The following is a 72089-nucleotide window of genomic DNA, read 5'->3' as shown; positions in this document are numbered from 1 at the left end:
GCGAGGGGACTGCTAACTGCAGTAACTGACAGGAAGTTAGCTAAAAGAACCATTCCACTTACAGCACCTTTAAGGCAATACACCTCAGGTAAACAGTGTTTGGTGTTTTGTGCCCCCAACGGAGCCTTCAAGGCAGCACTGGTTAAGGTTAGGGTTAGGGCTAAGGTTAGGGGATAGATATGGCCTTCCAGGCAGGGCTGCCTTGAAGGCTCCGTTGGGGGAACAAAACACCATCGAGCCAGGTAAACAGGGTAGAATGATTACTTAAATTAAAAAACTATTGTTTGTAATTATTATTTTTTTAATAATGTTTGATTTGAAATGCAAATGTTGTAATGTCTAACTAATTATGCATACCATTTGCATAACTACATTTACAAACAAAAGGCTTCATAAATCAGACAATTACAACATATGAAAAAATCCTTCAGAATCGTGCTAGGAATGATTACGGAAAGTTTAATTGATCTAAGTGCTTTAGAAGTTGAGATTTTTGGTTCAGACTTTTAAAAAAGACAAATTTTTAGATAATGGCTGTTAAAAGATGGTTGTATAGGAGAAATATGCAGATGCAACAGACATGGTTTAGTCAAAAAAACACCTCAATGTTAATTTTGGAGAACACATCACGGTAAAAACATATATTCAAATATTTCAAAAAAATATGCGCCACGGATGTGGACACTGTATTCCTCCCGTTCGTTGCGCCCCACCTGTCATGTCTCTATTCCCCACCGGCAATAAATAAACTTGATTTATTTTGCCAACAAATCACAGCTCATCAAGCCAAGCACCAAAATGGAACTTCAAAACCAGCTAATGGTCATTTTAACTGAATCTTCTATTAAACACAAGCACAGTGTATAACATCCAGGTTGGAAAGCATTTGGCTTCCTGGCCACTTAGTAGCAGTTAAAGGACATTACACCCCACCCCCCCCATCCATATTTCAATGCTAATCCAATCACAATGGAGAGAAAAGGAACCCAGCCAACTCCCCGTGACGGGCTTTCAAATCAAGTGGAATTTAGTTTAGTGTGTTTAATAATCTTTAAATCACATATTTAAGTGTATTAAATCGTATTTTACTTTTTTACCTTAAATACTGTACATACTGTATATTCATAGTGGGGTGACACAGCAAACCATAGATATATTTAATTGACACTGAATTGCGGTGTGTTAATAATCTAAATAAAGTGTATTTTCTCAAACATACAAGTTAAAATAAGATACATGAACTTTATTTCACTCTATAAATACAAAATGTTTTACAATAAAGGTAGAAAGTGTTTTATACATGGTTCAACCACGTATAAAAAATAATAATTAAAAGGAATACAAACAAGTATTTAAATAGAATACCCAGCAATGTCCCTGCTTAGATGGTGCGTCAATAACAAAACAACAAAATGCATTTAATGAAGGTTTTATAGTTTGATCTTTGCCTTTTTTGTGGCTTTTTTTTCTCTCCAGCAGAGGGTGATGATGTGCTCTTGCAGAGGGATCCTGAGGCCTTCTCAGACCAGATGGATATATTTACACCCACCAGCATTTTCTCTAGCATTCTTGCTTTTGTTTTTCTCTCATTTGGACAAAATATCGGCCACAGGAAGACATCCTGGGCAGCCGTCTGCATCATTGCTTTCATTTATTAGAACTAAAAAATAAGTTGTCATGTTTTGGGGTGTCAATAAGGTTAAGTAGTACTTTGATAACTAACTATGCATAGGTACCTCATACAACCCCACTTCAAAAATACTGAACTATCCCTTAAATATTGTAGGACGTTAAAGCTTGGAGGAAAGTGATTCATATTACGGAAATGAAACACAAGCTGTGTCCTAGTTCAATGCTTACGCTGATTTCTGAGCAGGTTTTAAGTGTACAGTTGATTGGAAAAGTGACAAAATGAGTTAATGAATTTAGAAAGAAAAATGTTTAGGTTGAAGGTGAAGCTGCTCACAGCTGCAAACAATTCAAACAGATGACAGGCGGTGGTTAGACAGCCAGGGGAAGATAACAAGAAATAGAAATATTAGGGCGAGACACTGCAGGCAAAAAAACAGTGTTTTTCAAGATTGTGTGTATTTTGCTTCCACAACATGTCTTCTTTTGTACTAGTATAAATAAAAGGTCCAAAATGTACATTTATGTGTTTATTTGACTACCCCTTGTTTGGTTCGGTCTGTATATTTCTCCTATACAACCATCTTTAACAGCCATTATCTCAACATGAGTTTTTTCCCCCCAATACTCATAACCAATACTAAACTGTTTTATACTACAAGGAAGTAACATAACTGTAAATTTGGAAACCAGCTACAAATTATGTTAAACAAAGAGACAGCGATACATTTTTTCAAGTAATAACAATAAGTTATAACAGTATAGATATAAACATTACACTTACAAACTAAGGTTTGGGCTTTACCATGAAAGGTTAGATTTAGTCTCTAGTCTGAAATTGGTACAGTTTTTGAAATATATTGCATTTATTAAATATATGGTTTTTGAAGGACTTTATTAACCACAAACTACTGTATGACACTTCACTGACACAAGGAATTTTACTTTGAAAATACTTCCATTCTTTTAGTTCTATAAGGTATTGAATGCAGGACTTTTACAGCTGACATTAATGTCCACATGTAGGCTGTATGTACAAACATCTGCTGTGCTTCATTAGATCATAGTTTCACATGTGTACTTCTTCAATTTAAACACTTGCTTCAGTTGCCCTGCCATCAAAACGTATGACTGTGCAGTGAAATAACCGTTGCGTTGCTTAAAATACATCATAGGTCATAACTTGAAAAAAAAGCGACACATGAAGATTAATGGCGTGTGAAATCTTTGACCAACAGTTTTTTTTTCTAACAAGGACTTTATAAAACGGGTCTTTTATTTTGACGCCAGATCTGGGCAAAATGCCAGTTTTCACACCATGGAATAGGATTTTGCAGAAAGTCAGAGTGGTGTCCTTTCCTTTTAGAGAGTCGATTTTACAAGAAAGGTCAATATGCTCGGTCCTATATCCTGATATATAATGAGCAGAACTGTCATTTGCATCATATGAAAATATATAAGCCCACTTTGTAATGTTTGTAACTTGTTTTATTGCTACTTTTTCTCTAATAACAGGTTTACTTTATTAATACTTTAGTGTATTTAGAGGGACTACTGGTATATTATTGGATGGTGCCCAACCTGGGGATTGAGGCCCATCCAAGAGACCACAAGATAAATATGTATGTGGGGGCAGAAAGGTGATTTTTTTTTTTACTTTTTTTTTTCTCTTACTTTTTATGTCACTTTAGGCTTCTGCACAACATTTCAATACATCATATTTCTTACTCTACTACTACTATACTAGCACCGTGTCTAGACATAAAAGCACATGAGCCTTTAAGGGCCATCCACAGCTTAGCTCCTCTGTACTTACCTGAACTCTTGCACATGAACACACCTGCCTGCTCTTAGTTTTCCTCTGAATTGTATTAACTGTTTTTTTTTAACTCTACCTTGTAGGTGACCTTGAGTGTTTTGAGAGGTAACTCAAACAGATCCAAGGGGCATTACATGTACTTTTACTTTGATTCTTTATGTACATCCAGCTGATTATACATTACTGAAATATGATTTTGAATGCAATGTGTACTTATAATGGAGTATTCTTGCAGTATTGGCACTTGAGTAAATTATCTTCTTCAACCAGCATTATTGTAATCCAGCTCTACATAATGCACGTGTAACTGACAGTGGTGACATGCGCATCCCCTTCCTCTGTCCTCTTATTCCTCCATCCATCCTCAGTGTAGTGGTTGACACGTCAGTCTCGTGCATGCCTCCTGTGTTTCTGCGTCTTTGGATATTAAATGTGTGTGTGTGTGCGCACGCCTGTGTGTATGCGCGTGTGTTCGGCTGGATAAGATCCTGCAGACAGACATTTTCTGACGCCCTGGGCTTCCAATACACGGCAACTTTGCGCTCCAAGACATCGGGTGACTAAATATCACCCTTTTAATGGCCATTTTCTTTAGCATTGTAGCGCTGATTTCCTCTGAAATGACAGTCGGTCTTGCTTGAGCGGCGCTGTCCGCGGTGCTGAAAACCCCACCGCGACCTGCCACCTGGCTTGGCAGCGCAGAAAAGCCGATATTTGTTTTCATATTTTTTTAATATATATTTTTTATATTTAGGAATGCGTCTCCATCTGACATGTTGATGCAACATTGAGCGCGCGAGGCACAGGCATCGCTGAGCACAGGAGTGGGAGGGAGAGCCTCGAACTACCTGTTAGCGTCTTCGTGGGCTGCGGGATTATGCGGGCTCCAATGCGCGTTTTTTTGAAGGCTCTGGACAAGTCTCGTTTGGTATTCATTCAGCATACATAATATATTTTTTCTGCAGCTGCATTCATACCTATACTGACCTACTTTGTCCAAGTTGGGGAATAAAAAAAACTGACGGCAGACGAGGAAGGAGAGAAAGGAAGTAAGCGGTGTGTGTTCTGGGTTTAAGAGAAAAAAGGAGGCGACCGTTGGAGATGGTGTGGAAACAGTGGTGGTGACCCTGCGCCTCTGAGGGGCAACTTCCAGTTAAACAAGGAGAGTTACGAAGGAAGGAGGAAGAGGAGGCAGGACGAGCAATGAAGAGGCAAAGGTGTGTGCGCGGTGCGCGTGCGGACACCGAGAAGGTTATGACCGCGTCTCTACACCTGGACCTCGGGCTGCTGCTGCTGCTGCTCGCCTGCTGGCAAACACCGGCAATGGTCGGAGCAAGTGAGTCGATCCCTCTTGTTTACCTCAGTCCCTATATATTACTGTCATTAGGTACCTATGTATTAAAGCCCCAGATGCCTTTCCAGGTTCTAACAGCTGGAATATATCATAATGATGATTAGAACGTTGCGAATGAATGAATGACACGTTTATTTTCGTGTCATTGTCAATTTGTCACACAAAAGTGGCATTACAAGGCACCAATATATATTACAACACTATGTACAACATACACATTTACAGTACAATAGTTGAAATCTAATATAGCCTACATTCAGCACCCGATAAGTATATAGTGACATATTTCTCTTAGCCCACGCCTTTTTCCACAAATCCAGCAATTACATATAATATGCTCTATTTTCAAAATAAGCTATGTTCTGCATATAATGAACTTCTGCACACTGAATTGTTTGAATAACCTTAGTATCCCCTTAGTTGGAACTGGTATAATTGTGTATAACATGGCAAATTCAACAATCCAAAATATGTTAACATATCAAACATGAGCAAAAATGCAAAGCTATGTTGAAAAACAATTTTCAACCAAGAACATTGCTGAAATGCATCAAGAATCTAGATCTAGAATCAAGAACAAACATAAGCCGAATGAATAGGCAATTTGTTTTGTTTGTATGAAGTTTATTAAGACTCAAAGAGATCCATTTTTTCTCAACTTAACAGACCTGACATCATTTGCAGCCAATTTAGAAAGAAATATGTTGGAGCTTCTTCTTGTATAGATGAAAGATTGATAGACATGAAGAAAGGGACAATAATCCTTCAGACAAACAGACAAAATGATAGGTTTCCCATGTGCAAACATCTCCCATCTGTGTCTTTTTCTCTGTATCGATTCATCTAACCTCAGCCAGTACACACTCCCACTGTGCAGCCAGACGTCACTATAAACCCAGATAACTTCATTGTAAATGTTAGTGAAGAGCTCAACGTTTCAAAAGAATACCAAATGTGTCGGGATACATTCATGGATGACATGAAATGGGTATAAATCCATCAAAACACGGGAGCCTTGGGAACATTTCATATAATTTGCTTCATTGAAGTAGGATAATAAGTTTATGCAGAGACAGTGTGACATAAGCTGCTTTTCGCAACCTAAGCTACTAATGTGGGTAGAAGACTTGATGTTACAGTTATAGTGTGTAACTTTTTCATATAAGTTAATGTCAGTTACATTCAAGCTATTGCCAAACAAGTTGACAAAAGTTGATTAAGCCTATCAGCTCCACAAAACTCTCTGTATTTCTCAGTATGGCAGCGTTTATAAAAAGGTGTCACTCCCGACACTTGTAGAGGGGCTCAAAAAAATCTAAAGAGGCACCCAATAAATGTTTCAGTTGTTGATTCTACTGCTAAGAAAGAACCTGGACGTACATCAGAAGGTAGAAATCTATGCACGATCACCGTAGGGTAGATGTGCAGCCAGAAAGTGTTGCTGTAATTACTCAGAATTACTCATGGGGGCGACAGAAGTTACGCACTATAGCTTTAAGAGGCTGAAAGCCTTAAAATATTCATAAATTCATACTGGAATAAGAAGGTGCATCATCCAGAATGTTAAGCAGATGACAGCTTTACAATCGGCGTCGCCTGGTGTGATTGATTTAAGGTGCGTTTGTGTGTGTGTGTGTGTGTGTGTGTGTGTGTGGGTGCGCGAATGGGGGTGTTGCTGTATTGTGTTTAGGCCCTATGTTTTCAACGAGACAAACGGCTGTTGTAAAACTGTCAAATGCCTTAATTGAATGTCCATTTGGAGATTGAAAATGTTTTGTTAAAGAAATCTCTCTCTCTCTCTCTCTCTCTCTCTCTCTCTCTCTCTGTGGACTGCTTTTAATTAGCGGGCTGCAGCTGATGCACATGCGCTTAAATCATCCAAAGCGGCAGTCAGTCAGTTCCCTGCCGCTCCCTATACGTCTTTTAGACAGAATCAAAACAAACCCAACCCCAATCAACGTGCTTCCTCTTGGCCCATTACCAAGAAGCCTCTAATCTACTTTCACAAGGCTCCTGTATCGATCCGTCCGGCAAAGTAGTGGGCCCTTTAATATTGCCGCCACACACATGGCCCTTCACTTACTGCGCTAATGACATAAACATCTCCTCTTTTATCAGCCACGCTGGCCTGTCATGAGGATTTTCATTCATATAGTTACCACAGGCAGAAAGTCCCAAGAACCAATGCTCCATTTATTTGATCGTAACTCATTCCGAAAGATTTTCTGTAACCTTATCTTTAATTGAACAACTTGAAAGCTTTGCTCTTCCAATAAAGAACTTGAGGTCACCTCAGGTCTCGAGCTTTATTCGCCACTGAAATCCCTGACGGACAAAACTGAAACTAAGAATTGTTGATTCTGTGCCTGGATTTGCAAAGTTTCTTTATTGAACGTCAGTACAAGGGGGTTCCTCCAGTGTTGTTGAAGGGATTGGATTTGAGATTATTAGTAAAGTTGACATATTCTGCTCATTTCCAGGTTCAAAATTGTAATTTGAGTTTCTACTAGAAACTGTTTTCACCCTAGTGTAAAAAAAAACCTTTATATTTCTCACAGTGCCATTGCTGAATCTTCTCTTTTTAGACTGAAACGCTCCATTTTAGATCCTGTCTCTTTAAGCCCGGCCTTCCAAAAAGCCCAGTCTGCCCTGTATCTAACTGCTCGTTTGAATCTGCCAATTAGATTCAGGGGTATCTGGGGGAGTGGCCTATCACAGGTGCAGGTAGTGCTAAGTTAGGTTGGTAATGAGGGGGCGTGACATCTCTCCTTATGATGTAATAAGGGGAGATAAATCTGGGGGTTTTAACACAGGTTTTCAGAAAGGTGGACGAAAAGAGAGAAGGTTCTTTATTCTCATAGTCTCCAGTCACACCAGGGACCCATATTAATGTTGAATAAACTTGAAAAGGGACATTTTGAATAATAGTTGACCTTTTAAGGTTGAGCTCATTTTAAAGGTCCAGTGTGATAAGGGAATTTGCATTTCTTCAGAACCGACTCGGTAGAAATGGAATATAATATTTATAAGTATGTGTTATAATTGCTTAGCCTGGCACCGCCCGCCTACGTATTTTCGCTCAATTGTCATTTCCCTTCAGTATCAGTCTGGGTCTGCGGTATATTCGTGGGTTTTCTCCGCCACATTTTTTGGCGGCCCAATCAGTGAACAGAGGGAGTAGCTGTGAACAATGACGTTGAGTTTCAGGTGCAGTCAGAAGCCGGCGCATGACATACGTCACGACCAAATTTTATGCGATTGGTTGGCATATCCAGAGTGGCACTGGGCAGATCCAATAGTTTTAAACTTCAACACCCGCCTTCAAGTGAGTTAACGTTTGTCAATTGAGCGATTCTAAACCCTCTGTACAAATTAAATTAAGCACAATGGTCTGGTAGGACCAGGCTAAGAATTGCTTGAACATAAAAGTTGTTTTCTTATTTTCTTGGAATGAGTCTTAAATATGTTCTTGTGGACAAACTTAACTCAGGTTTTCAGAAAGGTTGAGGTGGCGAAAAAGATAGAGGGTGTTTTTTTTCTCATACATTTGGAGTCTGCAGTCAGACCCAGGGACCCATAATAGGGAGGTAAAAATATAAAAAAGTGCATTTTGCCATGTTTTTCCGCTTTTTAGATCATGAAGATTCAGGAATTGCGTGTTCATGGTGTGGATGAGCTGAGCGTTTGCAGCATGTAGAAGGTGATGAAAATGCACCAACTGTGACCCCCAGGGAGACTGTATTCAGCAGGAGCATAAGGCAAAAAGCAATATATGCAGGCTAGGCTCTCATCCTTCTCCGCTCTGCTTCACATTGCTGCTCATTCTTAATTGTCATTATTTATTCTCTCAGCTTCCTCCCAATTTCCCCTGGAAACCTTGAAGATTTAAATCAGTCCTGTTTTCTCCTGGGCTGCTCAGTTTTTGCAGCGTCACTGTTGCGTAGCTGTTTGAAAAACTCAGCAGAAGTTACTGCCATTGCTTCAGGTGGGACGTGACTTAACTTCGACCGAGGGTAAAATTTTAATTCTTGGCTAATTGCTGACATTTGGATACTAGTTTGAAAATGCATAATGTTGTCATTAAGCAGAGTTCGATGAAGCAACTTTCAGGTGATTCACAAAAGGTTGCACAAGTATTAAATATCTTATCCGTCTATCATGCCACGTGTCTTTAGACTTTTACATGAAATAAAGTATGTATCTGACATTTCATGCTGGTGAATCAATCAGACAACCACATAGAGCTAAGACATTACAAGGCGATGCAAAATTAAAACAAAGAGACAAAAAAGCCACCGCAAAGAGAGGCCTCACAACTAATGTTATGCATTATGGGATGAAGAAGACAATCTACTTTTTCCCCGCATGGAAATTCTGACCAATTGTGGAGCAATTCAGGAACTACTTTATTGCTCCCGCCCCATAAAAACATCTGACTAATGAGTGACATGTACGTTCTCGGGTAGCTTTTGCTTCTGCATTTTGATTCTACCAACTCCTCAGACCAGAGGAAGTGATAGTTGTGAAATAGTGCAGGACTTGGTTAAAAACAAACGATGCATATCGACAAAACGATTGCAGACCAAACAATCACTTTGATCACTTTGGCCCAAAACAAGCTTTTTACCTGTATGTGCCATTGTCTCATAATCCGTCCATTGTTTTACTGTATCTCAATCAGCATGCACAGATTGCTGCCGTATCTCCAGTTTACACACACACACACACACACACACACACACACACACACACACACACACACACACACACACACACACACACACACACACACACACACACACACACACACACACACACACACACGCACACACACACACACACACACCACACACACAAACAAACACACACAGAGGGGTGGGGTTAGCCATTAGCCAGATTAGGCTGTCTGAGTCTACCAGCAAACTGTTACTCTGCAGTGATTTACAGCAGGGGCGTACGTCACACATTGCTCTGATGGAGAGACGAGGGCTGTCACTGGCCTCAATGTTTGTTTTCTCTTTTTGGCTGCTGCAGTGCAAGTCATTGTTGGGTTGTGAGGGACTGCAGAGGGTTTGGAAGAGCTTTTTGGTGGACGCTTTTGAATTATTTAATCACAGGGATGTGCACAGACATTTTGGGGGGCAAGGAGCTCAATAAAAAAAGGGCACAAACCAAAAACATGCACTTTTCCCAATTTGATGTTGTCACACCACTGACACCCATACTCACAAACGCTGTTTATAACATGGGACCTGTTGATTTTTTAATTAAACACATTCAGATAGAGATTATTTTAATGTGTAGTCAGTGATTCTGGAGAATGTTTGTTGTCTAAATCACCTTTTTGTCAAAATCATTGATATTGCCCATCACGTTCTGCTACCTGACAGTACTGCGCTTCCATGGAAAATGTGTGTTTATACACAGCCTAGGCTATACGTGGGCATGGTGCTAGCTATGGTGGGTTAGCTTTGTTTACATACCCTTTTTTACATACCAATTTACAGAGCCTAGGCTGTGAATTAAAAAGTCAGTGTTGTCTTGGCTGACTTCATAATTAAAACAGGGCCTACCCGAGTGTTGTGTAGAAAGACACCAAGGGTTGTGAGTGGTTGACTTACCTTCTGAGGACCTAGCAAAGAGAGAAAGATGAGGAAAGTGTTCCTTTTGTGCTCAAACCAGTATGATGAGTATAGTGCTTTTTTAAATGATGCTCCTACCTTCACCTGAACTGCTATATTTCATCATTTAATCAATATCCACATTCTCCTCCGCCTCCTGTACTGCCTGTTATTCCTCCACCCCCTCTCCATCTCTCCAACATTGATCTCTCTCTCTCTCTCTCTCTCCGTCCATCCATCCGTTCAACTTTGCCCTTCGTCTGTCTTTTCCCTCAAAACCAAAAGATTGAAAATTCTCACTCCCCTCCTCTTGATGCTAGCCCGAGATAATTGCTCTCTCTCTCTTTTAGTCTTCTCCCTCTCCCACGGCCTCATTCATCCCTTTTTATGTCAAATTCCTGTCGTCTTTCATCCTCCTCTCTCCATCCCTGCTGTATATCTCTTTCTCATCATCCACTCCTGCTGTCTATATTGCAAAATGCTGAAGTCTATTCACCATGTGTGCCCCACATCCCTGGTAGATTAAAGCTGGTTGGGATTTAGCATTGCTTGTCATTGGCAGAGACAAGGGAGCATTGGTGTGAATGTGTTCTTCTATGTAAGTGTAGATAGTGGTGGGGGATTCATTTCTTTATTTCTGTAAATTTTTTTATTTTTTATAAGGCAAAATATTGCAGGTGAATAGGGTAAACATTTTTACTTACAGCTATTATCATGAAACTTTTCCAGTTGCCAATTGTCTTAATGTAAATAAATACACTTGTTATTTGTTACTCATTACAATTTTTTCCAGAAATGTTTGATTAAATATGCAAATATCGCAATATATAGTTAACTAGTATGCATTTAAATTTGCATCTCTTTAAAACTAAAATCAAGATGTTGGATGAAGCCAGAGAGATATATTCACTGCCCTTCGTCCTGAATACATTCTGATAATGTCCATTGCTAGGAAACATCCTGAATTAATGGGAAATGTGTAAATTCGACGGATAAATCATTTTAGCTCGCTTAGAGGGGAGCAAATGTAAAAAGTATATCAGTTTACCTCATTCTCCCCTACACCCTTTTTCCATTTTATAAACAATGTGCATGACTTAAAAATGCCTTATCTTCGTTTTTAAGAAGAAAATGTATCATATGCTGTATGAACAAATCCTTCTGTGTGTGTGTGTGTGTGTGTGTGTGTGTGTGTGTGTGTGTGTGTGTGTGTGTGTGTGTGTGTGTGTGTGTGTGTGTGTGCGTGTGTGTGTGTGTGTGTGTGTGTGTGTGTGTGTGTGTGTGTGTGTGTGTGTGTGTGTGTGTGTGTGTGTGTGTGTGTTTGACCGATCACTGAACTCACCAGAAATAGATATTTTTCTCTAGAAGTTGATTCATAAGGGTGCATACATGTTTGAATGCACTCTTACCTCACTATCTGTAGCTTAAGTGAGCATGTGTCTCTTTATGTCCAATTGCATTTCACTATCAACACGTCATTGCTATATAGCTGAATGGGCACAAACCTCTGCAAAACCAGCGTCTACACAATGGAGGCATGGAGTCTTTCATTGTTGTATACTAATGCCCTGTGTGTGTGAATGTATGGGTGTCTATGTACTTTTGGCCACATATTGCAGAGTTTAATATTAGGAAAGGATTCAGAAATGTAAAAGAAATTCTGCTGTAAACACCAGGTTTCCAGAGCAACATTGTGCAAGCACCATTTAACAGAGCCATGCGATAATTATATAGAGTGGAATTTGACAGAGAACAGGCACTGGGCCCAAAATGTTCATAGTATACGCCTCCACACTATCAGTAAAAATTGACCAGAACGAATTGCAGAATAGACACAAATGTTGATTTGCTTTCCTAAACTGGAAAGGCTCCCACTTTTCTCACTGAGTGCAAGAGGTTCACAAGCTTTTTCCTGGGCAACCTCGAAAAAAAATTGGAAGACTGGATGCTTGTACACAATTAGATATGGCCAAATTTGCATGTTTATTTCGACATGACTAAAGAAATTTAAAACACAGAAAAGTATATCTATAATGTTTACATGTAACTAATCAAAGTTTCACTATATTTCTGTAAGTTCAAAATGTTACTCTTTTCACCTGCAGTGTTTTGCCTTAATTGTCTGATTTATGATTAATTGTCTTCTTAGAGACCTATACATAATATTTTTTGATTTATGAATCTACATAATTACCATTTTATCCCCAGGCTAAGTGGTTAAATGGCTAAAATATAGCATGTCATGGGTAAACACCACTCTAAGTGGTAGTAACAACCAAAAAACATTTCCCTCAGGCTCAAAGCTTTTACTTTGAAATAATTGAGAAAAGCTGCAGTGTCATTATTATTCCTGTATTTAACATGGAACGTGAAGAGAATTTGATTATAATTAGTTTATTTTTGAGTCCTAATTGGCGCTTGCTCAGGCTCCAGTTCCCTCCTGAGGCTGGTTTATTATGTTAAAAACATAAAAAACTTTGTATTAATTGGTCTCTGCAGCCACAGACACTGTTAAATGTGAAGCTCTATTCTTGTGCTGCTTTAAGAGAGAGAAGAAGTTTGGCTGAACTGAGGTTATCAATGTTTTCTGAGCCGCAGGCAGTCTTTTCATTATTCTGTGTTTTTGTTTAATTTAAGTAGTTTTTTTATGTCTTCTCGTCTTAGGTTGTGTTCATGCTTAATAGTCTGCTTCTTTGGTGCGCACCAGATGTGAGCTGAATGCATTGTTTGATTTTTCAGATGGTTCCGTTCGCTTTCACAAAGGCAAAACTGAAACGGACGTGATGTCTCGGACTGTGTTTAAACCAACTCAAGTGTTGGTTTGAAGCGTCCTAAACAAGGCTCCCCTGGTTCTCTCAAATAATTCAGCTACAGTAACTTTCCTTTCCTTCCCTACCTTTGGAGGACATAGCTTCTACTGATGATTAAGTATAAGGTAATGATTCTCGCTCTCTAAGCGAACACTTGAGATTCCCCATCAATTTGAACCTTCAACCTCCAGAGAACCATTAGCCTGAGGGTGTTAAGTTCAGTGTGTGTGAGTGTGTGTGTGTGTGTGTGTGTGTGTGTGTGTGTGTGTGTGTGTGTGTGTGTGTGTGTGTGTGTGTGTGTGTGTGTGTGTGTGTGTGTGTGTGTGTGTGTGTGTGTGTGTGTGTGTGTGTGTGTTGGTGTTGGTGTTGGTGTGTGTGCGTGTGTGAACAGGATCATAACATTTACATTTTAACCATGTGGCCGGGTGTCCTGTTCAAGGACACTCGGATAGGCGTCTAATGGAAACTGACATGTGGGCATGATGGAGTGGCAGTTTGTTTCTATGTTCAGGATGTCCAGGAAGAGAAGTACAGGGCGGGTGGAGTTTGTTTGGGAACCACTGAATCACTTTGTGCAACTCCATCCAAACATCAGACTGTACAATGATGGATTATGGCATGAGCCAGATGTTAAATAAGCCGTTCTCCAATTGGTATGAACTAATAAAATCCATCACTAATGGAGGTATGATATTTATATATTTGATCAATCTTAAAACCCAATATCGGTTTTTATAAGGCTTATACAAAAATATCAAAGTAAGGCAGTTTTATTTATGTAACACATTTCATTTCACTCAAACGTTGTGTCTATTGCATTTATATTCATGCAGCATCGATAAACAAGTATAGAGGAATATAATAAATTTCAGAGAAGGCAAGGATAACAAAGAAGAGAAAGAAACTGTCCCAAGGGGTTTTATTCATATGTGATGTATTCATTATCCCAGAGAGGTAAACATCCTTTAAATAAGGAGATGTGGCTAAAATATGTAGACAATCCTGTATTGAGGGTAGTAAGAAATAAATGGTTTTCCCAGTATAACCTGGGCTTTTTCGAGTCGGGGACTAAAGACACAGGCTCTAAAAACGGAGTGTTTCAGACAGAGGCTGAAAAGAAAAGATCTCACAATGGCATTGTGAGAAATGTAAAAGTTTTTTTTTGGACACTGCAGCATTCAAAAAGTTTCTAGTAGAAACCTAAATTACAATTTTGAACCTGAAAATTAGAATAATATGTGACCTTTAAAACCGGTATCACAGATGAGTGTAATCTTGCCTTGTCCACATAATGCTTTGTGTTTTGTCTCTAATAAGAAAGATAAAATGTGTGTATGTGTGTGTGTGTTACCAGCGGTGCCAGCTGCCCCTGTGAACGTATCGGTGACCCAGCTGCGGGCGCACTCAGCCATGGTGACCTGGAACGTCCCTCAGGGAGACACCGTGATTGGATACGCCATCTCGCAACAGGTAAACCTCAAGTAGCCTTTAACATCTTCACTGTATAGTGTGCGTGTGAGGGAATATTTATGGACAAGGACCTAGATCGATTTATTTATTAATGGCTTTAATCCTCAAAAAGGCTTGACTAATTATTTATCGAGACTGCTCATTAAGCCCAGTCAATCTGTCTTGTGTCAAATGCACCCTGGACTAATCCTTTCTCCCCTCTACGGCTCTTTATTTGGTCGAAGGCCAATTAATATTGCACTGATACAAATTGAAGGGATATAAATTATAAAGCGGACGCCGAGAAAAACCTGGTTCGCTGCCAGTGGGATCAAGGCTGGGAAAAAAACTGCTTTTCAAAAAGTTGAATGATGTATTTTTGCATTGTGTCTTTATCTCTTGAGGAATGGATGCTTTTCTCATTTCTTATTCGCTGCTGGCCACAGGGCTTTTTAAAACGCTGCGTCATTCATGAGGCCAGTAGAAATTCAACATTTAGCCTAAAGGCCCCTTTCGGTAACAAATAAAAGTTAGGAAATGTTGGCGGAATTTGCATTAACATTAAACTTGTTGAGAGGTCTTGTTAATGTCGAGGCTGGCTGCTGGCCCATGATGTAATCATAAAAATAAAAATAAATCTCCTGATAACAAAAAAGGTTTCAGGCCAAAAGACCTGGAACTCTCAGCGTCCAATTAGCAAGACAAAGAAGAGGATTAAAAGTAATGGAGGAGGTAGAAATGAATTGGTTGTTCTGAAAAAGTGAGTGCAAACAGGTCAACTCCTTGGCAGATCAATTTTAGTACCCCTTCATCGACTAAATGTTCAGTTTAATTGATTTTAAATTGGATGTTAAAAAGGCAGGTGTAAAAGGGTCCTAAGAGAACAGTTCGCTCCTGCATCACAGATGTTGATCCACTTGTAACAGCTGCTGTGTTTACATGAAGCTAACTAAGAAAAAAGCTGCAACAAGTTGGACCCTGATTCAGACTACTATGGGGGTGAAACCGCTAGCTTAGTATTTCAGCCCTTTCTCCATTGCGTTTTTAGCTAACAAGTTCCCCTTTGTCGCTGGTAAATCACAAGATGTTTTTGTTACATTTAATTCTGCTCGTATATCACCACATTATGTTCTCCTTACATTTCCTAAATAAGAATCAGCCTGCTAACTCAGCGTGGTTCACTTTAATCATTTCTGACCACCCACCCCACTGTTTGGCAAAAAAGTAGATCCGGACATTAGCTGTACTCTGAGCGAGGGGAGGCGTCTCCATTAGTGGAAATGATTTGGCTCGGGGACCCGTCTCAAAAAGGGGGAAAACATCTACAAAACGATGCCAAACAGCTTTGCCTCAAGTCTGAGTCAAGAGTCCATCCAACCTTGTGGCATTTCCAAAAAAACAATAGCGGATGGGGGATGTCAAAACATCTCCTGCCATAACCTCAGAAAGCACAAAAAAAAAAGTTCTCATATATAAATGGGGAGCAGGTATAGAGGCATCTACACTTTTATCTTTTTTGTCCCCCCTACTGTTAGTCATCAAACATGCTCTGGAAATGCACACAAGGCCAAGAAACTTTGTTGTGTAACAAGCGATGTCATCTGTCAATCAAGAATATCTACAGAAGTTGGAACAAAACGAGCTACAAAGATCCAATGTCAGGCTGTAAGCTTGATTGGGGACCCACATCATGGCTGCTTTAGGAGATTATTTCTCACACACTATCTTTCAGGAACAAGCTGAGACTTCTGTTCTGTGTGTGTGAAGGAGAAACGGGACGAGCGAATCACAGACTCACACAAACAGATTTGCTTCAACTCTTCTGAAGTTGTTTCCAAATCCAAGAGCTTCTGGGATTCACACATTATGCAACAGCCTAATCCTCTACCTGTCAGTACTGTGTTAAAACACACCCTAGGCTCTGTAAACTGGTATGTAAACAAAAGGTACTGTATGTAAACAGTAGTAAAGTAGTAGCCCAACCATAGCTCAAAAAATGCCCGTTTACATAGCCCAGGCTGTGTTTTAACACTGTATTTTTTTTTCAACGCACACACAGTACGGACATGTTGGGGATCGTGAGGACATATTGAAGATTCAAGATTCAAGGATTTTATTGTCATTGTAATACACAACGAAATACAGTGTGGCACTCTCCAGCAGCAGTGAGTGTTTAAATGTCTAAATGACACAAAACACAAAGACAATTGACAAATAAAACGATGACACAACAACAAAGACCAAATGACGAAATGGTTTAAAAATAAATATATAAGTAGTGATATGTAGATACAAAATTATCCCTGTACATATGTGCAATTCATATGAAGATTAAAAATGATTAATGATTAAAAATGTAGGTGTGAGTGTTGGGAGCTACTGCTCCAGAGTTGTACTTAGGGCTTTGTTAGGGGGGTTGGGGAGGGGCAGGGGTTGAGGGGGTGATGGAGGCTACAGCTCTTTGAAAAAAGCTGTTCCTCATCTCTGTGGTGCGGGCCCGCAGTGTTCGGTACCTCTTCCCTGATGGTAGGGGAAGAAAAAGTGATTTTGAAAAGAATTGTAAACAAAGTGTATGCATCGGTGGATGTTGATCAAATTAATCTGTTTTAAACTGTATGCGATGCTGCGATGTTTCCCCAACCCCATAGCTGTAAGAAAACTGTCTAAAAAGCTAGACAGGAGATTTGTGGGTTGGCGGCTTTTCCCTGGTGAAATGCATTAGGCTGCCGGCTTCTTTCTTTATGAGACCAAACTTTGTCTCTAAACTTGCACCACTCCAGGCTCATTCTTTGCAGACAACATATATTCTTTAGCTGAAGTTCCAACTTTTTTCAAAGTCTCACAGGCAGCAGTTTGTCTCAGTTAAGAGCTTTGTGGAATGTGCCAGGAATCAAAAAATGATATCAAACAAGTGTATCTCTTGTATGTTTTCCCCCCATTATAGAAAGAAGTAAAACATTTTGCTGATGGTGCATCAAATGTTACTGGTGCTGCTCCTCCATATAAAGAGCAGCTGAGGTTTTTGGCATTGAAAAACTGGCATTTACTTACAAAAAGACTAATGACACAGCAGCAGGGAGTTCTTTGCTTATTTTATTGTTTTGCCCTATAGACAACATGCAGGCTGCCAGTATACTAACATGGAACTATATTAAGAAGGGCACCAAATTTAAAAATAGCATTGTGCGCATTTCTATTGTAAAGTTGCTCAGGTGGCGCATGGTGCAAGTTGAATTGGATATTTCCTGTTTGTTAGCCTGGCACTGCCCTCCTACCTACTTCCGCTGAATTTTCATTTCCATTCAGTAGTCAGTCTGGTTCTGCGGTATATTCTTTGGTTTTCTCTGGCCAGATTTTTGGCAGTCCAATCAGCGAACATGGGGAGTAGCTCCGAAGCCGGTGCATGACATACGTCACGAGTCACGACCAAACGTTATGCGATTGGTTGGCAGATCCAGAGTGGCACTGGGCACATCCAATAGTTTTAAACTTCAACAGACACCCGCCTTCAAGTGAGTTAACGTTTGTCAATTGAGCGATTCCAGACCTTCTGTACAAATGAAATTAAGCACAATGGTCTGGTAGGACCAGGCTACCTGTTGTGGGATCCATAGAGAATGCTCAGTGTGTTTTTCACGGAACACTGTGAAAATTCACACAGTTGCCTCAATGTTGTGGATTTCGATTTCCAAAAACCGTTTGCAAAGTCACAGCTTGAGTAACACTGGAATTGATTAACAACCCTTTTAACCCCCGTAAAGACGCAATGCATTATGGTTTTTGAGTGCCGTAGGACAATAAATCCTTCACTGCTGACCCGTCACTATACAAGAGAAGCGTCAGAGGTCCACTTTGACTCTTTGCTGAGTCTCCTGGGGATTGAGACATCTGGAGCGCCCCGAGCGTCCTGCCAGCGTTCTATTTATTGACTCTTCCTCATCTTTTTAGTGCTTCAACAGCCACATTTACCTCCAAGGGAACTTGTGTGTCTCTCTCTGAACCAGACTTTAACGCCCACCCATTGGCTGGATAGAAGAGAAATGGCCTGCTTAGCAGATGTTAACCCACTTATATTTCGAAAAAACTTAAAGACATGACTCAGGATTTTTTGAAAAGTTTCCTCTGCACATTTTTGAGTGTGTAACTAAGTGGACCATTTTACCTTGGTCTGAAGTGATGTATAAAAGGAGATCATTCACTATGATGGTTCAGGTGCTGCTTTCTAGACTATAAACAAGGGCCTGTGTGAAGCCAACTGTTTTTTTCCGAAGAATTGTGAACTGCTCTCACAAGGATGACCTCCATAAAAATAAAAGATTTAAGGCAAGACATTGCAGTTGAATAGCTTCTTTCAACACCTTGAACCAAAAATCTTAACTTCTAAAGCACTTACATCTACTATACGTAATATTCCTAGCACTATTCTGAAGGTTACTTATTACATAAGGATTTGTTCATATGTCGTTCATTGATACACTTTCTTCGAGGCCTCTTTGCCTTCTCGTGTTTAAATAAACACAGAAGATGCATTTTTAAGACCTGTACATAGTTTTTTTAAGAAGATATAAATGTAAACAATTTAAGTTAGATATTGCCAAATTCGCATATTTATATAAACATTTCTGGAAAAAAAATACAAAAAATAAGTAATCAAATGGCAAAGTTTCATGATGATATCTATAAGTTAGACATTTTGACCCTACCTGCAGTGTCTGGCCTTAAAGATGAGTTTTTTCAAAAAGCCAAAAACTGTTCATCCATGAGCTGGAAAGGTCATATATTGGTACATGCATTCTCTCTTAAAAGTTGCTTTTTTGCTACGGTAGAGTATCTCTGTTTGTGCATATATTCCTCTGCCTCTTCTGAACCCTGATTGCTGGCGTTACCTTGTCTGCGGACCTTATTCCCCCCCTCCCCCCCACCCCTCCAGTGGGGATGCAAGTGTTTTGAAATTAATTTATATAAGAAGAAAAGCTAGCTTCTTGTTACCGCAGGGACTTGATTTACATTAAAGCATCTGTCTTTTGAAAATCAGTAAAATTATGATGAATGAAGCAGTTCCACTAAATGCATTGTGCTGCTGAATTACCCATGATGGAAAGCAGTAGTCAGTGAGGTCATCTTAATGTTTTATATCTTGCTGCATTTTGATCACGTGACTCTGTGGTTGTCTCTCTAGAGGCAGGACGGCCTGATGCAGCGCTCCATCCGAGAGGTCAACACCTCCAGCCGCTGGTGTGTGCTGTGGGACCTGGACGAGGACACACACTACAGCGTCCAGGTTAGCTGTACAAAGACACACACACACACACATTCACCAACGTAATTGGGGTTCCTACTAGAAACTGTTTTCATGGTTTAGTTTGCATATGTATATTTCTCCTCTCTTTTTTCTGTTGCTTCCTGACCATTTGCATTATTAATGTAATGTGTGTATTTGTACATTTTAAACAGCTGTGTGGTTTGTGTCTTTGTGCCTAACCACATTTAAAATGAAATGGACAATCAAATTAAATTAATTAATTATGTGGTTTTACAAGATGTATATGTATGTATGTATGTATGTATGTATGTATGTATGTATGTATGTATGTATGTATGTATGTATAATTTGATAAAACAACTATGACATCATATTCCAGTTTGCTTGGATCCGTATCACTCTGCTTCGAGTCAGGCCGAACAACGCCCCTTAACTGTGTGTATACAAAAGCCTATGATTAGTTATTGCTTAAATAAATCATATACATAATAAACATGTCAATATCAAATAAACATTGATAGAGGCTCAGGAATGATTTTTTAGATGACAAATGGTCAAACAGTCCATTGCACTGGTCTCTCTGATGAAATAAAGTGTCATACAGAGAGGTTTTTTACAACCTGGCAACCCAAAATTAGTTCTTAATAACATCTCGTACGCCAATTAAGCCATAAAGCATTATTGAATTATTAATTAACCACTATTAATTCCATTAGTTGCCATATATAAACCTTTAAGTATCTCATATTTTCTCTGTTTGCAGCTTAAGTCAATTATGAATGGAATTAACTCATTAGATATAAAGTGTTTGCAGATGAGGAACTTGATGATAAACTACATTTCAGAAACAACCTACTAACGGCTTCTCGCTGTACAATTAGCCCTGTCTTTTATGGCAGCCCTATTAGTTTATTACAGCTCAAAGTTGCTGTCGCTAATGTGACTGCATTATTGCCACTCTATTAAACTTTATATCATCCATTATGGCTTAATAGACTGGTGCAGATTGTCCTTCAGGCTGGAGGTTAAATATGCTGTAACTGTCGGAGTGTCATTGAGCGAAAAACACACTGAAGTCTGGCCAGCATCAAGAAGTGTTGGTATTTTGGACTTTTTACCTCTCACCTTACTGCATAGGGGAGGGGAAGATAAAAAAAATAGTGTAGAATTCAGCTTTTATCTGTGGTTATCATTATACAGAGTGAGTGGATAGTTGAGGCTTGGTGTTCAAGACTTTAACCTTTTGAAGCTTGACACATTAAATAATAGGTAGAAAATTTGCAATTTTATTAATAGAAATATTATTATATTGACAAAACAAAATTATATCATTTACAATTAAGATTTATTTTTGTATCACATTTGATACATCTGACATTTTGCCTTTTTTAATTCATCACAACAATGTACTGTATATTGAAGAAATAAGAACTAATATTGTTCAATGCATTTTGGACATTAACAATTGGTTTGGTCCTTTATTTTTTTGATGGGAACCTTTATATAAACATTATTGTATTTCACCTTTGGCAGGCAGGCAGTTAAACTGTCACTGGTTGCACTGTAAATATGTAGATGACATTTCATTCTTGAAATTAAATTGAATGAATTGACTTAGATAATCAAAACAGTATGTTTGGCAGTGTGGAAGGCATGATTCATCTTGCATGATGAAATGCAATATGAAAATGTGAGATTTTCAGATATTTTACTTTCATATATTACTTAACTATAATCCTGCTGTATCATATTTTTTACTCACTTATTTAACACGACTTTAGGGGTTAGGGTTGAGGTACAATATATTAAGTAATTTTAAGTTACCTGAATACAGTAAATGTTCATATTGAAATACAAGTAACGATGTAAATATTATTCTCAACTTTTTCAAAATGAGCTTAAAGTTTTCTTGAATTTTCTTTAATAAAGGAAGTCATTTTCGACAAAGCTTTCAAAGTTGTATAATATAGTAGTACTTTCCTTGGTTGCCCCAAAGAAGATTAAAAAGTCTGCAAATGAGTCTTTAGCTAAGATATCTCTGTATTCCCCTCTTTAATCTTCCAAGCTTTCAGTCCACATATGCTGTTCATCCTCCAATGGTCTTCCAGGACAAAAAACCCAAAGCACCATTTGCTCGTTAAATGTCCCCCTTCGCGAAACACTTTCTTGTCATTGTTATCAATAATGTAAGGTCAGCCGGGAATATATGTGGCACCATTGTAGCTTTAGTGTTTACTTAAATGCTTCTACCCTAAAGAATTCCATCTTCTCCCTTTAAATTTTAAGGTGCAGTCTGTTGGGCTGCATGGTGACAGTCAACCGAGCCGCGCAATCCACTTCAGGACTCTGGAAAAGACCGACCATTATCCAGCCGGAGTCCTGGACCATCGTAAATAAACACTCTCACACACATAAACTTGTTTTACCTTGTAAATGAAGTGTTACGAGGCTCAGTGTGTATTTTCTCTTCAGATGAACCGGCGATGGAAGGTCTTGGTATGACTCCTCACCTACAGACTGGAGAGCTGCTCATTATCACCACTGTGCTGCTGCTGTGGGCAGGTGTGTGTGTGTGTGTGTGTGTGTGTGTGTGTGTGTGTGTTAAAATATGAAACTATCAAAGTAAACAGCGTCGCAGTCAGTGTTTTCCAATTGTATCTGTTGTTTTAGGACGAATATTTATGCTGCCTTCATCTGCATCACTTCTAAACACATAATGAAAAAACCATAACCAACCCTAAAGTGATTGTTAATGAATAGAATGATTATTTTGTGAATGTCGACTATAACCTAGCAAAGGATATTGTGGAACCAAAAGAAAAAGAGGATGTAAGAGAGGCACATCATCAACACTCATGCCGAGACCATCTTTCTGAAGAGAATTGAGGAAAAGGAGTTGATTGAGGTAGTTAATAACTTTAAAAAAAAAAAAATCTTCAGATTGTGATGATATGAAATATGACACTAGTAAAAACTATTATGGAAACTGTAGCTAAACCGTTAACCCATAAATGTAACCAATCATTCCAGACAGGAATATTTCCTAACAAAATAAAAATAGCAAAGATCATACCCATCTATAAAAATGGAGACATGTACTCCTTTCAAACTACAGACCAATCTCTCTGCTTCCTCAGTTTTAAAAAATATTAGAAAAACGATTTGCTCTAAGACTGGACCACTTCATAGAAACGCACAACTTACTGAGTGACCACCAATATGGCTTCAGATCAAACCGATCCACCACAATGGCAGTCATGGAATTCATAGAGGAAATATCAACAGCAATCGAAAATAAGAAATTCACAGTAGGAGTATTCATAGTGTCCACCGCAATGCTATATAAATCAAACGATGTACTCAATTCAAAGTCATTACACATGTTGTACTGTACCTTAATATTACCATACATTACATACTGTGTGGAAATATGGGGAAACACGTATAAAACCATTACAAAACGTATTTTTATTTTACAAAAGTGGGCAATCAGAATCATTAACAGAGCTGAATATCTTGAACCAACCAATACATTATTTATAAACTCAAACACACTTACATTTAGAGACTTAGTGGAGTTCAAAACAATGCAAATAATGCTTAAAGTCAAAAACAGGATAGTTCCAGACTGTATCCAGAAATTGTTTCAGATTAGACAGAGCAGGTATGAACGAAGGGGAATGTGCATGTTTACAAAAACATAGATAAGAACAAATGTAAAACAAAGATGTATATCGGTAAAAGGAGTTAACATGTGGAATGCCTTGGATGAAGAAATTAAAATGAGTAACACGGTACAAAGACTTAAAAAAATACTGAAAAAGAAGATACTTAACAGGTATAAAAGTGAGGCATGAATGGCACTGTGAATATGAATTGTGGATGTATGTTATGTTGTGGTGTAACTTGCATGTAATATTTATAAATTATACAGGAATTAATTATAGCAATAATATTTACAATTTACATTGTTACATTTTCCCATGTAGATGTTTAAAGGTCACATATCATGCTAACATTCAGGTTCACAATTGTAATTTGTGTTTCCATTAGAAACTGTTTTCACAGTGTAGTGTCCAGAAAACCCTTTATAATTCTCACAGTGCCATTGCTGAATCTCCTCTATTCAGCTTCTTTCTGAAACGCTCCGTTTTGCTTGGTGAATGACGTTGTTGTTGTGCTCACTTTCCTCCGCCCTATATAGCCGTCATAGCGCTGTTCTGTCGACAGTATGACATCATCAAAGACAACGACTCCAGCAGCGGCAAGGAGAAAGGCAAGAGGCCGCTGGTGCGCGCCACGTCCTCCTACTACAACGCCTCGGCCGCCAGCTCGCCCGTCTACCACAACGGGGCCGTACCGAGCGGCAAGGTGATGCTTTTTTACCTTGAAACTGCATGAAGGGCACATTCACACTAGGCCCAGTTGACCCGTACCATGCCAAAGCAAGATTGCGGAGCTGAGGAAGTATACCGTGCTTGAGTAAAGCCCCTATCTCACTGGGCTGCGACAGTTTGCGACATGTTTGATACACAAAATTGCGAGAAAATATGCGAATTAGCGAACATTTTCACTTGCAGTCTCACTGAGTTGGTTCCTCACAACACATTTGCGAATGTCCTGGCCAAAACTTGCCGGGAGCTCGCATTTATGTCTCGCAAACGTCTGGCGAGCGTCGCACAAACGGAATGTCAGTCTCATTTTTGTATCAAATCAGTTGCAAATATGTCGCCCTCCCAAAGTTGTCTCACATTTCTCGCACTTTCTGACTCGCGGAAACTAAATTGAGAAGGGTTTGCGACACGTTCGAGACACCTGCGACCACTTTGAGACTATTTTGAGAGTAGATTTGTTGCAAACATTTTTTGAACATGTTAAAAATTAAAAAAAGTGACAGGACTGCGAGGCTCTGCGACTCATGCGAGGAAATTGAGACCCCCGCAAACGTTTCAAAACAGTTTAGAGATTCCCTTGCGAATGCAGTCTCCAACTTGTCGCAAACAGTCGCAGCCCAGTGAGATAGAGGCTTAAGGAACTGAGCACTCACACTGGTCAAACGAACTAGAATAAAAAACGTACAGAGTGTGAGTGTGCCCTAAGAAAACCTTCAAATTGAATTCTTGCTGGCTCATATTTGGTTGTGGCTGCTTTTTCTATAATGCATATTCTGATCATTCTTGGCTTGCCAGGAATATTGTGTTCCTCCTGAAAGAGCCTTTGTTCTGTAGTTGCATCAGAGATCGCCTAGCAACCAGAGCTGCTGCTGCTTCTGCTTACTAAATATAAAACAGCCAGGGTGAAAGAGAACCGAACATTACGGAGCTTGTTGCGGTTGTCGGTGACAGGCTCAAGTCAAAATGAGCCTTCTGAAATAAACTGCAGGCCAGAGTCACGTCAGGTTCATTATACATTGTAACACCCTGCTCTGCTGGCTGTCACTGCCAAGTTATGTAAGAGTCAAATCAAAAATCAATAAGACTATCTGGAAAAAAAAACACTGCTGGTGAATAGGGTAACATTTTTAGCATGAAGATACAATTATCATGAAACTTAGCCTGTTGATTACTTACAATAAAACAATTACTTTTTTATAACAATTCTTTTCCAGTCATTTTTGGATAAATATGAAAAAGTGGCAATATTTATGCAGGAGCATCTCTTTAGAAATCAAAAATATAGATTTATTTGTATTGAAGTCTTTATTTCATTTTGGCAAAATATCATTTTCCAAAGTTTTCCAGAACAGATTTTGGATCCAGCCTCTATCTGGATGAAACTTTACTTTTTATGGTTGACCCCCACAGCTGTCTTTGTGTCATTTTAATCAAGAAAGCCCAAAGAGAGACAGCACTGCAACTTAATACTAATGTTGCTCCGTCACTGCTGAATGTTCAAATAAGCAACTGTCGGCAAACAAGTTTGACACAACTAAAATGGTGTTGGCATGTGGCCATAAAAATTGTTGTTGCTGCTTTTGCATTAATAACAAATATATAATCTAGGCCTAGTAGCACTTAGGGATCATATTCATTATCAATTAATTTGAATCATTTATTCTTTCTTGCTCAATCAACTAATTCTTTGGTCTATCAAACGTGAGAACTAGTGTTGAAATATCCATAATAATGTCACAATTCACAAATTTAAGTTTATTGCCTAATACATGTGAGCAAACGTATCGGCAAAATAGAAACAAGTATTAGCTTTACCTTTAAAAAAATGTAAAATACTCAAACGATAAAGCAATCATACATTTTCTAATGATCAACCAATCAATCACTCCTTATCCCTTCAGCTGCATTTGAGAAAAAAACATTATTTGCTTTTTAATGCCCGGTTTCTCTCTTAAATAGCTTGAAGGCCATCTTACCTCAAGCTTTGATACAAACGGTATATATTTGGCATCATTTGGAAATTTTGGCATCTTCCCTTGAATTATAAAAAAGAAGTTTGGCTGCATAGAATGAGTTAATAATGACTTCAAGCATCAGAGTTTAAGGCTCCCTCTAGAAAATTATCGATTAAACATTAAAACATTTTGGTACAGAATGAAGGACGCTTGTACCGTGCATGTTAAATCAACCAATTTATAGGCTTGAATCCATTAAAAAAACTTGTCCCTTCAGGGCAGAGACAAGAAGGAGTGTGTCATCATCCTCCGCACTGTGAGAATATTTTGTAAATTCTTCCATAGAATTACAGGCAGAACCTGAATGCAATTAAGTGATAACCCCAATTTAAGGGATCCCGTTGGAAGCAGTAAGTTTTTCTGTGTTAAAGGTCAAGGTCTCTCTCAAACATTGATCTAATTGATTAGTTAATAAATCCTTTTTATCATGTGTAAATTCACATGGCGGTGCATGTGAGCATGTCCCACACGCCTTCCCTCGGTGTGTGAGTCATGTTCATGTATGTACCCTTCTCTGTTTATGACTCATATGATTATGAATACTGTTTTCTCTCTCTTTCTCTGTCTGTCTGCCTGTCTCTCTCTCTCTTTCTCTTGCAGCTTAACAGAGCCTCCTCCTCTATCAGCATCATTCGTGTCTGAGTATTGGATAAAGTATCATTCCTCTTTTTGGAGAAATTTCACATTGCAAAGGAAGTACGGGCTACATTTCGAGTGGCATTTTCCCCTGGAGAAAGCTTGGTGGGATTATTGTGACAAATGCAGAATTTAAAGATCCTGGGCTGATTTATTGTAAAATATATGGGGCAAAGTAAAGGAGCGCTCCTTGAAAAATCAAGTCCTAACGAAAGTGAAGAAGGAGATGCAAGATGACTGCCCTCTAGTGGGGAGATGGTGGCAGCATTCGAAAACAAAATAGACAGATGCACAGTGGCTCAACAGTCAGTACAGAATGCTTTTTGAACGGCAGCCAAATTAATTTCCTGTAGTGTACAGACACACATACATAAACACACACACCCTGTTTCACTCCATGTTCTCTCAAAGACTAAGTGTGAATATTTGCCAGCATGTCAAACTCCCATCTTCCTCACATGAATTGTTTCAAAAAAGGTCGGTGTCACATGTACAGTACTAACATCAAAACGAGTGTATTATATGTAAGTAGAGTGTGTACATAGATTGAATTGAAAGTGTTAGTAATTTAGGAATAAAATGTTATTTAAAGAAATATTGGAAATGTATGGGGTGATGAATTTTTGTTGACATTACATTAGAACTAATGAAAAAAATTATCAAATGATCAGTCAATAGTCAATCAAACCATTGCTGGAATGTAACTAAGTAGGCGTTTACTCAAGTGTTGTATTTAAAGGTACTTTAAACATTTCCATTGTATTCAACTTCATACTACGACTGCAATGCATCTCAAAGGCATACAAACTGATGAAAATTCAAGCTGTAAAAATGTGATATAGAAGCATCCCACTCATCCTACATGCACAGTTCTTGTAGATCAAAGTTCAACAGGGTTTTCTCACACACACCGAAAAAAAGAAAAAACACACTGCGCCCCCTTTCTTCTATAAATGAACGGGATGAATAACAGGGTTTTCTCAGCCTTAAGAGGGAGCGGTTATGATACGATGTACAGCTTATGAAGTCATAGTCACTGACAGCCTTTTCTTGAATGTACAATGTGTTCGTGCAAAAGTCTCCATGTTACTCTAGCTAGAGGTTGAAACCTCCTGTTATGGACAAAAACAGCTGAAATATGATTAAGGATTTCACTTTATGATAATTTTCCTTAAATGTCTTGTTTTTTTCTGGTACATCTCCAGTTATTTTGGAAATGAAAAGTTCATTTTAAAGCGAAACTATGTTATCTGTAAGGACATTTTTTCAATCAATTTCACCTATTATTTTGTATGTTAAATCTGTGTTGCTCCAAGTTTTTGCACCAGTTTTGATGGTCATTTGAAACTGAGCAAAGAGATCAAGTTTGTGTATCTGAGTGGATTTCTGACTGTATTCTCCAATTTCAATAAAAATTAAAGAACTATGGTTGTGGTCGATTAACAGTAAGACAGTTAACAAGTTAAAACCAATTCCATGACACACCCACTGGATATTGGATATCTGCTGGATATTGAAGAGACACATATGCTTAGTATTTCATCAGTGCATGCATTTGGCATACATTATTTTAAATGTTGTGACATGAAATATATGGTTTGGACAGCAGGTGGCGCCTAGGCTCTATTGTATTCAGATGATGACTTGCAAGCTGAACAGATAAGTTAAATTTAGCCTATATTTCTATATTCAAGAAGTCTTGAAACAAAGTTCTTCTTCTTGTTTTTCTTAAATCACCTTGCTCTTGTTTTTGAAGATACATCTTTCTTTATTTTTCTTGTTGGTTATCTTTTTCTTGTATTTAATTAATATTATTTAACTTATTGTCATGAATACTTTTATTGTTATTGCTATTTTAATTGTTATTATTTTCCATTATGATAAGATCTATTTTTCAGTTCTCTAATTTTTGCCCTTCAAATTTTCTTGTGCATGTCCTGTCCTGATTTAAATGATTATGTGGGGTGGGATATGGTCTGGCCCCAATTTACTCATATATTGTGAATTGGGTTGGTGTGCTACTTTCCTATCAATGTAGCCTACATAAGACAATAGTACTAATTCATAATAATTTTAATGCATTGTAATGGATGGGGTTTTGGGGATATTATGAGAGCCTGTGTGTGTACATATGTGCTTTTCATTGTAATATTTTGTTTTGTGTAATTGTATTTTTATCACTTGTATATTTGACTTGTTCAATGTTTGTTTCCTGTGTTGTTTTCCTGAGGAATTAGCTATCCTCCCTGCTGTGCCTCTATATGTTTCACAATGTCAGAGCACTGGTTAGTATGAGGTGCCATTTAGTCCATGTATCAAGAATGCATGCACAAACACTACATTTATTTGCACACATAATATGCATATTAGTGTATGTGTATGCTTTTTATGAGTATGGAAATGTGATGTGTGTGTGGGGTGTACATGCATTCTTAATATATGCAGAAACGCACCAGCAACAATGCCATTAGACACAGGCCCAGGTATAAAGGGATGCATATATTTCAGGTTAATTTGAATAAAACCTAAATGTCAGATTTCACCCCACTGTTAAGACGAGCTGCAGCTTCAGGGCCCTGCTGAGGTCCGAGGTCACAGGAAGCCTTTCCCACATCTAGACACTGCCGGCGCTCCTTGACCTTCTGAAAATTTAAAGTGAAATATGTCTGTGCCAGAAAAAATAAACAGTTTTTTTCCCTCTTTTTGCCCACTTCCTTTCTTCCTTCTCTTTCAGGGAGGAAGACAAAGGGAGTGTTGGAATCCTCTGCGAGAGAGGTGACGTTAAAGGGCAGACCCACCAAAATACCACAGCTTGCCCCGGGCCACTTCACCATCTCTGATGCTCCCAGGGAGTTTTGTGACAAACCAGGGAGGGAGGAGATTGATCCGTTAATGTGTTAAGCAGTATTGGTTAAACAATTCATCTCAATGTATGACCTTACCTCATGGTCTGGATGTAACACATTAATCTGGAAGTAAGTGGGCATTGTAATTGTCAGATACGTTTGAATTTAACCATGTCCTACTCTTCTTTCCCACATGTTAAAGTCAGGTAAATTTGTCTTATGTGATGGCGTGGACGATACTGACGTCTTGCGCACATGTGGTGGAAGCGCACGTGGTGGAAATGTTTGTTCACCAGTAGCGCCATTGATTAAACGATAACTCACTTAGTGGTTTATTATTAAAGCTTATTATATAGATGGTAAACGAGGTTATATTATCGTTCATAATATATATTTTATAATATTATATATTTTTAATAAAATAGTTTTTATTTCTGCTTTTAGCTTCAGTGCCCCTGACTCCTGGAACAACTTACAGCAACAAAGGAATACCTTCATATCCTTTAACCAATTCAGACATATTATCTTTAATCTGCCAAATTCTACCTGTAACTGTTTTTATTATGCTATATTGTACTTTAACTCAATTCATTTTAATTGCAGCCATTCTACATCAGTCTAAATCAGGGGTCTCCAACAGGTCGATCGCGAGCTACCGGTAGCTCGCGGGCGGGTTTTCAGTAGCTCGCCTGATAGGTTAACCGACTTGTAAAAAAAAAAAAAAAATTTTTTTTTTTTTTTTTTTTCAAGTTAAAAATCTGATGAAGGTAAATGCACCTCTTCCCATGGTCAAAACTTTGCGATTTGCGGTAAATAAATGTTCACGTGTCTCAAAGCGTTTCTCTATCAGCTGGTGTGTGTGCTGCTCTGCGGCTCTGCATGCGGCCATGCATAACTACGGCATGCACTGTCTTTGACCTTTGCATAAATGTATTTAATAATTTTAAGGGGAAAACACATTGTATTTAGTTATTTGTAAAACAGCCTGCTATAGTAGCCATACAAGATTTATTTTCTGAATTTCAATGCTGCTTTATTTTTACGTTTTAAATTGGGAAATACATGTTCCAAAACGACCAATAACTTCTGTATTTAAAAAGAAATCAAGCAAGTAGGCTAATAATAACCATTAATGAATTATAGGCTATCGCATCACAGTAGGCCTAATTGTCCACAATAATCTCACAACAGCCCCCTATCCAAAAAGGAACTTTAAAAATGTACAACTGTAAGGTCAGTTGTCTGTTTTATTCAAATAAGCAGTTGTTTATTTCTGTAGTGCGTATTGGCATCTTTGAGCAAAATACCCCCAAAATTTTCGGCGCACCGCGTTGCGCCGCCCCTCCTCCACACCTGGGTGGTGACCACCTTGACTAAGACATTTCCTGGGGGAAACACTGTTGCGTCACAATAAGAAGTGTAATACAGACATTGATGTCAATTTTCACTGATATGTGGCCCACAAAAAGTGTAAAGTAATGTGTTCTTGGACCTTTGATGGGAAATTATTTATGATAAGCATTGGGTATTGCAATTTCACACGTGTACAAACAGAAGCTTAATTCATTTGATGTGTGCTATGTAAATAAATATAAGCGATTTGATACAAGTAGCTCTTGGCCACTTTAATTTTTTCAAAGTAGCTCTCAGTTGAAAAAAGGTTGGAGACCCCTGGTCTAAATGTTTTACAAATTCTTTATCAGTTGTTTATTGTGATGTATTTGCATTGTGTATGTATTGTTTTTTGCTTTGCATTTGTGTGACTCGACATTGCAAATAAGGGGTCACCCATCAATTGATTGATTATGCATTTGAATTTATTTAGAGAATTATTTATTTAATGAATGATTGATGAACTAACTGGATTTCTTTTTATCTTGTGTTTCTAAGGTTATCAACCTAATCCCAATGCTCCATCATTCACCATGTTAAATAAATACAAAGCAAGAAAGGATTTGAGCCGTCTATGCTGCCTGTCTCAGCCATGCCGTTTTCAAGTTAAGGCACAAATCATAAAACATAACCCGGATAACTTAACAACCACCAAGGGGGAAGTAACAGGTGTGTTGAATCTGAAATTAAGAGGCAAGGGTTGCATTGTTTATTTTTATTAATTAATTTTACTTATTTGTTTTATTCCCAAGTCTCTTTATTAAATAATAACTCACTCAATTTTCCCACAACTTTTTCTATTTTTTTCTTCTTTCCCCCCTTCCCCCTTGACAGAATATTGTGCCCCAGCTTTAAAAAGGTTTTCAAAGGACATCGGGCCAGCTGGACTCGAACATGCCGTGGACTTGATTTCAGGTGAGGAGACAACTGAGATCTACTTGGTAGTACTAAAAAAAGAAAGATGTTTCTGTGCAGTAGACGGTGCTAAAGTAATCATTCATTTAACTAACTGAATGAGTACAATCACTAGCTGTTAATTTCTCCTGTTGCTCAAGCTCAGCATTGATTGACACATGAATGAGCAGATGTTTTACTGTCTTTTCTCAGGTGTTCCTGCAGATTGAGGGCGTGATTGTGTGGCTGTGTTCGAAGCGGCCTACTAACGTCCTACTTGTACTAAAAGCACCAGTGTGTATCCCCCACAGTGCAACTGTCGTGTAAGTGTCATTTATGAATGTTATGATTTGAATTGAGCGACTGTTAAATATGGTGTCCTTTGATTTCCTTCCTTGCAGCCTGCAGTCCGGTTTTCTCCCACCCGTCGTCCTCGCTTCAGAACCTGCACTCAGGATTTTACTGTTTAAAGGTTCAATGAGCAACTTTTAAATATTGATATTCTGGCTTGTTGTTGTTCTGTGTTTTTTGTGCAGTTATTTCTGTCATTGTGTGCCAATTCATTCACTTTCTCAAATGTTCCCTCCGCTCTCCATTATTAACACATGGCAATAGATCTCACCGCTACTTCAGGTTTATTAACCTGAGGGGGGGGTGTGGGTGTGTGTGTGTGCCGGCCCCTGTAGGTCTAAGGCAGGACTAAGCCAGCACGTCAACTTCCAGCTCACTTCCAGGAAGACGAAGACTATGGCCTCCTGCCCCCCACCCCCTCCTTCCTTTATCTCCTACACTTTGTTGTACATTCTGAGGTAGAAGAATTGGTAAGACTTTACAATAATGTACACAAAATTGGGCTACCTACTACATAGGTTTTACATTCTGAGGTAGAAGAATGAATAATAACTCACTCCATTATCCCTAATTTTTTTCAAATTTTTTCATCTTTCCCCCACCACGCGACTGGCCAAAAGGCGGATGGACACAGACACATGGACAGGGACGGCCGGACAGACAGACACAGTTCCCTACTCCTGGGCACATCCACCACCCTCCTTCCACTCCCTCCACCCCACACTACCCTTCCCCTGGGTTCGCCTATCAAGCCCAGTCTCAAGCCCTACGTCTGGGTCTGTCTGGGTCCAACCAACAGTGCTCCAGACCAGAATCAGGTGAGAGAAAAAGATTCTAATGTGGTTCTTCGCATGTTAAGGAATCTGGTCTTACTCGCAAAGCGCCCAAAAAATTCTTTAAAGGTTTGATGTGTTAAATTGGAATTTTGCAGAATAGACTACATTCTACAGTCCTTTTATTGTCCATTTAAAAGGAAAACTGGCTTTATAAAACAGCCCCCACTGTACTTTAAAAAAATGTAATCCTACTGTTTTGCGTCTAATCTGCTTGAAATATTTACTTTTTGTATCTCTTTCAGATAAGCTGCAGAGGAGCATGCTTTACCTTGTCGGGGCTCCCAGTGTTTCCATCGTTCCCATTCCAACCAATCCAGTGCTTCCCTCCTTTCCTCAATTTGCAGGTGAATAGGTTTTTAACTCATAGATATAGTTTAGCTTTGCCAGTTGATTACTTGCATTGAGACAATATTTTTTTTCCGTAATGCATTTTTTTTCTGAAAAAAAATCACAAAATTGACCAGTGGTTTAAAAAATAAATAAAAATGCCTGCAGTGTCTTTTCTTCACAGGCAGAAGTGTCAGTTCACTAATTCTACTTTCTTGTCTTGTTCACCCCAAAACAGTCCCCAGGCCAGCTGCAGAACACCTCATGGCCAACGCCTACATCCGTCCTGCCATAAAGGGCTCCAGCTCGACTAGCCTCCAGTGTCTAGAAGTGGGATCCCTCTGCGCAGTAAAATGTTGCCCACTTCCACCCTGATGTCCACGCCAAGGAGGCCCAACCAGCACGAAGGTAACGCGCAACAATCAACCAATACACACAAACTGAAATGTAAAATATGATTTATTTATTCATTTCCTTTTTCTCTTCAATTTCCGTTAATATTATGTATTTTCAAATTAACCAACCACCAAATCAAGAAGAGGTGCACTGACTTTTTTTTTATGTACTTTATTGTAGGGTCATGTATTAATCTGAGTTACCTTTTTACATTTACAATATCCTACCAATTTCTTTATTCAAACAATTTAAGTAAAAGAACAAAAAACAATAAAAAAATATATTTATGTCACCCACATACATATGCATCAGTACACATATACTCATCACCCCTTTTTTTCTGCTATTGGTCTGCTTTCTTAGTTTGCACCAGATGTGAGAATGCTACATTGGAACCTTTTTTATTCCAGGTTCAGTTCTTTTATACCTGTCCAAAAAAAAATCATCAAATTTTAGATCTAACTTTTTTCTCTTTTTCCCGCAGTTTACAAAGAGCTTGTCCAGCCTCCGTGCCCTTCGTGACAGCAACTTGAGAGACCGCTGCTACTGATGAACGACTGAACCGGTGCTGTAGTGCAGTGGGGTAACTCACTAGAACCTCAATATACAGGTGATGCTCATATTATTAGAATATCATGGAAAATGAATTGGAATTGAGGCAAGAATTCACGCAAAAGGGGCCCAAACCAAGTAATGAGTACATATCGATGATTATACTTTATATAGGGCCGACATTTCTGTATTTAAAATCCTTTTTTTATTGATTTTTATGTAATATTACAATTTTCATAGATTTTGAAAAGCCATAATAAATACAATTGTAACAAATGAAGGCTTGAAATATCTCACTTTGCATGTAATGAGTCTATATAATATTTTAGTTTCACCTTGTAAGTTGAATTACTGAAATAAATTAAATTTTGCACGATATTCAAATTTTTTGATTTTTATGTAATATTACAATTTTCAGAGATTTTGAAAAGCCATAATAAATACAATTGAAACAAATGAAGGCTTGAAATATCTCACTTTGCATGTAATGAGTCTATATACTATTTTAGTTTCACCTTGTAAGTTGAATTACTGAAATAAATGAAATTTTGCACGATATACTAATTTTTCAACTTTCACCTGTGTGTGTGTATATATACAGACCCGGGAAAAAAATAAGAGACCAGTCTGGATTTTTCTCACATTTTTCTTTATCTCTACATTACTTAATGGAAATGTTCTAAATGACAATATTTTTATTGTGAATTTGGTAGAAATTTTACCCAAACATATGCCTCTAAAGAGTAAAACAAGACTAAATATTTGCAGTGGTCTCTTAATTTTATTCCGGAGCTGTAAATGTTATTTGGGACTTTTTGAATGGGTTCGATTAAGGTAACTTTGAACCCGACACCCTGCATAGCCCCCCCCCCCCCCAACATCCTTTCAATTCTATGTAGAAGCACTTTTGGGACGGTCTCATATTTTTTTTTTTTGTGTTTTCCCCTTCTGGCAAAAAACGCCAATGATGTTGTTTAACTTGCATCAATTCCTGTTGGTTTGGGCATATTTGGTCTAATTTATACAAGCAAGACATTAAAGTGTGTATTTGTGTACAAAGCCAACTACCCAGTGTCCTTATATACATAGTTATTAATGGAATTGTATTAATAATTTTTTTCAATGTGAATCTTGACCAAAAGGAAACATGTGAAACTGTGTGCATATTAACACTTTTAATTTGTTTAACTATCTATAGGGACTACCTCTTTTCTTGTTGCACTTTGTTTAATTGTATTAAGAGATTTTGATTTGATCCGTTATTGTTTGAATTGCTTTTACATTTCATTTGCTGGCGTTTCACTTTGTGGGGAAAAAAAGATATATTTATTTTTTGGGAGATTTTGCAGCATAATGTATTACCTGCTTGTTCCTTGGAATATTTGACTTGTGTTTTTGAATGACTGTTACTATATTCTATATAATCCTGACACTGTTGTTACTTTGATGGACTGAGTAAATAAGTTTCAATAAAACGCGATGAAATAATGATTTGCCTCTGTATTTCTTCCGATCTTTGATGGCCATTTATTCCACATTTGTTTGAACAAGAACGATAAACTTCTTACACACACATCAGCTAAACTTTCCATAACAATTTGAGCTCTATAATCTGAAGGAGTATATATATATATATTTTTTTTTAGGGTTATACCCATTTGGAACTAGGGTTAGGGTTACCCATATTTAGGGATAGGGTTATGAAAAATTAGGGTTATGCAAATGTAGGGGTAGGGTTATGCTAATTTAGGGCGGGGTTATGCAAATTCTGAACCAGGGTTACGCCCATTTTGAGCATTTAAAATCCAATATCCAAATCAAAAAGATAAATACGACCAAAAAAACTATTCTAGTGTGTGGAGCAATAGCTCAGGCAGTAGCTACGTGCGCTGCTGGGCCCAGGATTTGTGGTTTGAATCCCGGGATTTGGGGTTCGGGTTGGGATTTAGCAGCTTTGGACCGAAAAACTCAAAAATTACTAAGAGTGGGACTGGAACACACAACCTCTGGGTTGGGTAGTGTGCTGTCTTGCTCCTTCATGCAAACCACTAATTTTTGGTCGTATTTATATTTTTGATTTTGATTTTGGCGTTGAAAAGCTCCAAGACAGAAGTTTCATACCCTGGCAAGGCAAAAGTCACTGCATGAAAGAATCGACAGTACAATGCATGAGATTTTGAGTCTTGGATATCGTGTGAAACTGAAATGGAAAGGTATAAATGAGTTCAACCTTTGGATATGAAGAACGGTGGAAGGTATAGGCTATCTGGACTTTATCAGAAGTTTGATTTTGTTACGAACATATTCTCGTAGGAAGACACTTGTATGTTGTATGTCCTTTAAATGGACCTCAAGTCTCTTGAAAAAAGCTAATTGATTGATTGATTGATTGAAATGTGTTATGTTGCTATACAAAGACCTCAGGAAGAGTCACTTCCAGTTTTCAGAAACAGTCGTTTTTATTAGATTATACGCTCTATTCAGCTTTGCTTTTCTAGCAGTGCAACTGCTTTGCGTTGGATATAGTGTTTGTTTGCAAACTTGCTACTGACACCAAATATATTTTTTAGCACTAATTGGCCTCAAGTTTCCGAGTAGACCTAAGTTGTGACAATGAACCACCATGCACAATAGTAGCTAAATGGAACTCAGCCAGTAGGCCTATATAATTGTCCAGGCTACACCTGTCACTGAATAAGGCAATAAGCTACTGCCACGAGCCAATCTGTGCACAAATACCAGTGTGGAAAAGACAGGCAGGTAGGCTAAAATAAGTTTTACCGACTTTCCCCTTTATCTGTGCGGAGGTGGAGGGCCGAGCATCGTCTTTCACATCCTCAGTAGACAGCTCCGACACCTGAAAAAACGAGAGAACTGAACAATTAAAGCGGCGTAAAAAACAGGTGTGCTTAAGTGGTCAAGTCAATTAAAAAGCTAACTAGCTAAGACACCCAGCTCCTTATTTCTGCCAGAGTTGTGTGTAGGCCTATTACCTTTGGTTTCCGCTCTAGGCTACCCTCCAGGTAGTCTGCTGCGCGCTGAACCCCGACATCTTTACACAGATACAAAAACCCCACTTCACCACGAGAAAAACATCCTCACTGTTCCGCCACCGCAAAACGCTAATTAGTGATTGAATCAAGTAAGCGCGCAGCTGGGAGCATGGACCCATTGATTGGCTGTCAGTCACGTGACCCGCGTAGAGTTACGGCTGTTTTAGTGACATCTAGCGGTGAGAAAAAAACATACAGCACCTGTCTATTCTGTGTGGCTATTACTAGGCTATAGAAGAAGAAAATACTTTTGATCATTTATGCACATGTTTAAAAGCCTTTTCTTTCCTTTATAGATACTATGTCACATGAGTACATTTGTTTAAGGCTTTCTACAACATCTTAGGCTTCTTTGTTGATTGTTCTTTAATGAAATATCACATTGAAATCCAGAAAATTAGACATCCTCAAACACAAGGTTTTCAGTTAGCATTAGATCTTTATTTCTCATGTCACTTTGAAAGCTTACAAGTAGCTCACACTTAACTTGGGATTTCTCAAATGACACAAGCAAAGATTATGAGATGATACTCCATACAAACTATAGGCCTACATACAATGCAGACTGACGTTTCGCTTGGATGTTATTTAAAGTAACGTTACTTCAAGAGAGTAATTAATGCTCATGAAGAAGTTAGTGACAATAGTTCTTGCTCCACTAAACCTGATTAACCAACTGTTACAAACCGTTAGCTTAAGCTAGTGAAGCTAACACAATGTAGCTCTGTCGAAATAAAGGTGGTGTTTTGTCCGCTTTCATTCTTAGATATTAACTGATTAAGTGCATTGATGCTATGAAACGGTGAATACATTTTTACAACGCGAGTTTAGTAACAACCACAACACTTTTTTTCAACCAAACATGTTGCTTGTATGTAATTACGCCTAGCGACCAGTGTGGTTGTAGTAATGATTGATGGCCACAGGAGGACACCTGCACTCATGCTATCTATGGATTTAACTGATTGAGAACTGTTGGACTCCATAAATGTCTGCGGGTGTAATACCTCATTGTGGCCACATGATGGGAGTAAAGATGCGTCATTATAAAGAGATTTATGTCTTATTGAAACAAGTTCCTCTCACTGAAAATAGACAATAAACAGTTCTTAAACACCTGGCAAATATATGCATATAATATAATTTATAAATATAATCTTTAATTTTTCCTTCATAATTTTTTCATAGAGATTAATTAAATTGAAATTAAAAACTTTAAATTTGTATTACATTTGTCATCTTGCCAATTTAACCTCACAGAACATAGTTGAAATCACACTAAAAAGAGACTGACATACTTGATATCTAAGTGAATTTGGTCCCCTACTTACAGTGGCCAATGACTCACTGTCCGGCGTAAAAGGCAGCTTTGTTGCCAGATGGAAACACAACATGGCAAAACAGTCTGATGAAGATGAAGACTCGGCTTTATTGTTGCTGCGTGGGTGTAAATGGGAATGATTTGCAAGTGCTGCCGTCACAAACCACACTGTAACTGCTGTGTACAGTCCAAAACATGGAGAGGTTTGGTCCCATATGGCGCCAGTTGGACACATTTTTGAGACAAAACAGCCTCTGTATTGGTGGGGGGAAAAGAGGAATTTTGCTGCTTATATTCCTCTTCTTCTCAGTTTGAGGAGGGATTTTTGCTGCTAATGTAACTCTACATTGCAGTTTGAGGAAGGACTTCTCTCCTTGTTTGGGTTGATTGGCAGGTGTCTATTGAAATGCAGCAGAAAGAGCTTCCTGTCCACACAAGAAAGCCTTTGAATGACCAAGGTAAATGCCAGGACACCTTTTAAAATCTTTTCTTTTTTCCCCCCTGATTCATCCCAAGAGTGATGCCCCAGAAAGGTTTGCACCATTATCTTTTTTCACAAAGTGGGAGATGTTCTAAAGTCTCTCATTTCTGGATCATTATAAAGCTCCTGGAGAATCAATTTTTACTGCGTTCATGTTTCAAAAAACAACCTTGACTTTTACAAATAACACATCAAATAATCACACGTTATATTAACCCTGCCTGACCGGCCACTCTAACACATCAATAATTTACTTTCTACTCTTTTAATTATCTTCTGATTTACCATAAATATTAGCTGAATAAGTGTAGGTTATTCCCACTCACCGGTTTTCTAAAATACCCAACAAGTTATGGCATTACCTGTCGTATAAGGACGCACTTCCCATACGCATCATACACTGTAAGATATAAGGGTACAGCTGGAGTGAAACACATTCACATTGACCAGTAATCAAACAAAAAAAAGTAAACATATTATGTTCCCAAACAGTATAATGGGACATTTTCTCAAATGTTCAACTTAAATTACGAAGGAAAGATTAGAAAATATTAGAAGAAAATATTTTGAGAGTGAAAACACACAGAAATTTGAAAATGGAAATTAACAAATACAAATAATTGTTGAACAATATTTGGACCTTAACAATTGCACAAAAAACAAGATAAATACATTTTTTTGACGAGAAATTACCCTTTGAATTAGGAGGAAATGGAAATTCCTCACACATTTTCAATTAGGCACCTCAACGTGGTGGGCATGATCCCCCAGAGATCACAAAATAAAAAGAGAATTAGCGGTCATATGCCAAGCAGATTTGTCCCATTATTCATCATAATTAATTGCTTCCCGGCCTTTTCCCAGGAAGCCAGAAGACTAGGCTGCAGATTGTAATATGAGCACAACGACTTAAAGCTGTCATTCAAATCTTACTGTGACCTTTTCACAGGAGAGAGAAAAAGGGACGCTTTTCACCCAGTGTGTGTGCGCGCGTGTGTGTGCGTGTGTGTGCGCGCGTGTGTGTGTGTGTGCTTCTATCCTTGTGAGAACCAATCTTAAGCGAGGAGATTTTTTGCCAGGTGAAACTTGACCCCAAGTTAAAGATTTTACTATATTTTAATTTGAGCTAAATATTTTAATTCAAGCTGCAATTTTTTATTATTTGACAAGCCAAAACATCAAATGAAAAGACAGATTACATAAAATAAGAAATTTAAAACAAGACCTCTCGATACAGTAGACTGGTCTTTCCTCTCCTGTCACAATGCATGTCGTCTCTGTGGATGACACCAGGTTTAAATGATGCTCACACAAAAAAAACAAAGCTTGTCAAGCAACCAGATACATTTAATTAGATAATTGCTTTGTTTTCCCTTTTAAACCTGAAGACTGACTCACAGTAGTCTTACAGTAAAAATAGGGGGGGAAAGGGAGGAGGAATATGATTCTCTTTGAGCCTGGATAAAGCTGTAATTTCATCCAGAGAAGACAATCGAACCCAGGGATGTGCAGACTGAAGTTGTGCTGCCCATGAGCAATTCTCCATAGGGTGAGATGGTGTTGGCAGTTTGAAGGGTCCTCAGTGACAAGGTATTGTAGATCGACCCTACCTACCCCCCATGTGACCACACACACACACACACACACACACACACACACACACACACACACACACACACACACACACACACACACACACACACACACACACACACACACACACACACACACACACTGTAACACTGATGTTTAAAGTGTTGGTGCTGGGGAGGAAACCTGTGGAATGATTCTGTTTAGCTGCATAAGAAGGAGTCTTTAGAAACATTTTGAACATAAATCATAATATTAAGGCAATAAGGAAGCCCAGTCTGCACACACACACACACACACACACTTCCCCTACAATACAAATCATCAAACAGAGGCCTGTCGTGAAGGTTGCTATGTTGGAGGAATGAAAACTCATATCAATTTCAAACCTTACTATAACATTAAAAATCCATGATTAAATAGGCGTTAATCAAATCTTTAAATTATAGAAGTCTGGCCACAAGCAGCCTAACAAGAACTTTTTCTCAATTTAATACTGTAAAAGTGGAAATTTTTTATTTAAAACGATCATAAAATAAGTAAAAAAAAGTTTCCTTCTTGTCCTTTGACCCCTCCAACATAGCAACCTCCAACAGAGCCCTGTTGCTTAAAATAAATCCACATACAATACAGTTGGAATATTTTTAAATTTTTTATATAACAACTGGCAATTTTAAATATCTTTACATTCTGGACATTATTTTCCTGTGTTTCTTTGACAGTGGAGTGTGAAAAAATGTCTCCGGCACATCAAGGCACATTTCATACAATCATACAGTGCGTTGCCTTTGACTTTCTAAATATGAAATTATGGATTTAAAAAAAACATAACATTTAAACAATTAAGATATATTTCATGCAGGATTATACATACAGTATATCTTTATATTTGTTTTATCAGTCGGTATGGGTGTGCGTTAATACAGCGTTTCTCAGTTTTCTCTTCTGCTTTCAACAACAAACGCAGAAACAAAAGAACAAATGTGAAAATATAAAGATTTTTTTTTGCTTTAAATTATTCAGAGAAAAACATATAGAATGCATATCATTTTTATTTTTTTTTCAAATGTCCATATACTGTACATCTATAATCTCTGTCTTTTTTTTCTGCAAACAGCTGCAGTAACACAAGGAACAAAGGAATAAATACTTCTTAAAAATATATCAGAAACAGAAGAGCAGCCATGATTTTAACACTAAAGCTAGAAACCTTTGTTGTGTAAACCTCAGTATTAGTATCAGTAGTGGTTTGATGGCAGTGCAATAGATGGAAAAAAGAAGAAATATTGCCCACAGTACAAACATTTCGGAGTGCATGGAGATCCATTTAAATATTACCTGACTTGTGCTCGAACAGTGTGAAAATCAGAAACATTTAAAAGGTTCGGTGGCAATTTATTTCACGTCTCCATCATTTCGTTAAACATTTCACTGGAAATATTACATTTTTGTTGACTAATTCAAGGTAAAATCCCTTTTTTATTATTACAATTATTCATTTATTGCTATTAATTTATGTTCCGTTCAATTGACTTGCACAGGGCAAGTTTGGAAACAATTGGTGAAGCAACAAATAATGTAATAAGGGCCAATTAAGTAATAACTTTTTACATTATGAGCAAAACACTTGGCTCTGTTTTAACTCAATAAACTTGTTTTTTTATGTGCTAAGTTTTTTAATCAAACAAGAAGTAACGTATCACATGTGTTATTTTTTATACCGACAAATGTGGATTTCCATTGTTTTCACTGTCCATGTTACATTTCCAGAACATTTTGGAGCCGTGAAATAAAACGTGTAAACAAACGCTCGTTTGCCACCTTGAAGAAGCTGCTATCGCATTGAGGAGCCTGTTTCCCCAACAATCAGTGTCGAAAATGTTTAAAAAAAACAACCTACATTGACAATGTTAAATAAAAAACTGATTAAATTATCACAAAGGTTGTTTGTTTAAAAGACAAGTATAAAATGTATGTAATATCAGAGGCACCTGACGCTGAAAAGGACCAACCAGACGGACAAACAAACAGACAGACAAATCTCAGCCTCAATCATAAGATACCATTTCACCCCAAAACACTCAGGAGTCAGTGACGCTGATTTGGACAAATCATCCCGCTTGCTCGCTTGATTGCGTTATTGTCATTCAAATAGCCTCATTTGCATGAGATCCCTTTTCTTTTCTTTTTTTGCCCTTGACACCTTTGAAAAAAATAAAAATAAAAAAAATTATAACAAAAACAACCAGCATTGGAAGGTTCACCTGGCCTGGGGCTCAGACTCCACCCCCACTGCGGTCCACCGTCACCGGGCCTCTCTTCTCCAGAGTCTCCTCCGCCGTCTTCATCAGAATGGCGAGCCGGCTGTCAGACACTTGGCCCTTCTTCACTGCGCTCATAAGCTGCATGGCATGAAACAAAAAACACAGTTTACAGAGTGCTCCGTGGGTTGACACACACACACACACACACACATATAATTTCAATTTGCATAATCATTTGGAACACAGTGTACATGCACACAGGCAGAGACACAATTCAGCAGTATATTAACACAAACTGGACATGCAAGATTTAACAGTGACAGGCCTGTGGGGAACTAATTGGCAGTGGACTAACACTCGACTCACTTCTAGCCTTATTAACACAGATTGTCCCTTCTAATGAACTTGTTAGGACTTCACACCTTCGGCTTCACCATTCTCACATCTCAGGTGGACAATGGCCTTTGCATGTATAACACTGAGAAGGACAGACTACTTATATGTAAGGTATACACTGCATTCCAAATTATAAAGGCAAATTAGATTTTCCCAGATTTTCCTAAATAGTCGATGCAAATCACAGTCAGTATAATTTTCAAGTCATCAACCGTTAGAGTATATTTCGAATTTTATTGAACAAACCTCCTAATAATAAAAGTATTTTTTTTTATAAAAAACTCCAAATGCACTGTTCCAAATCATTATGTACAACAGAGTTTCAAACAGTCTCATTTTATAGGTCGTAAACAACTACAAATGGTCATTTGTTGAATTTGCAGCATTAGGAGATCATATTTAGTGAAATCAAAAGCTATTTCAATCAAAAACATCTTAACAGGCCAAGTTATATGTTAACATAGGACCCCTTCTTTGATATCACCTTCACAATTATTGCATCCATTGAACTTGTGAGTTCTTGGAGAGTTTCTGCCTGAATATCTTTGCAGGATGCCAGAATAGCCTCCCATAGCTGCTGTTTTGATGTGAACTGCCTCCCAACCTCATAGATGTTTTGCCTGAGGATGCTCCAAAGGTTCTCAATAGGGTTGAGGTCAGGGGAAGATTATATATATTATTATATATATTTAAACCTCCTACGAGGAACTTTAAATGTTTATGAAACAGTCAAATGTATCCTCAGATGATCATAAAGGACCTGTAAGAGCAAACAAGACCCTCAGAAAAAATAAGAAGCATATTTATATAGTTATAATAAATGCATTTGCTTGGGTCTGATCTCCTGGGAACTAGGCAGATTTTTTCTTGTGCTGTTGAAAAATGACAGACAAAGACTGACTTGATGAGTACACATTTTTGCAATGATGCCAGTTACGAGAGCGATAACAAAATCACCTTATTTCTCAATAGGTTTCGGAACTTAATTATAGGCCGAAAAAATAATACTTTACACTTCTAGGTTTTATTTTATTTTGTAGTATTTGATTCTTTCTCAGCTGTGCCTTAAAAAAAACGTATTGGGGTGATTCACTGCTAACAAACACAGCTTTCTTATTTACTATGTATATGTAGTTTATAGAATATAAAAGTTATAGTGGTAGTAAATGAGATGTGCCTGATAAATGTGCTGTTTCCAGACATTTTCCTCACTGAGATATTCACGTACCTGTAAGAATTCATCAATCTCCACCTGTCCGTTCTTGTTGAGGTCCACCTCGTTAAGAATTTCATGCAGAGCGTTTTCATCAATGTGGACATTGATGCTCTGCAGAAGAAGAAGGATAAAACAAGATGGCGATCGATACCATGTAGTAATGAAGACAAGTGTGTGGAGATGAAAGGCATGAGGGACGGAGGAAGGACCACTTACTTCCAAAACCTTACCCACGTCCACCGTGGTGATGAAGCCTTTGCTCTCGCTGTCAAACTTATGGAAACGTTTCTTGTACCTGTCACACACACCGACACCCACACACAAGCAATGATTATTAACCAATGTAACCTATTTACATTTGATTCTACAGCATTTAGGAAACACTTTATAATAAGTAGACGTCTACGGAAAATACTTCCTATAATTATCATGTTATGTAGTTAAAGTTAAAGTCATCTGTAAGGCAAAGGCAAGGAAACTTTATTTATATATCACATTCAATACACGAAGCAGACTCTTTTGTTCTTAGTGCACAGTTATTCTTGACTCATGATTAAATTCTTGCTGGCTGTAGAATTTGTTCAAGAGAGATTTTCAGAATAAAAGTCGAGGATTGTTATATTACCTAACCACTTCCTGGTAGTCCAGGTTGATCTCACTGGTCTTGTCCAGCTGTTCAGACCGTGACCTGTAGCCCATCTCCTGGTACAGAAACTTCCGGGCTGCCTCCAGCTCCGCCTGCATCAAAACACCAGCAAAAATTGTGTCTATTTAATCAAGTAAAATATTAAATGAAATAAAAATTTAATTTCAGTATTGTAAAATATAATAAAATCAAAGCATTTCCATGCGCCTTAGAAGTTACTCAAACATGTGTAAGGCCGGAAAACATAATCAAAGAAATAAAATACAAGACTATTTTTCTGCAACTGAAGCCTGTAACAATCAACACACATGTTAATTGGTTTTAAATCTAATCTAATCTGGAAAACACCCAAAACGCGAAACTGAGACAATACATACTGTGCATCTAGCAATTAAATTTTTAAACTTCTCTTGTACCGTATTTAACTTTAAATATATAAATTGTAAACCTTATATGTACTTTGTTTTCTTGATATTATGACTATAGCACCTGTGCTGGCAGATGTGTTTTTATCATAGATAGTATATAAAATGTGTTATTCAACAGAGCTGTTGTGAGATTTCCCTGCACTGTTTCACAAAGAAGGCTTAAAATAGCTGAGAGTTCAGTTTTCATGCAACACGTATCACTTCATCTCAAAGCAGATCTTGTCCTCTAAAGGGATAAAGGGTGTGGACCTTTAACCATTGTGTGACGATAAAAAAGGAAAAACCCACCAGGGAATATAGCATTATGTAAAAAGTGAGCAGCTTTTCTGGGGCTGGGAATAATACGACGACACAAACCAGTTCATAATATTGTAGCTATATCATTTAGTTTTTTAGGTTTTATCGCTACTCATTTTAGGAAACTAGACTGTCGTAATTAAAATATCTTAAGTAGAAAGAGATCTTCAAAAAATAGTGAAGGAATAGGAAAGTATTGCTTACAAGATTTACAAATTGTTCACTTATTGCATTGCACTGGAAACGTGAAAAATGATTGGATGGAGATCAGTGGTTGGGTTAGTTTTTTTGAAATGGTGGTGATGGAGAAGGCCACTATAAACTTTTTCGAACTATATAATGAGAAAATATTTGTTTTATTGTATTTATATTTTATGTATGTATATTCTATTTAATATTTTTCTCTTTAATAATTTTTATTTTATTTGTTTGTGTAAAATGTAACACTTGGCAGATTCCATCGACACTGTTGTTGCCCTTTAAATACTGCCAATGTCGACTGTTTGTATCGTACATGACTATAATTTTCGGAAAATAAAAAAGAAAAGAAAAGTAAAATATTAAAAAAGATAGGGCTCATACCGTCCTGCGCTCCTGACTCCAGTCCAGTTCCTTGGCCATGATCTGCACGATGCGCGGCAGAGCCTCGTCGGCCGCCTGCACGTTGAGGAAGCCCAGGCGCGTCCGCCGGGCAATGACGTCTATGGCTGTGCAGGCGTACTCCTTAATGGCATACAGCACCTGAGACAGAGCGAGAGAGAGAGAGATTTATGACGATCACGTGTTTGACATTATGTCCAACAGTATTGACAAATAATAAACAATAAGATGATTAAAAACATCAGAATTAAGAATAACAATAGCAAAAAAAAAGAAACATTTAAAAATGTATATACCCAATAACAATAACAATATCACAAGTGTGAGTACCGTCCAGTCATTCAGCTGATCTATCCAGATGTTTTTGTTGCAGACTTTTTAAAGTTGTATTTGCTATTTATGCTAGAAATTGTGTGTTTTGGTCATTTATTCTATAATGAGAGCCTGTACTTTATTATTTACTATATAATGAGATTGATCTGTACATTATGGTATTTTTAAAGTAGATTGGACCTTGGTTTAGGTAGAGCTAGATGTAATTTACATTAAGAGATTTAGAGAGATATTTTGTTGTTAGCTTAGGCTAGAATGCATTTTCTTCTGCAAGTGACGCTAAAAGACAAGGTATTTTTTGTAGTTGAGACACATAACCAGACTTAGGCCCTCCTCACCTCGCCCTCGATGTAAGGGAATTCAGACACCAGTCTCTTCCCTACGATCGGCCATCTTTGCCCGGTGACCTGAGCCATCTTAGCCACGTCGAACGCCTTCCCTCCGTATGTCGATGCCAAATGCTGAGCCACCTGCACAAAGAGAGAAATTAAATGATATATATATTTAAATAAATGTCAAAACAAGTAGACAGTAGTATGACATGATGCAATCCTCATCATACTTTGTGCAGGCATGACATTTGAACATTGAATATATGAAAATTTTAATAAAAAACATTTAGAAAACAACAGTAGAAAAGTGAGAAGTGCATTCTAAAATGACCCTGATGCTAATTTAAAAAAAAAATACGACTAGGTTATGTATAACAATCACAGTTAAAATGAATGAGGTCAAAAATCAAACCTTCATATTTATTTTGAAATTGAAAGTTTTTACTCAAGGAACAACATTAAGTAACTATTCAACATTCTTGCACAATATAAACCCACAGGTTAAATTTTGCATAAGTGGGAACGTGGCTGCTGTGTTCACGTGACTGATTCCTGGTCTGATTCCTGGAGTTATACGATAAGCGTTAGCACCACTTTGTCGATTGAGGAGTCAAATGTTTACAGAACACATACGCTCTCTGCTATTCAGATGGCTGGCGTGCCGATCACGTGAAAAGGGCAAACGCTGTCCAAATACCAACAGTGACCTTTGAGGAATATTGGAGAGAACAGCAGAGAACGCCTCTAATGAGGAGTAAGTACAATGCACCACCACTTCTTCTACATGAAAAATTGTTCTGCTAGATTAAATGAAAACGCGCTGCCTTATTATTGGAAAGATGGCGGTTAGAGGATGTAAATCAATGCGGCCTTACTTAATGCCATTGATAAACGGTGCGGCATACAGTGCGTTTCAACGTGTGTCCGGTCTTTTGTGTAGTGGAAATGTCTGCGTTGTTATAGCACTGGCTTTAATGTCAGCCTCCGCTGCTGCTGCTGTTGTTAAAGGAATAGTTCAACATTTTAGGGAAATAACGTCTGCTCCTTTAAAGCTTATACTTAAAAGGTTTGTCTTAATAGGTGCGTTTCCATCCACATGTTGTTTAAGCGCAAATTGAAATTGATCACATTGAAAAAGATGCAGAGATATGAATGCATATTTGTAATAAAAATAAAAATTATAGATTTTAGTAGAGCTTCAGGTTATAAACGAAATTTAGACTAATGTTGATTTGAGAAAGGTCGGGAATTTATCAAAACATATCTGAAGACATTTATTTTTTTCACCTTTAGATTAATTTAATTAATTTTAAGATTTTATTCAACTCTCTGCATATGAGGAGGGTTACATAGGTGTTTTTTCTACCTCTTTCTCCAGTCCATAGTCCTGCACCAGGCGGATGTAGAGAGTGGGCGTCCAGCCCTTGGCGCCCTCCAGCATCAGACCCACTGTCTTGCAGGATTCGGCCGACAGGTTGTGGGCTCCGATGGCTGCGTCCAGAGTCTCCTCAGCCATGGACCTGTAAGTGGTCCACTTCCCACCTGTGTATACACAACCATACAAATACATGCACTTTAAGGCACTAGGGGTGTAACAAAACAGTTATTCGTACCGAGCCGTCATAATCGTGTTGTTCCAGAAGTGAACTGCGATCCGTAATAATGGCGTAAATAGCATTGATATGGCCAAATGTGCAGGCTTGCTTTAATTGCGGTGCGGAAGTTTTTGCACTTCTATTTGAGATGTAAAATAAAAAAATAAAAATGTATTGGAGAACTTGGTTGTTTGCAGTTTGAGTATTATTTTTTTTACATTTTATTTGTATGTTTATTTTAAATTGAAACACTTGCTGAGTAGCTGACAGCTAACACATGTTTAACTGTTATTGTTTAACTAATCAAACTTGTGTTCCTTATTACAAACAAGCAGTCTTTTCTGCATTTTTCATCTGAACTGAGAACCCAACTGAACAATTACACACCCTAGTTAACACACGTTTTATTTTTTTTGACAATCTGATAACTTGAATCTAACTGACCAGCGATGGTAACCATTCCGGTGTCGCTAGTGCTGACGATGTGGTTCCTGCAAATGGACTGAGTGTCTTTGGAGTTGGGGTCGGTCACCAGCGGACGGATGCCGCTCCACGCTGCCAACACGTCTCCTCGCCGCACTAAAGGAAAATATACGTCACTTTAAAAAACAAGAATATCCCAACAAGATACAAACAGATTTGTTATGTCTATTTTGCTTCCATAACATCTTCTTTTCATACTAGTACAAATAAAAAAGTCCAAAATGTACAAAAATAAATGAGCACCCCCCCCCCGTACCTTCTACGTCCGGGCTGAGGTAGTTGCGGACTTCCTTCAAAATGAAGTTGATGTCGTCCTCTCCTGGGATTGGATTGGCTGTCACCTTGGTGGGCGTGTCCGTCGTCCCGGCGATGGTCATCTTCTCCCAGGGCAGGAAGAAGATGACGCGACCGTCACTGGTCGCCGGATCCAGGAGACCCATGTTGTCGGGACTGAGGGCAGAAAAATACACAAAGTAGAAGCAGCTGTTAGGGTTAAAGACCCTGTAAACCCAAAGTCACAAAATCCTTCTTACTTCTTACTTAAGGAACAACATTTTTTAGAAAAGAGGGACAAATTGAAAAGTTGAGACCCAAATGGAAAATCCCAGATATGCTATAGTAGGAAGAGGAGGCAGGTGGGTGCTAGGTAGTGTTGGGGGGACGAGAGAAAAGAAAGGAAGAGAATTAGGTAGGTTGGCATTTCCTGTCGCCGTTCAAAGGGCTTGCGCTCCCTCGGGTTCCTGCTCAATAAGCTTTGCTGAACTTTAAAAAAAACCTGACTTCGACAAAACCACTCTATAGCTCCGCTCTATCTCAACCAGGGAGGAATGTCCTGTGCGTGCAAGTATAGGTCACATAATGATTCAGTATTTACACATGAGAATGAGACAACACAGAGGAATAAATGTGAAAAACTTTAAAATAACATCTAAACCACTTCAATGAAAACTAATGATATAAAGAAAATGTTGTAATTTTTGTTGTGAGGTATGTACCTGTAGTAACCGGGGATGACAATGTGGACCCCGGCACTGGGTTGGCAGATGTTTGGGGTTGCCTCTTTGTCCATTTTCCTCAGGGAGTCAGTGAATGGCCCGGTGGCGTTGATCACACACTTTGCCTTCACGTCAAATTCCTTTCCTGTGAAAAAAACAAACAAAAAGAAAACATCCATGGTTTAAGATAACTGGTGGGTTAAAGGTGTATACTTTATTTGTCTGTGCTGCATTCAGTTTAAGACACCTTTTGATGACAAATGAGCCCACGTACTGCTTATAAATTGCCAGATATATGAGACATATCTGATGAATTTTGGATTATACTTTGTTTATGAATATACTTTTATTGTATATTTTTACCTCCTAACTAATGCAAACAGGGTTTATTGGAAAAAAGTACAATCTGCATTTTTTTTCTGCTAAATTTGAGATACATTTCTGCATTTCTCTCATTTCACTTTTACATCCGCTACATTAAATTAGATTTTACTTTGTCAACCTTAGTGCAAATATGTCTTTTGCCTGTCCAAAATGAACACAAAAACACACAACACACCACTTAAACATGCAAACACACATCAGAGAGAGAGAATGTAGTGCAAGTAAACAAATAGCAGCAAATAAGATAAACTCGAAATACCGCTCGGCAGTTACTGACCTGTGATGACATCCCTGCAGCGGGCTCCACACACCTTCTCCTTGCCTGTCTGTGGGTCATTTGTTTTCAGCAGGTGGACCACCTCGGTGTAGTTAGCCACAGTAGCGCCATAGCGTACGGCACTGATCGCGATGGCCAGGTTCATACGGGCATCATTGTGCTGCCCTGACACATACAGTTGTGATATTTTTGTTATTTTCATTAGATATTGATGCGTAATGATATTATCATATAGTTGTTCTGTTAAGTATGTCATGACGTTAGTCTGATCTGATTTTATTTTTTTTATCTTTGAAGGCTGCTTAGACTACAACATAACTTCCTTATAATGTGTGACCTAAATAAACTAGTCTTTCATTCATATCAATCCCTAAATACTTATTTTGTCTGTGGGCTTGCATGCATAATAGTATGTTTCTAGTTCATGTCTGTTGCACCTACAGTAGCATTAAGAAACTGTACTTTAATTTAATTCAAAAACAGAGGATTACACATATGCTGTGGTGTGTTTGTGAGAATATACAAGAGCACCAGAGAAAATATCTGCAGCTCAGCCGCTACCGAGCGACTGCACCGCCGGGAGAGAAGGTCAGATTTCCAAATGTCACCGGAGCGATTGTTCCAGACGGCATAATTGGGAGAAAAGTCGCCCCACCCCCACTCTCCCTCAGAGCAGTGTGTGTGTGTGTGTGTGTGTGTGTGTGTGTGTGTGTGTGTTTGTGTGAAGGAGGTTGGAAATATCAAACATTTGCTGGCTGTTTTGCACCAATAACAAGCTATTCCCAGTCAAATCTGCATGTTACATGCTTTTAAGAATATAACTTCATATTTATTCTGCAGTATCTACATCAATCACACTGTAACTATTTGCAGATTTTGATCGATAAATCTTATTTGAATACCATAAATAAGATGCAAGTTAAAGGTCGAGTCAGCAATTTGGGAGAAAGCTTGTTGTAAAAATCACTTATTTTCAAAATCAGTGAATATTTCCTCACGATACGCTACCTGTCTGTATTGTGTATATGCGCTCCAAAATAAATATGGTGTTAATACACAGCCAAGGCACTGTAAATGGGCATGTTGCTAGCTATGATGGGCCCCCTTTGTTTACATATCCTTTGTTTGTAAAATCTTTTTTAAAAGCCCCAGCCTGTTGCAGACAGACATGGCGAGCTGTTGCTGCCATGCGGTGAAGCTTACAGTAGCAGACACATCACACCAGTTAGATATAAAGTTGTTATTTTTGCGATGGCGTGGAGGAAAATGACTCAGTTGGACACTCAGCATATGTTTGGTTCTCTTCTGTGCACTTCTGGGAGAACACACAACCTTTACCGCAGGGGGTGAGAGTGTGTGTGTGTGTGTGTGTGTGTGTGTGTGTGTGTGTGTGTGTGTGTGTGTGTGTGTGTGTGTGTGTGTGTGTGTGTATGTGGGGGGGTGGGGAGGGGGTTGTAGCAGCCTGTCAACACGTTTGTCAGGCACCAGCGGAGATGCGAAAGGCCACAGGGCAACATTCACATCCGTGATGTGGCTTTATCAGGCAGTTTTCTACACATTATATACAAGATTTACAATTTATTGAGAACCAGGATTTAAATTAAATTAATTTGTTTGTTTTCATTGATGTTTTTTCCCTATGTTTACATACAAGCTTCCAGACTGTGTCCAAATGTTTTTTTTCTAATATTTATCTAAATAAAAATATCTAATGTGTAACCCCAGATTGAATCTCCCAAGAGTTGTGAGTAGATCAACCAAGGCCTCATCCTTTATTTTGGAAGGAAATCCTCTCTTCTATTACGTATATAACTCATCTCCTGATGCTTTTAAAATGTCACACCTTTATGCATCAGTTACACTTATACATAATCATAGTAATGTTCATCAATGGGTTTAACACATACATTGTTTTACCATTGGAATGGAACAAGCAGGAAAACAGTGGAACAACACACCAAGAGGACTGTGCACACACCACCAGTGTCTATGTGAAAATATCCTGATGCACCATTTCTGAATTTTGTACCCTATCTGCAAGTCTTGCATCTCTAAGTAACAAGCAATGCCATGGCTACAAGCAGAAATAGCTCAATCAATCATTATGTATTTAAAAAGGCCCTGCACCTTTTATCCACTGGAGCGCAGGATTCTATGTTTTTTACAGCATTTTGGGCATGCAAATGGTTGATTTTTGGTAAATAATTGAAAAAGGATTTGGATGAAGTAGTGCTTTTTTGGCTTAACTTTGGAGTTGTATTACGTAATGATGGCAAGAGTTGTCGAGGGGCATTCGTGGACAGTTGGAAATGTGAGAATCTGAAAATCATTACGTGTATTTCGCTTCTGTTTTGTTTTTTTGCAATTTTTTAGACAAAAACATGCTTTTTTTAAACCCTGGCCTCTCACCGTCGTAGTAAACAATGGCTCCCACCAGCTTGTCTTTATTGAGCATGGGGAAGAGCTCCAGCGCCTTACTCTTGCTGAGCACGTAGCTGCTCTTCAGGCAATGGATCCCGGCCACCAGGTCATACATCTTGATCCCCGCCCAGTAGTAAGGCAGCTGCCACCATCTGTGGAAACAACACAACAACAATAGATCTGGTGCTTTCATCATTTTGTTTTACACATTAACTACATTACTTTTTACTTCAATCAATCAATCAAATGTTATTCATATAGCACTTTTCATACACAGCAAAGGCAACTCAAACTGCTTCACGGAATAAGAATAAAAAATCAAACAGTAAATGATGAAACACTATCCCAAACACTTTGAGGATGAACTCAGAGTGGATCTTAATGTTAAAAGAGAGTCATTTTCACTCATGCTAATAACATCCCCTAACCCTACTTTCATGGGTTGACAATTGTCACCTGCATGTTTTTGCTTGTCTAAGACTTACTTGTAAACAGGCAGCATGATTGGGAGCGGCGCAGAGAGGTGAGGAGCGATTTCCAGCAGGTTGGCTCTCTCATGGAGCGCTTCCTTCACCATCATGTACTGTGTGAAGACGGATATATATATATATAAGCAAGAGGCAAGTTCAAGGCGTGATTTTTAGATATAAATAAGTAAAAGTATGTCCCAATTGTAGCATGCTAACTACATACTTCTTATGATGAGCTGTAGTATGTAGAATAGCAAAAAAAAGAGTATGCTATTTTGGAACGCAGCCAATGTGAGTGAAAACATAGCAGGACAAAGACAGAACCTGTTCGTAGTCTAGCTGCATGATGGCCTTCTGCAAGTAGCGCACTCCGCCGTGGATCAGCTTGGTGCTACGGCTGCTGGTCCCCGAGGAGAAGTCGTTTCTCTCTACCAGGGCAGTCTTTAGGTCTGAGGAGAAAATAAGGACCAGTCAATATATCTGCACAGTTTGCTCATCAATACATCAAAGAGCCGACGAAAAGCTACTAAAATTCTCATATCCCCCCTCATTAATTTTTTTTTTCTTTACTGGTGGCATTGAAACAAACAGTAGCATGCTGTCCTGACACCTGATTTAAATAACTAATAAAGAGTCAAACAAATTCCTCACTTCTATCCACGCAGCCACCACAGGTCTACAAAGCTAAAGGGTTGTTTGTCGGAGTCACATGGCACCAGAGATTGTTGTCCAATGATGAGCATGCATTGGACGCCAGCCACAAATGTTTCAAAAAGTGTGACATTTTGTTAATGTTCACAGACGATGTACAATACAATGAAGCTCTTTTAATGACACACAAATTTAAATATAAGAACAACAAAGCATGCTTTAGGGACTATAAGGCACCAAAACAAATATTTGTCTAAGAAATATTGTGTTTGCTACATACAATTACATATTCGCCACCCATAAATCCAATTTGAATAAATTTTAAGACGGATATTGCAATAGCGATAAAAGTTTGTACATAATTATTCTCCTTTTGAATCGAAAAACATAAAATGTTAATAGTATGTTTTTTTGCAATGATCTGTTCAAAACAAAGATGTTTTCTTAAGTCTGTAGTATCTGATGTTTAGGCCACAATATATTAATTAAAATAATGTATCACACGTGCAGGGCCGCCTTTATGCACGGGCTTACCTGGGCTGAAGCCCCAGGGCCTACGAAGATCAGGGGCCTCTCAAAAAAAAAAAAAAAAAAAAAAAAACATTTTTTTTTTTTTTTTTTTTTTTTTTTACACTGTGTCAATATAGGCCCCTGATCTAAGAAGGCCCCGAACATTGTCATTTAAAACAATAAATTATTGACTGGCTCATGATAGGCCCCTAATCTTCGTAGGGGGGTCTAACAGAGATCAGGGGCCCATCATGAACCAGTAAAGAAAAAGGAAAAAAAATATCACATTATTTTTGGCCTATGAAGATCAAGGGGCCTATCATTCACCAGTACATTTTTGTTATTTTTGCTTAATTAACATTGTTCAGGGCAACGCAGATCAAGGGCCTATATTGAGATGAGCCATTAAAAACAAAACAAAGAATTCAAAGAGAGAAGTAGCTTTGGGATAAGGGATTATTTAAAAAAAAATTGAATGCTGACTGACTGGATTTTTTTAAACCTGTATATTTTTGTTTCTGCTTTTTGGTATTTCTGTGTCTCCAAATGATTCCAGAAAATAGCTCACATAGGACACAGTTGATTTAGCCTTAGTTTTCTTCTCAAAGTGCACCAGATTGATGCATTTTACTTTAAAAGGTTCACATTTTTCTTCCGGGGAGGCATGCCCCCGGACCCTCCTAGAAGGTCCTTGGTCCCCACCGCTGTCTCCTCAATAACTTGGAAAAACACTGTAACCAACCATGTGTGTCTGGTTATTAAAAGTCATTAGACCTGAGGGGTATACTACAAAACAAACTCAACAGAGCCCGGCTCTCTTTTTTTGATCTGGTTCAACATAACACATACCCTCGCTCAGAGCTAACCGGTATCACGAAGGCAGTTATCAACCTCTTATGTTGAACGAGGGTTTCAGCTTCAGGCTCTGTGCGCGTCCCCATGAGAGGGGGCGTTTGACCGTCATTTGACTCTGCTTCCGCACAGACTGGACTGACCTTGTGCCGCTAACTTTACACAAACGGACTGATTGTGAGCAGCTGAGTAAAACAAAAGTGTGTCGCCAACTTCATTCAAGAGAGTTTGTCAGTCTGAATTATTACAGCAGAAAACGAGAGCCGAAAAAAACTCTTACTGCAAATAGGCTAAAGAGAGTGGAATGCTGCCAGCATTGAAATTATTTATTTATCTTGCCGATCGTTCTCGCAGTGCGTAACGTGACATTATAAAACAATGAAACGTTGAACTCGGATTTAAACACTATACCATTTAGCCTAATATATATATAGGCTACTTTGCTATATTTATAGCACTACGCCTATAGTCCCACACTTAAGAATGTAATTTAAGTCTGACACTGTCCCCAAATGAATAGCCTATGGAAAATCATTTAGTTTTGGGCCACATCATAATGAATACAATTTTGATTTAGACTATTAGCCTTTTATTTGAATCTTACAAATACCAATAGGCCTACATTAAAAAAACCTGTAGTCTGGATTTTTCGGACAAATATGAATCTACTGTGAGAAGCTTAACCTGCGAGTCTGCAACGATGTCCGAACTGTGACAGCTGTCACCTGTCACGTCCCAACTGTAATCGCTATTTATGAAAAGAAAGAAGCCTACAGTGAAATAATGTTGCAACCTGTGATTTTATAGAACGCTTTATTAAGAGCCAGTGTGTGTATATCGCCAGGTAAAATCATTTGAGAGGAGAGCATAGAGTGGCGCTGCATACAGTATAGGTGTGGGCTATTTTACATGTTCAATAACTGTATGCATGTGGCAAAAAGCCCCGGCGCGATGTTACAGTTCACTCTGTAAGCCTAATGTCACGGCTTCGTTTCGTTCATTAACTTACTGATCAATAAGTTTAGATGTAACAGTTTCCTCAGTGAGAATGTAGCGCTCAGACAATATAGTCAGGTCCGCGGGATTTCTAAATGTGTAGTTTCCTTGAAGGGCAGCGCTCTAAGAGCCGAATTTAAGCTCAAACTCTGAAACAAAAACTGGTCTGAGCAGGTTAGCCGTGCAGCCTCTGTTACCACGGTGATCTAGCCAGGTAAAAAGAAAGCCACCTTTCGTGATACTGAAAACTCTGGCTTTAGACCGCTTTAGACTCAACAGACCTCGCTCAGCCCTTAATCTCGCTTCGTAGTATACCCCTCTGGAAGGGGTTAAGTACATGTTACCTTAAGTGATTTTGTATTTCATCAATAGAGATATTGTGGTGTAGACAAACATGGCTTTAACGCATCTGTATTGTAAGGCCGCCGTCCGGGGGGGGCCTACGAAACCTCTCAGCCCCGGGGCCTAGTGGCAGGTAAAGGCAGCCCTGCACACGTGACACACACATTTCCCCTTTAATGAATACTGTGCCCCCTGTGATATAAAAATTGCAGTAGTCCATATTGTGATCAGATTGAACCATGCCATTTTCAAGTTTAGGCAGTAGTAGAAAAAAATACCTTACATAACTTGAGAAGAAAATCCTATTGCAAACATCCCCCAAAGGTGCAAAACTTACTGCGTGTGACAGCGTCTAAGGCACATCCTGCCCCTGTGGCCCCTCCCCCTACGACCAGCACATCAAACTCCTGTGTGCTCTGCAGCGCGGCCAGCTGTGCCGACCGGGAGGGAAGCTCCTCCGCAAAGCGAACGCTCAGCTCTGCCTCTGCTGCAACGTGGGCCAAGCGAGCCTAGAAGAGTACCACAGACAAAATGAGCACAAAGGGCTTGACTGACTCATTTCTATTGTCTTTAATACACTTTGTTTTTTTTCTATGTTAAAAAAGGCAGAATCAGCGATTCTGGAGAAAAAAAAGCGCTTTTCAAAACCAGTGAATATCTCCTCACGTCTGTGTGTGTGTTTGTACTGTGTGTGTTCTGAAAAAAAACAGTGTTAATATACATAACCTAGGCTCTATAAGAAGGCATGTTGCTATTGCATTAACAACAGATTTATTTTCAGTGCACATACAGTACGTAAAAGTGGATTGTGAAGAGATATTTATTGATGTCGACATAAAGGGATTTGACAACAAGCGTTCTCCAGAATCGCTGACTCCACCTTTTGAATGATTCCAAACAAAAACAGACGTCTGTAAACGTAGCAAGGATTTTCCCCAAGGTGCGCTTTGAAACATCATAAACACTATGCAACAATTGTTTCATCATTTTTAAATGTAATACATTACAGAAACTCAGAATTTTCTTAATTATGATTTCCTTTTAGGATTTTATTTGGATGGCGATTTACATTTACACAGTTTATTGATTACTTTAATGTTAAACTTACATGAATCATAAGCCGTACTTTACATTTTTAGGAATTTTACTAAATCTAATATGAATAAAGATTACAACTGCTTCTAATTACACTGGTGCAATGCAACTCAATTACTTTGTACTTTATCTGAGTATTTCCTTTTTATGCAACTTTTTACTTCTGCTCCACAACAGTTCATAGAGAAATTTTATCATTTATGGTTACTTTTACTAAGAAATCCTATGATTAGTTTATCAAATGTGATGTCTTTTTATATTCATTTTAACTCTCTGAGAGTCTATAAAGCAAAAAAGGCTTATAAAGTGATGGATCGGGAATAATAACCCAAGAATATGTTTTATCGCTGTATAATGAGAACTTGGAGGACTTTTAATTGAAGCAGAGTATTTTGACTTTATAATGTTTCTATTTTGACTTAAGTGAACAATCTAAATGTTGCACTTAATGTAATTGAAATTAATTTTTTAACAAATCCAAGAATGAGTTTCTAATCTCCAAGATTAGTTTGCTGAAGCTATTCCTGGATTTAAATGTGGGTAAATACAACGTGCTTATGATGTCTCCTTGTCACCTTGGGTTGCTAAAAAAGATGTTGTTAGTAGCAAGAGGAAAGAAGATGGCTGTGGGGTTACTATGTGCTGCGACATGCTGCTCAGCTCTGCAAAACCCACAAAATCAAATATCACATACATACATTACATCACTTCTATCCATGTTTGATTAGCAAAATTATGAATTCACAGAAAAAAATCACATCTTCAATAACAAAAAAAAGCACAGCTCTCATCTGATGATTCTTCTAATGAAATATGTATTATTTTTCTTTCTACTTAGCAGTTCCGAGCTAAATGATTGCATCGAGCCGCTTTCAAGCAAACGTGGCATTTGACTTGCAAATGGAAGCAGGCGTTTGTAATTTAGGTCTGCAAACAAAGACCAAGATATAATCATTGTCTATTTAATTTTATTTGATGATACACGCAGACAGACACACAAACACCGTGGCGGACTTAAGTGCCAGCGTTGGCCCCCCCTGTAATCAAGTTTAAGTCACTGAATGGCACACAGCGAAGGCCCCTGCTAATAGCCAATCGGCCGCTGTCTTGAAAACTTCACCAAGCCATATGCCCGCGCTAAAAGGAGACAAGACGGACATTCATCTCATCAGCATTGCAATTACAGGGATTAGAGGCATGCGTGATTACAAACTATTGTCAAAATGATTATATTTCTTTATCAGGGTTTCGACTGCTTGCTTACCAATCCGTGCTTGTTTGGGAAGGGTTGGGCGACAGGACACAAAACAGAGTTCACATTAGGTTGCACATTCAAATAAAGCCTGGTATGTCGTTGTGTTGCGCGCCTAAGAATAGGCCCGCGTCAGGTCAGAGGTCCATCAGCTGCTTGTCCATCTCAGATGAAGGCGTGTGGTTATGTAAGTTTTCTTGAAGATGCTATGAGTTTCAGCAGTCATGAGGGGAAGGAGCCATTAAAACCCATTGTTCTCTAAGCATCTGCATTTTCTTCATTCCTCAAGTTTACTGACTATATGAACACTCTAAAAATATACAAAAAAGGGTGTAAAAGTCAAAATCTTCACTTTATTTTTGAGGCCAAGAAAAACTGTCTATATTTGAGCCAGCTAACTAATCATTTTTTGTTGGGATATTTCATATTTCACATAATTCATGTTATGTGACTTCATGTTTCAAGTTCTAAATACCAAGACATCCCGAAAGTAAAAGTTGTGCCAACTTGTATTTTTTGTTCAGAAAGTTGTTTAGACAGTTGTAACACTGTCATGTTTAAATCAACATTTTCATGTTCAGCGTATGAAGCTACAGTCAGTTAGCTTAGCTTGGCACCAAGACTGGGAACACAGGGCAATTAAGTGATAAAGGCAACACTTTTCTATTTCTACTGGGTGTTAAGGCTTCTACCATTTCCTGGCTGTGACTAGTTAAAATGTATGATGAACAAAAGGAAAGTTTTATTGGACCAGGAAGAAAAGAATCGGAGCTCGTTAGTGGTTAGTCAGTTGCATGAGACATTTTTTACCCTGTGGGTACAAGTTCATATCAGAGTTTCTGAGCAATTCAGGATTCATGAGGTGAACCCATTGAAAGCTCTCCACAGCAGCTGGCAAGCGTCCAATAATGACAACATAAAAAGTAAACACACCTTGAGACAACTTAAGGCACATTCCTGAATCTAGGTGGGTCTAGCCCCAGAGAGGCAGCTATGACTAAAACATTTCAGTGTTTCACGTTCGGGACCAAACATACACAGAACTAAATATCATAGTCTAAAAATATTTGTCTTCATGCACGGAGTGGAATTCTTGCAAAGTGTGAAGCATGCAGCAAGACATATTGGAAGTATGTCTCCTCAAACTTACCTGCGTTTTTCTGTATTCGACAAGCTGCGACAGGCCATATAGCGAGGCAACCGCGCCGCCGCCAATGACGGCAGTCCGCTTCAGAGCCTTCCTGAAAGCCATGGGCCCTGCCGGGAGAAACACAGTGCAGTGAGGAGACTGAGCAGGGTCAACAAGACATGTGAAGAAGGCATGCCAGAGAGAGTGTGAGAGTGTGTCAGTGAGTAAGTAAGGGCGCTGGGAGGATCCAAAAATAATTTGCAAGTCAGAATGAGTCAATAGGAGGACTGTTCACCTAGAGGAATGTTGGGTTTACGGCTGCACAGAATCAGGAGACAACCGTTGTTACTCAGACACGTAAAAACTGTCAGAATCTATAATTGAGCATGAATTTCAAGGTGACAGCTGTGATTGTTTTGTTTCAAGAGATCCGCTATATTTCAGTTTTCAAACAGTTTCAGTTTTCCAGTTAAATATTTCAGTTCCGACCCGATTGCGATACTGCCCGATTTTTTTGTTTGTTGGTGGTGATGTTATGTGTAAGGTTATCAAGGCTCAAGCAACACAGCCATTCTTATTTTAAAGAGCAATCCCATCTATGGGAGAGAAAAAATAGATTGGAACTACAATTTAATTTGCAGGACTTTTTAATGAATACTCTTTTTTTTTAAAGTGTGTTATATCACGTAGCTTTGTTGCTTTAGTAACTAGCTTCTTGTCCTTGAAGGCCACCGTAGCTTCTGTAAATTCTCCATAAGGGAGGGGTTAGAAAGGGAACGTTGATATCTACAATCAAGCCGCTACATTATGCCAAAATACAAGTTTATTACACACTGCATACACTTCACACTAATGAAAAGTGTGTTGTGTGTTTCACACAAATAAAAAGTGGAAATGTCTCACATTTGAAAAGCTTGAACAATCAAATATTTGGCATTTTTGCTTGAAAAATAACAAGGTGATAAATGCTCCTTCAAAGTTCTCTTATTAAAACACTACATCTGCTCTGGAAACGTCTGTGATTATTCCTGACATTTAGAAACACCACATGATCAGACCAATTGATTTGTTAAAAATGAATAATAATCGATAGATGAGTCAATAGAGTCTAAATTCTCATATATGATTGGAAATGTGTTTATTCACATAAGTTATGTGAAGACTTCACAAATCTGATTTATATACTAAACAATTGATTGGAAAATGTCTTCAGACCTTAAAATGCATTGATCCAATCTGCTGGATTGGTTTCTGAGGCCAATACTGACCTTATTAAGCCCATCAGGTATTGGAAAGATGTGACCAATCCACATTTAATACACTTCAGAAAAAAAAAATAGTTTTCACTATGAGATCACCTATTTGCAAACTATGCAGTGTATGTTATGATGACACGTACATATTTCAGTCATCCACAACCTTTAGTTGAAAGTGTCTGAATACCTTTGGCCAGGTAATGTTATGCATACTTGATTTGACTAGGTCTCAATTGTATTTAAAAAAGGCATAATATCAGGATTCAGTCATATCCACACTTCTGAAACTGAAGACATTTCCTATCAATATCCAGCCCTTTACTTTATGTACCAGCCTTTTTTTTAAAACTCCATATTATGAAAGCATACTACATGTCATACAGTTTCACACCCTCCTATAGTGAAGCTCATAACTGCAGAGCTGGAAAAGGCCAAATGTGACCATAATTAGCCCTTTTATAATATAACCGGTGAAGCACTAATATGTGAGTGACATAAGGCAGGAAATTTCACTCCACTTTGGGAAAACACTAGCTGTGCAGACTCATAATGAGTCAAAGGGAGGAGGAAGGGTGGGGGGCTTTCTAGCAGTTTCTGCATCCAACACATCATGCAAAGGTCCATTGACATGTTGCTTCGGTTGAGGCCCAAACTAAAAATACAGTTTGTAGTAGGCCTATTTAGAAATACAAATCCAACAGAGCAGGTTTGCTTGCAACAGCGGGTGTGGTTCCGACATATTTTAGACTTTTTTTAATACCTCTTGGAATGACCTTAAAGCCCATTGTATATGAAAAACCCAAACTATAGAGAAAAATCACACTAATAACTTTGATTAAGGGACCATTTTGGATGAAATATGACAGTGAAAATGTAAAAAGATCTACTTCAAATGTTGAAAAATATATATTTTTTTTTAAATGTGGACACTCAAAATACACACATTAACTAAAACACTAGGCTAATAATTACAACGTGTCACAGTAAATGTCCTAATCTGGCTATATGGGCACATGCCATGCTAAACTGTTATTTGTATATAAAAAATAAAAATAAAAATTGATAGCCTAATACCAATTATTTTGAAATTTTAAATTGCTATGTGAGAAAAAAATATGTAATTTTTAATACTTTTGACAATATCAATTAGGACATTTTTCAATCAATCAAGGCCTTATGATAACTAATGCAATGCCTTTAAAGCCTTTTGACAGATTGAGTTAAGATATTTTGATACCAATTAAGGCCTTATTTATTGAAGATTCACTTATTAATGCCTTTTTAGACTTGTTAATGGTCAGTTGGAACCATGTTTAATGTCTTATCGTCTGTAACATCACAAGAGGAAGTCATTGTTATTTTAACCTCACATGTTGCAGTGGATTAAAATGTCTCAGGAGGAAGAAAAAAGACAAGGAGCTTCGTCATAACAGTCACGAATACGCTCTGTACGTTTAAAACCACCTCCATAGGACAGAGGATAACATTATAGAAGAGAAAAAGCTGTTATAACGTTTTTTTTATGACCAAAATACAACACGTTAGCTCGGTTTGTCCTGAGGAGAGGAGGTCACTCGCAGATGTTATATTCGTTTTGGCGATTTGCCAATGACAATACAAGGCTAATTAAGCGTTGTATATGTTTAAATACATCGTAAACCTCCTCGGCGATACAATAGACGTCCTCACTTACAGGATATGTTGATTTGTGGCTGGATAAAGCGTCGTTCGGGGCTGTGCAGGTCTGGGGCTAGGATATAAACCGTAGCCAGAGTTATTTGACAGCTACAAACCAGGAAACACCGGAAGACTTGAGCGACATAGCGCTGAGCCAATCGGGAGCGCGGAAACTTCTCATGCACTCGTCCAATGGTGTTCGAGTGGAGGCGGTGCCACGTCAATGACGTAAAGTGAGGGTGAGATTGCGCAACGCCGCAGCCTCCTCCTCAAGGATAATAATAAAGAGAGAGAAATACCAAGCACCAGCTGTCGTTTTTCTGTCTTTAAGCACAGCAGATATGAACACAACAACATAATACTGTAGTATTTCGAGCAGTGTTACTTTTTATGGTCCAGAAATGTCTGTCTGAAGTTTAGTTGGCCTACACAAAAAATGGCACACATGTAGGCTAATAACTTAAATATGAATATTAATATGATATAGGCCAATTATATGATATATTGATATGAATGTAGTCTAACTACCAGCAAGATCTTGCATACTGCTAGTTAAATTGCATGTAGTTTGGTTACTCCCCAACACGGATTTATAATATAGATAGATAGATAGATAGATAGATAGATAGATAGATAGATAGATAGATAGATAGATAGATAGACAGACAGACAGACAGACAGACAGACAGACAGACAGACAGACAGACAGACAGACAGACAGACAGACAGACAGACAGACAGACAGACAGACAGACAGACAGACAGACAGACAGACAGACAGACAGACAGACAGACAGACAGACAGACAGACAGACAGACAGACAGACAGACAGACAGACAGATAGATAGATAGATAGATAGATAGATAGATAGATAGATAGATAGATAGATAGATAGATAGATAGATAGATAGATAGATAGATAGATAGATAGATAGATAGATAGATGGATGGATGGATGGATGGATGGATGGATGGATGGATGGATGGATGGATGGATGGATGGATGGATGGATGGATGGATGGATGGATGGATGGATGGATGGATGGATGGATGGATGGATGGATGGATGGATGGATGGATGGATGGATGGATGGATGGATGGATGGATGGATGGATGGATGGATGGATGGATGGATGGATGGATGGATGGATGGATGGATGGATGGATGGATGGATGGATAGATAGATAGATAGATAGATAGATAGATAGATAGATAGATAGATAGATAGATAGATAGATAGATAGATAGATAGATAGATAGATAGATAGATAGATAGATAGATAGATAGATAGATGTGTTTCTGTAATAATTTGCATAAATGACAAAAAACGCATGCAATTGGAACAAATAAAAACAACTAAATTACAAATTAAACAGGTATAAAGGCTCAACTTTGAGTCTTATTTTACATAAACTCTAAAATGCATCTGCTATGTGAAGCAGTTTGATGTGAAGTTTAAAATTGCTCCAAAATTCCTTACATGTGAGAAAGTGGCCTCACGCATTATTTCCAAATTACTGTGCCCACACCAGTCAATGACCTACCCACACACACACACACACACACACACACACACACACACACACACACACACACACACACACACACACACACACACAACACACACCGCCCCTCTGTGGCTTGTGCGTAATAGGATTTGGCACAAGGGTGCGCACCACGTAAACAAAAGCACATTGTCGGTGTCACTGGCAGCCACTCCGCTGAGAGTGTGGGAGAAGCGAACAGTAATTTCCTTTGCGCTCCACACAGCGAGCGGACTGCACTGGTCGCGACCAAAGCTTCAAACAATCAATAGCACTGCATCGGAGATGCTATTACTTGTCCCTATCCTCCTGCACTGGATGCAGGGTTGAGGTAAAGCATGTTTATACTTTTTATATTTACGGTGTTACCAGTGGCTGCAATAAAGTGTGCAAATACTGCTTTTTTCTCTATTTTTTTAAATACCAGGCAAGGAAGGTTTAGCACATAAACATCATCTGGGAGATAAGACAACTACAGCAATAAGGTAAGAATACATTTAAAGTCCATTCTGGATGCTGCAATAGTTGTGAGATTTAGAATACTACAGGTCAAACAAGTGGATTTACTTCTTCTTCTTTCTTTTTTTGCTTTACATGCGTGCTTTTTTTCTTGTGCTGATTATGAGGACATTTCAAAGCAAACATTTCCACTTTCTTGACTGCATTTTCTCCACGTTTTTCAGGGGCCATGCCGTGCGTCCAGACCCAGTGCGGCTCCTCTCCACAAGGCGCCAGCCCGGCCTCTCAGTGCGCCGGTGGCGAAGAGCGCAGCTGCGACTTCCTCACGCCGGAGTTTGTCAAGTTCAGCATGGACCTCACTAACAGCGAAGCCTCATCCACATCAGCTTCGGGTCCCAGCAGTTTTGGCCCTTTGGGTGACACTTCTTACGGCTCTGGGTACGACGTGAAGCCCCCGTGTCTCTTCCAAATCCCAGTGCAGGGGGAGCTTCAGTCGTGCGTCAAAGTGGAAGATGCGCACGGCTGTCTGCGGTACCAGCATCACTCGCACCAGCCCGAGGAGCTGCTCTCGTCCCCGGCGAGCTCAGTTTATTATTACCGCTCTCCTTCGCCACACACATCTAACTTCCAGACCCCACCTGGACACAAATGGGAAGACTCTGGCTCTTTGTACAGCTTTCGACAAGACTATTTGGCGGCAGCGGCGGCGAACAGGAAAAACAACAACACACTATCCAGATTCTCGCTGTTTTCCCTCAAACACGCACAACACAACGGTCATCAGAGCGTGTCCACGTGCCAAATGAAATTGGACGGATCTCTCCACATGTCCATGAACTTGGATGCGCAACAGGACAGCCAGATTGGGATGGGATTTCCTCGACCTCTCCATCAGCTCGCCCACGGACACCACTTCATGGACTTCCACCACCACGCTTCTTCTTCGTCTGCGTACAGCCGAGGACCGCTGCATAGCACCGAGGGGCTGTGCGCAGTGTGCGGCGATAACGCAGCATGCCAGCACTATGGAGTGCGCACCTGCGAGGGCTGCAAGGGCTTCTTCAAGGTTTGTTTTTCCAATGCAACTTTCGTTTAAAGGTGCACTATGCAGTTTCAGTGGAGCGGGATTTGTTTACATTTGCAGAGCCTGCATGCAGTTAGTATACACAACATATTTTCTCTACATGGAATTCTAACCTATCATCATAAATCAAAGCAAAATTATTTTGAGGCACCTGGAATTGAATGTGAGACTAGAATGTGTTTTTAAACGCAACTGTGGGCCCTGATGCTGTAAACAACAGTGAAATAGTAGCATGTAAGGTATAGAATTATAGAAATGTGAGGAAAGTTTTTTTACACGGTTGTGAGAAAATACCTTACAAAGGGTTCAGTTCTTGACACACCCATAGTGCACCTCTAAAGCTGCGATTCCAACTTGGATATATTTGGAGCCTGCAGATCTTACAAGAATCGTTATTATCCCGAAAAATTTATACATTTGAGATGAAATTGCCTATCATGCAAAAGTGTCTGTAAATGGGCGAAAACTACCCATGAAAAGGTTCGTTTTCACCTTTTTGTTTGTCCTATTTAAGCACAGAAATAAACTGCATGGCTGCGCTGTATCCCAACCAAACACTAGGCCTAATTCGAGTAATAAGCCGTAATGTGAAATCTCCACTGGGACCTCTGACCGGCCTCCTTAATTGGATCATTGGGCTTCAGACGCACGTTTCGATCTCTTGACACAGGCGGTTTAGGGGGCAAATGTCCTGTATGAAACCGGCCACCCACGTACGTGCCATGAATTAAAACTCGCCCCTTTCTCCTCCCCGTAGGAGATTCCCGGAGGCGATTCTCCAAATTATGAATGACCACGACCCTGTATTTACCCAGGCTGCCCTGTTCGCCTGCTGAATGCATACGGCGCGCTTTCAGATGGCCCACAGGAGCAAGAGTGCTGCTGTTCATTTTCAAAGCACCATTTAAGGGTTTTTCACTTTTGGTCTAGAAGCTATAAGACAAAAAAAGTCTCCTTATGTTGAACCATTTTCCCTATTATCAAAAAGGTTCCTAAGGCCACCTGATTACACCATCATTCTCATGCATGTACAAAGCGCCCCTTTGTTGCCATTTAAACTTTTTGGGAACAGATCCCCAGAGATTTAAGATTATGTGTCTATTGTTACATCTTAAATGTTATCCTTTGCTCCACTGTAAAAGCAGGTAATATAACACAATGAAACTCGTGAAGATACACAGAGATAACTTTTTTTTTGCACATTATTTTCTGCAATTGATTAAAGGGAATCTTGGAGTTTTTAATCAGAATATTGGTGTCATTATATAAAGCTTAAACCCTCAAAAAATAAAATCTCATCTCAAACTGTTTTCAATACTTGACCCCCTTTGGAATAATTTAAGTACCCCTTGACCGGCCCCAAACATTTTTGACAAGAAAACAGTGATGTTTCATCAGTGTCTAAATCACTGAAAGACACTTGCAATAATAAACAATAAACTATAGAATTGCAGTTTTACTTTAATTGTATTATTCAATGTTCTTAATTTAACTTATTCTAGTATGATTCATTTTGTCACAATGCATAACTCATATTTTTTTAAATTAACCTTTTAAGAAAAATATCTCACGTACCCCCCTGCAGGTACCCTTAGGTTTGAGAATCACTTAAATACATGATACAAAACTCAAAGTAACTGGGTTTGATGTATATCAGTTTAAACTCTATATTGTGTTTGTGCAAATGATCTCACTTTCTTTCTCTCTCCATGCAGCGCACAGTACAAAAAAATGCCAAGTACGTGTGTTTGGCCAACAAAAGTTGCCCCGTGGACAAACGCAGGAGGAACCGGTGCCAATACTGTCGCTTCCAGAAGTGCCTTGTAGTGGGAATGGTCAAAGAAGGTAAAACAATAAAACCTTAAAACCACCTTTTTTAATATATACTGTGCATATAAATCTGTAGGTGGGTCCCCTTACATATAGTGGAATCGGATGTTTTTAAATGTTCCATTAGTCGACTATAATCAAATCAAGTTTGTTTTTCTTTCTTGTTCATTGATCCATATTCTCATTTGTGACAGGCTTCCATTTTTTTCCACACCAGACAAAGGGTCAGAAACACCCAGTTAAAAAGTTTGTCTTCTTGACTTGGCTTAAGAATTCATTTTAGTGTGACTAAGTCTACCATTCACGCACAATAAGGAGATAATAGAAAAGCTCCTGAGTAATGTTCACATTTTTATAAACGGTATAATAGGCTGATAGAATAGATTGAAGGATCCTTGTTTCAGAACCAAATCTTGCCACTTTTCGACTGCAAATTTGGCAGATAAGGCTTCTTCCATCGAATTGTCGTATATATTGTCAACAATTCAGGGGACACCCCCATAAATCTGACATTTCAAGATGGAGCTTAAAGCCATTTGTTTTCTTGGCTTTGCAGTAGTGAGGACAGCCGGGCTGAAAGGGCGCAGGGGTCGCCTGCCTTCCAAACCAAAAGCTCTCCCCAACTCGTCTTCGCCCGTCAGCACCCTCCTGAGCTCCCTCATCAGGGCCCACGTGGACTCAAACCGGCCACCTTCTCTCCTCGACTACTTCAAAGTAAGCAATGTGGGCCGACCATTCACCAGTCACTGCTTTATGTAAGAAGGGGCCCTAATACAGTAGAGCTGTAATAGATTGTATCTTCTATCACTATAGTTCAAGGAGAGTGTAGAGAGCCCACCGGGAGACGACGCGCAGCACGTGGGGCAATTTTACGAGCTCCTGACACGATCCATGGAAGTGATCCGGGGTTGGGCGCAGAAGATCCCAGGCTTCACCTCGCTGCCCAAACACGACCAGGACCTTCTCTTCTACTCTGCCTTTCTGGAGCTCTTTGTTTTACGCTTGTCCTACAGGTAAAAGGGACTTCTCTTCTGATAGGACATTTTGAGAAAGTTAGCAGACAGAAAAAAATTTAAAAGATGGGAAAACTCAAAATGTCAAGGCAACTGTCTTGACCAGAGTTTTTCTGTTTTTGTTTGAAGGCCATAAAACTCTTAAGTTTGAAAGAAAACTGCCATACATTTGAGGCAACTAATTATCTTTTGTTGAGAAAACTTATCAATCATATGTAATGAAAATGTATCTTTCATATGGATCGTTCTACATACTAATAATTTCAAACAATAACAGTTGTGCCAACTTATTATCTTTTGTTGAAATAACATTCATAAGTATTCCAAATGTATCTTCCATATGTTTAAAAACTTCAAATGTTGACTTCTTCATCAACTGTTGTGATAACTCATTCTACAAATAACAAACAAAACCGAGTAGGTCAAAATGTGGATTCAACCATTAAAGAGTAAAAAATATAATAAGTTGGCTTAAACGTCCGCAGTTTTCTTGAGTTGGCCTGTTGATTGATCTCCTAAAAAAGCACAAAGCTTTTCTGGCACAAATGACAGATGAGTCACCTCCTGGAGAGACCATTGTATGTGTCCGATATTGGATGCATGCTGGAGCAATGGGAAACGTTATCACGCAGTTAACAACATAAACCCCTCTCACTGTCTTCATGTTATTTATTTCTCAGATCCAAACCAGAGGAAGGGAAGTTGATCTTCTGCGATGGCTCCGTGTGGCACCGGCTCCAGTGCCTGCGAGGCTTCGGTGAATGGATTGACGGCATCGTGGAATTCTCCTCCGACCTCCAGAGGATGAACTTGGATGTTTCCACCTTCTCCTGCATATGCAGCCTCGCCCTGGTCACCGGTGAGAAGACGGAAAACACACTGTGTCTGTCTGCAACACTGAGGCTTTCCCCTAAAAGATTATATTCATAAAAATAAGGACCTGGATACAGCAATCTGTAGTTTTATGTTACTAATCAAATTATGCAGAGATGCAGATTTAAATTTCATTTCAAACATGTTATTGGGATTTAAATTAGTATAAATAACAAACAACTGATAGTTGAAACTTTTTGTGTTAGACTAAGTTTGATGTTATATGAAATTTGTGAGAAGAAATGACTACCTGATGCTACCTGTAATGTGGTACTCTGCGCTGAAAAAAAATCCAGTGTTTATTCATAGCATAGGCTCTGTAAACGGGCAGGTTGCTAGGCACAGCAGGACCCCTTTGTTTACATACACTTTGTTTACATACCCGTTTACACAGCCTAGGCGTTGTATTAACAACACCATCTTTGTTTCAGTGCACACACAGTACAGGTGGCAGATCAGGAGGAGATATTCACTGATTTGGACAAAAATTGCTTTTGACAACTTGTGTAACCCTATCTAGAATCACTGACTCCACCATTAACATGTGTTTTTCATTATTTATCATGTCATATGTGTGTACTTGACTGCGTGTTTTACGCCCCCCTGCAGAGCGTCATGGCCTGAAGGAGCCCAGGAAGGTGGAGGAGTTGCAGAGCAGCATTGTTAAGTGTTTGAAGGAGGAGGGTGATGCAGCAGCAGCAATGGACCCCGTCTGTCGGTCCAACCACCTGTCTAGACTGCTGGAGAAACTACGTGAGCTGCGAACCCTGTGCATACAAGGCCTGCAGAGGATATTCTACCTGAAGCTAGAGGATCTAGTGCCGCCACCCGCAATAATAGATAAGTTATTCCTGGACACGTTGCCATTTTAGGAGACATACGAAAGAGGGTACACATACCGGACTATGTGGCACTGTTAAGACTCGTTTTAATCACATCTCATTCCGGAACAGTTTGACATTGGTGCACTACATAAAAAAACACATTTACAGATCTGATATTGGGTTGTGTAAAATGTCCCATTTTCCCTCTGAAACCAGTGGAAAAGGAGCAATGTATTCAATTGAATTCTTCCTGTTTCTCAGCCTGAACAGTAGCAGTTTTTATACAAGTTTGTTTTTCATAACATATATTGGTCATATAGTGATTAATATAATGATATTTGAGAGAATGTTGTGTAATTGTCTATGTTTTAATAAATAAATATAAATAAATGATCATTTCTGCTGCTGCTGGACTTCATTTATTTAAAGTTCCATATCACACATGCTTCTTTTGTTATTAGAGTGAGTGAGTGAGTGAGTGAGTGAGTGAGTGAGTGAGTGAGTGAGTGAGTGAGTGAGTGAGTGAGTGA

General features: G+C 38.7%; 3 protein-coding genes across 3 annotated transcripts; 2 read left to right on the top strand and 1 right to left on the bottom strand.

The window, feature by feature from the left end:
- Nucleotides 1-4702: 4702 nt before the first annotated feature.
- On the top strand, nt 4703-26996 carry LOC307269744 (fibronectin type III domain-containing protein 4-like; the record flags this gene model as incomplete). The annotated part of the gene is made up of 7 exons (XM_080052773.1): nt 4703-4784; nt 14588-14703; nt 19862-19963; nt 22232-22334; nt 22418-22507; nt 24150-24316; nt 26955-26996. The coding sequence occupies 7 exons, from the start codon at nt 4703-4705 to the stop codon at nt 26994-26996; spliced, it is 702 nt and encodes a 233-aa protein (XP_079908899.1).
- A 14689-nt stretch (nt 26997-41685) lies between these two features.
- Nucleotides 41686-64022, bottom strand: gpd2 (glycerol-3-phosphate dehydrogenase 2 (mitochondrial)). Its single transcript, XM_080052649.1, has 17 exons — nt 63943-64022; nt 61015-61121; nt 57855-58026; nt 54491-54615; nt 54182-54279; nt 53685-53848; nt 51276-51440; nt 50615-50759; nt 49876-50069; nt 49581-49715; nt 48908-49083; nt 47548-47679; nt 46859-47017; nt 45531-45643; nt 45122-45200; nt 44918-45016; nt 41686-43431 (listed from the first exon to the last, which is right to left on the bottom strand). Exons 2-17 carry the CDS (start codon nt 61114-61116, stop codon nt 43306-43308), a joined length of 2184 nt encoding a protein of 727 aa, XP_079908775.1. The 5' UTR covers nt 61117-61121; nt 63943-64022; the 3' UTR covers nt 41686-43305.
- A 1910-nt stretch (nt 64023-65932) lies between these two features.
- On the top strand, nt 65933-71745 carry LOC307269704 (nuclear receptor subfamily 4 group A member 2-like). The gene is made up of 7 exons (XM_080052711.1): nt 65933-65961; nt 66160-67001; nt 68735-68864; nt 69406-69563; nt 69663-69862; nt 70543-70721; nt 71345-71745. Exons 2-7 carry the CDS (start codon nt 66165-66167, stop codon nt 71605-71607), a joined length of 1767 nt encoding a protein of 588 aa, XP_079908837.1. The 5' UTR covers nt 65933-65961; nt 66160-66164; the 3' UTR covers nt 71608-71745.
- The last annotated feature ends 344 nt before the right edge of the window (nt 71746-72089 follow it).

This window comes from Ammodytes marinus (genome assembly GCF_949987685.1).
Source record: "Ammodytes marinus genome assembly, chromosome: 24".
In the NCBI taxonomy this organism is placed as follows: Eukaryota; Metazoa; Chordata; class Actinopteri; order Uranoscopiformes; family Ammodytidae; genus Ammodytes; species Ammodytes marinus.
This window is presented reverse-complemented; position numbering and strand designations above follow the sequence as displayed.

Bases quoted from the DNA above. Each gene is read 5' to 3' on its own strand.
- gpd2 (XM_080052649.1), bottom strand. From the start codon at position 61,116: ATGGCTTTCAGGAAGGCTCTGAAGCGGACTGCCGTCATTGGCGGCGGC. The intron at 50,070-50,614 runs GTACATACCTCA...TTCTGCCCTCAG, and splicing joins GTCATCCCCGGTTACTACAG to TCCCGACAACATGGGTCTCC. The intron at 43,432-44,917 runs GTACGTGAATAT...CATGCCATGCAG, and splicing joins AGATTGATGAATTCTTACAG to CTTATGAGCGCAGTGAAGAA.
- LOC307269704 (XM_080052711.1), top strand. From the start codon at position 66,165: ATGCCGTGCGTCCAGACCCAGTGCGGCTCCTCTCCACAAGGCGCCAGC. The intron at 68,865-69,405 runs GTAAAACAATAA...TTGGCTTTGCAG, and splicing joins AGTGGGAATGGTCAAAGAAG to TAGTGAGGACAGCCGGGCTG. The intron at 70,722-71,344 runs GTGAGAAGACGG...GCCCCCCTGCAG, and splicing joins CAGCCTCGCCCTGGTCACCG to AGCGTCATGGCCTGAAGGAG.